The sequence below is a fragment of the Oncorhynchus masou genome, unplaced genomic scaffold, assembly GCF_036934945.1.
Source record: "Oncorhynchus masou masou isolate Uvic2021 unplaced genomic scaffold, UVic_Omas_1.1 unplaced_scaffold_2166, whole genome shotgun sequence".
Classification (NCBI taxonomy): domain Eukaryota; kingdom Metazoa; phylum Chordata; class Actinopteri; order Salmoniformes; family Salmonidae; genus Oncorhynchus; species Oncorhynchus masou.
Window position 1 is genome coordinate 9,514 of NW_027008643.1, and position 72,089 is coordinate 81,602.

Below are 72,089 nucleotides of genomic sequence, written 5' to 3' on the forward strand. Positions count from 1 at the left end.
CGTTCCTGCAGGAGGCCTTTTTGCCTTTAAAGGTTAAACTATATATACATGTGTATGTATATGTATATACTATATACAGTATATTATACTCTATTGGCAGATGTGCTTTGGAACTATCCAAATCAAGTGAAACACAAGTTGAGCTTCGTTGACAGTCTACAGACTATCGACCTCACATTCAACTATGTATCTTCTGATGAACACTTTAGTTTTCCCTCTGTAGATATGTTTTGGGACAATCCATGTAAAGACTGTTTATTGCAGATGGAGAAATGCACCAAGAGGGAAACAAACTGTCACTATATTTAAACTTGTCTTTCCTGTTGGGAAACAAACAGTCACTAACTTTAAACTTGTCTTTCCTGTTGGGAAACAAACTGTCACTAAATTTAAACTTGTCTTTCATGTTGGTGATGAAGAAACGCATCAGAGGCATAGTTTTAAAGTTAATATTTGAATGAACCCCTTAGAGTTGAACCCCTTAACATTGACCCAGTCCCCACACTCCTCCTCAGTCATCCTGGTAAAAAGGCTGGAGTGGGACCTCTAGAACATTGACCCAGTCCTCACACTCCTCCTCAGTCATCTTGGTGTAGAGGCTGGAGTGGGACCTCTAGAACATTGACCCAGTCCTCACACTCCTCCTCAGTCATCCTGGTGTAGAGGCTGGAGTGGGACCTCTAGAACATTGACCCAGTCCTCACACTCCTCCTCAGTCATCCAGGTGAAGAGGCTGAATGGGACCTCTAGAACATTGACCCAGTCCTCACACTCCTCTTCAGTCATCCAGGTGAAGAGGCTGCAGATGGACCCTAGAACATTGACCCAGTCCTCACGATCCTCTTCAATCATCCAGGTGTAGAGGCTGGAGTGGGACCCCTAGAACATTGACCCAGTCCTCACACTCCTCCTCAGTCATCCAGGTGAAGAGGCTGGAGTGGGACCTCTAGAACATTGACTCAGCTCCTCCTCAGTCATCCAGGTGAAGAGGCTGAACATTGAGTCCTCTCAGTCATCCAGGTGGAGAATGGTTGGGACCTCTAGAACATTGACCCAGTCCTCACACTCCTCAGTCTTTATGTAGTGTTGTGTTGAACATTGACCCATCCTCACACTCCTTGTCATCCAGGTGAAGAGGCTGGAATGGGACCTCTAGAACATTGACCCAGTCCTCACACTCCTCTTCAGTCATCCAGGTGAAGAGACTGAGTGGGACCCCTAGAACATTGACCCAGTCCTCACGATCCTCTTCAATCATCCAGGTGTCAAGTGGGACCCCTAGAACATCACACTCCTCCTGTCATCCAGGTGAAGAGGCTGGAGTGGGACCTCTAGAACATTGACTCAGTCCTCACGCTCCTCCTCAGTCATCCAGGTGAAGTGGAGTGACCTCTAGAACATTGACCCAGTCCTCACACTCCTACTCAGTCATCCAGGTGAAGAGGCTGGAGTGGGTCTAGAACATTGACCCAGTCCTCCTCAGTCATCCAGGTGAAGAGAATGGAGTGGGACCTCTAGAACATTGACCCAGTCCTCACACTCCTCAGTCATGTGGAGTGGGACCTCTAGAACATTGACCCAGTCCTACTCAGTCATCCAGGTGAAGAGAATGGAGTGACCTTAGAACATTGTCCTCACACTCCTCAGTCATCCTGTAGAGGCTGGAGTGGGTTCTGAACATTGACCCAGTCCTCACACTCCTACTCAGTCATCCAGGTGAAGAGGCTGGAATGGGACCTCTAGAACATTGACCCAGTCCTCACACTCCTCTTCAGTCATCCAGGTGAAGAGACTTGTGGGACCCCTAGAACATTGACCCAGTCCTCACGATCCTCTTCAATCATCCAGGTGTAGAGGCTGGAGTGGGACCCCTAGAACATTGACTCAGTCCTCACACTCCTCCTCAGTCATCCAGGTGAAGAGGCTGGAGTGGGACCTCTAGAACATTGACTCAGTCCTCATGCTCCTCCTCAGTCATCCAGGTGAAGAGGCTGGAGTGGGACCTCTAGAACATTGACCCAGTCCCTCAGTCATCCAGGTGAAGAGAATGGAGTGGGACCTCTAGAACATTGACCCAGTCCTCACATCAGTCATCCAGGTGTAGAGGCTGGAGTGGGACCTCTAGAACATTGACTCAGTCCTCACGCTCCTCCTCAGTCATCCAGGTGAAGAGGCTGGAGTGGGACCTCTAGAACATTGACCCAGTCCTCCTCAGTCATCCAGGTGAAGAGAATGGAGTGGGACCTCTAGAACATTGACCCAGTCCTTCCTCAGTCATCCAGGTGAAGAGGCTGGAGTGGGACCTCTAGAACATTGACCCAGTCCTCCTCAGTCATCCAGGTGAAGAGAATGGAGTGGGACCTCTAGAACATTGACCCAGTCCTCACACTCCTCAGTCATCCAGGTGTAGAGGCTGGAGTGGGACCTCTAGAACATTGATCCAGTCCTCACACACCTCCTCAGTCATCCTGGTGAAGAGGCTGGAGTGGGATCTCTAGAACATTGACCCAGTCCTCACACTCCTCAGTCATCCAGGTGTAGAGGCTGGAGTGGGACCTCTAGAACATTGACTCAGTCCTCACGATCCTCTTCAGTCATCCAGGTGAAGAGGCTGCAGTTGGACCTCTAGAATATTGACTCAGTCCTCACGTTGTCTTCAGTCATCCAGGTGAAGAGGCAGGAGTTAGACCTCTAGAACATTGACCCAGTCCTCACGCTCCTCCTCAGTCATCCAGGTGAAGAGGCTGCAGTTGGACCTCTAGAACATTGACTCAGTCCTCACGATCCTCTTCAATCATCCAGGTGAAAAGGCTGAGTTGGACCTCTAGAACATTGACTCAGTCCTCACGATCCTCTTCAATCATCCAGGTGAAGAGGCTGCAGTTGGACCTCTAGAACATTGACCCAGTCCTCACACTCCTCCTCAGTCATCCAGGTGTAGAGGCTGGAGTGGGAACTCTAGAACATTGACTCAGTCCTCACGATCCTCTTCAATCATCCAGGTGAAGAGGCTGCAGTTGGACCTTAGAACATTGACTCAGTCCTCACGATCCTCTTCAATCATCCAGGTGAAGAGGCTGCAGTTGGACCTCTAGAACATTGACTCAGTCCTCACGATCCTCTTCAATCATCCAGGTGTAGAGGCTGGAGTGGGACCTCTAGAACATTGACCCAGTCCTCACACTCCTTGTCATCCAGGTGAAGAGGCTGGAATGGGACCTCTAGAACATTGACCCAGTCCTCACACTCCTCTTCAGTCTTCCAGGTGAAGAGACTGGAGTGGGTTAGAACATTGACCCAGTCCTCACGATCCTCTTCAATCATCCAGGTGTAGAGGCTGGAGTGGGACCCCTAGAACATTGACTCAGTCCTCACACTCCTCCTCAGTCATCCAGGTGAAGAGGCTGGAGTGGGACCTCTAGTGTTGACTCAGTGTTCAGTCATCCAGGTGAAGAGGCTGGAGTGGGACCTCTAGAACATTGACCCAGTCCTCCTCAGTCTTTGGGTGGGACCTCTAGAACATTGACCCAGTCCTCACACTCCTCAGTCATCCAGGTGAAGAGGCTGAGTTGGACCTCTAGAACATTGACTCAGTCCTCACGATCCTCTTCAGTCATCCAGGTGAAGAGGCTGCAGTTGGACCTCTAGAACATTGACCCAGTCCTCACACTCCTCCTCAGTCATCCAGGTGTAGAGGCTGCAGTGGGCTCTAGAACATTGACTCAGTCCTCACGATCCTCTTCAATCATCCAGGTGAAGAGGCTGCAGTTGGACCTCTAGAACATTGACTCAGTCCTCACGATCCTCTTCAATCATCCAGGTGAAGAGGCTGCAGTTGGACCTCTAGAACATTGACTCAGTCCTCACGATCCTCTTCAATCATCCAGGTGAAGAGGCTGCAGTGGGACCTCTAGAACATTGACCCAGTCCTCACACTCCTCCTCAGTCATCCAGGTGAAGAGGCTGGAATGGGACCTCTAGAACATTGACCCAGTCCTCACGATCCTCTTCAATCATCCAGGTGTAGAGGCTGGAGACCCTTGGAACATTGACTCAGTCCTCACACTCCTCCTCAGTCATCCAGGTGAAGAGGCTGGAGTGGGACCCCTAGAACATTGACTCAGTCCTCACACTCCTCCTCAGTCATCCAGGTGAAGAGGCTGGAGTGGGACCTCTAGAACATTGACCCAGTCCTCCTCAGTCATCCAGGTGAAGAGAATGGAGTGGGACCTCTAGAACATTGACCCAGTCCTCACACTCCTCAGTCATCCAGGTGAAGAGAATGGAGTGGGACCTCTAGAACATTGACCCAGTCCTGCTCCTCCTCAGTCATCCAGGTGTAGAGCCTGGAGTGGGACCTCTAGAACATTGACTCAGTCCTCACGATCCTCCTCAGTCATCCAGGTGAAGAGGCTGCAGTTGGACCTCTAGAACATTGACTCAGTCCTCACACTCCTCCTCAGTCATCCAGGTGAAGAGGCTGCAGTTGGACCTCTAGAACATTGACTCAGTCCTCACACTCCTCCTCAGTCATCCAGGTGAAGAGGCTGCAGTTGAACCTCTAGAACATTGACCCAGTCCTCACGATCCTCTTCAGTCATCCAGGTGAAGAGGCTGCAGTTGGACCTCTAGAACATTGACTCAGTCCTCACGATCCTTTCAATCATGTGGAGAGGCTGAGTTGGACCTCTAGAACATTGACCCAGTCCTCACGTCATCCAGGTGAAGAGGCTGCAGTTGGACCTCTAGAACATTGACCCAGTCCTCACGATCCACTTCAATCATCCAGGTGAAGAGGCTGCAGTTGGACCTCTAGAACATTGACCCAGTCCTCACGATCCTCTTCAATCATCCAGGTGAAGAGACTGCAGTTGGACCTCTAGAACATTGACCCAGTCCTCATGATCCTCTTCAATCATCCAGGTGAAGAGGCTGCAGTTGGACCTCTAGAACATTGACCCAGTCCTCACGAACCTCTTCAATCATCCAGGTGAAGAGGCTGCAGTTGGACCTCTAGAACATTGACCCAGTCCTCACGATCCTCTTCAATCATCCAGGTGAAGAGGCTGCAGTTGGACCTCTAGAACATTGGTCCTCACGAACCTCTTCAATCATCCAGGTGAAGAGGCTGCAATTGGACCTCTAGAACATTGACCCAGTCTTCACGATCCTCTTCAATCATCCAGGTGAAGAGGCTGCAGTTGGACCTCTAGAACATTGACCCACTCCTCCTCAGTCATCCAGGTGAAGAGGCTGGAGTTGGACCTCTAGAACATTGACCCACTCCTCTTCAATCATCCAGGTGAAGAGGCTGCAGTTGGACCTCTAGAACATTGACTCAGTCCTCACACTCCTCCTCAGTAATCCAGGTGAAGAGGCTGCAGTTGGACCTCTAGAACATTGACTCCGTCCTCACGATCCTCTTCAATCATCCAGGTGAAGAGGATGCAGTCCTCTAGAACATTGACTCAGTCCTCACACTCCTCCTCAGTCATCCAGGTGAAGAGGCTGCAGTTGGACCTCTAGAACATTGACTCAGTCCTCACACTCCTCCTCAGTCATCCAGGTGAAGAGGCTGCAGTTGGACCTCTAGAACATTGACCCAGTCCTCACACTCCTCTTCAGTCATCCAGGTGAAGAGGCTATGGACCTCTAGAACATTGACTCAGTCCTCACGATCCTCTTCAGTCATCCTGGTGAAGAGGCTGGAGTGGGACCTCAAACATTGACTCAGTCCTCACGATCCTCTTCAATCATCCAGGTGAAGAGAATGGAGTGGGACCTCTAGAACATTGACCCAGTCCTCACGCTCCTCCTCAGTCATCCAGGTGTAGAGCCTGGAGTGGGACCTCTAGAACATTGACTCAGTCCTCACGATCCTCCTCAGTCATCCAGGTGAAGAGGCTGCAGTTGGACCTCTAGAACATTGACCCAGTCCTCACGATCCTCTTCAATCATCCAGGTGGAGAGGCTGGAGTTGGACCTCTAGAACATTGACCCAGTCCTCACGATCCTCTTCAATCATCCAGGTGAAGAGGCTGCAGTTGGACCTCTAGAACATTGACCCAGTCCTCACGATCCTCTTCAATCATCCAGGTGAAGAGACTGCAGTTGGACCTCTAGAACATTGACCCAGTCCTGATCCTCTTCAATCATCCAGGTGAAGAGGCTGCAGTTGGACCTCTAGAACATTGACCCAGTCCTCACGATCCTCTTCAATCATCCAGGTGAAAAGGCTTCAGTTGGACCTCTAGTGACCCAGTCCTCACGATCCTCTTCAATCATCCAGGTGAAGAGGCTGCAGTTGGACCTCTCGAACATTGACTCAGTCCTCACGACAATCATCCAGGTGACTGCAGTGGACCTCTAGAACATTGACCCAGTCCTCACACTCCTCCTCAGTCATCCAGGTGTAGAGGCTGGAGTGGGACCTCTAGAACATTGACCCAGTCCTCACGATCCTCTTCAGTCATCCTGGTGAAGAGGCTGGAGTGGGACCTCTAGAACATTGACTCAGTCCTCACGATCCTCTTCAATCATCCAGGTGAAGAGGCTGGAGTGGGACCTCTAGAACATTGACTCAGTCCTCACGATCCTCTTCAATCATCCAGGTGAAGAGAATGGAGTGGGACCTCTAGAACATTGACCCAGTCCTCACGCTCCTCCTCAGTCATCCAGGTGTAGAGCCTGGAGTGGGAACTCTAGAACATTGACTCAGTCCTCACGATCCTCCTCAGTCATCCAGGTGAAGAGGCAGTTGGACCTCTAGGTGACTCAGTCCTCACACTCCTCCTCAGTCATCCAGGTGAAGAGGCTGCAGTTGGACCTCTAGAACATTGACTCAGTCCTCACACTCCTCCTCAGTCATCCAGGTGAAGAGGCTGCAGTTGGACCTCTAGAACATTGACCCAGTCCTCACGATCCTCTTCAGTCATCCAGGTGAAGAGGCTGCAGTTGGACCTCTAGAACATTGACCCAGATCCTCTCATCCAGGTGGAGAGGCTGGAGTTGGACCTCTAGAACATTGACCCAGTCCTCAGATCCTCTTCAATCATCCAGGTGAAGAGGCTGCAGTTGGACCTCTAGAACATTGACCCAGTCCTCACGATCCACTTCAATCATCCAGGTGAAGAGGCTGCAGTTGGACCTCTAGAACATTGACCCAGTCCTCACGATCCTCTTCAATCATCCAGGTGAAGAGACTGCAGTTGGACCTCTGGAACATTGGCCCAGTCCTCACGATCCTCTTCAATCATCCAGGTGAAGAGGCTGCAGTTGGACCTCTAGAACATTGACCCAGTCCTCACGATCCTCTTCAATCATCCAGGTGAAGAGGCTGCAGTTGGACCTCTAGAACATTGGACCCTTCAATCATCCAGGTGAAGAGGCTGCAGTTGGACCTCTAGAACATTGACTCAGTCCTCACACTCCTTCAGTCATCCAGGTGAAGAGGCTGCAGTTGGACCTCTAGAACATTGACCCAGTCCTCACGATCCTCTTCAGTCATCCAGGTGAAGAGGCTGGAGTGGGACCTCTAGAATATTGACCCAGTCCTCCTCAGTCATCCAGGTGAAGAGAATGGAGTGGGACCTCTAGAACATTGACCCAGTCCTCACACTCGTCAGTCATCCAGGTGTAGAGGCTGGAGTGGGACCTCTAGAACATTGACCCAGTCCTCACACTCCTCCTCAGTCATCCAGGTGAAGAGGCTGGAGTGGGACCTCTAGAACATTGACCCAGTCCTCCTCAGTCATCCAGGTGAAGAGAATGGAGTGGGACCTCTAGAACATTGACCCAGTCCTCACACTCCTCAGTCATCCAGGTGTAGAGGCTGGAGTGGGACCTCTAGAACATTGATCCAGTCCTCACACTCCTCCTCAGTCATCCTGGTGAAGAGGCTGGAGTGGGATCTCTAGAACATTGACCCAGTCCTCACACTCCTCAGTCATCCAGGTGTAGAGGCTGGAGTGGGACCTCTAGAACATTGACTCAGTCCCCACGATCCTCTTCAGTCATCCAGGTGAAGAGGCTGCAGTTGGACCTCTAGAATATTGACTCAGTCCTCACGATCCTCTTCAGTCATCCAGGTGAAGAGGCAGGAGTTAGACCTCTAGAACATTGACCCAGTCCTCACGCTCCTCCTCAGTCATCCAGGTGAAGAGGCTGCAGTTGGATCTCTAGAACATTGACTCAGTCCTCACGATCCTCTTCAATCATCCAGGTGAAAAGGCTGAGTTGGACCTCTAGAACATTGACTCAGTCCTCACGATCCTCTTCAATCATCCAGGTGAAGAGGCTGCAGTTGGACCTCTAGAACATTGACCCAGTCCTCACACTCCTCCTCAGTCATCCTGGTGAAGAGGCTGGAGTGGGACCTCTAGAACATTGACTCAGTCCTCACGATCCTCTTCAATCATCCAGGTGAAGAGGCTGGAGTGGGACCTCTAGAACATTGACCCAGTCCTCACACTCCTCCTCAGTCATCCAGGTGTAGAGGCTGGAGTGGGACCTCTAGAACATTGACCCAGTCCTCACGATCCTCTTCAATCATCCAGGTGAAGAGGCTGGAGTGGGACCTCTAGAACATTGACTCAGTCCTCACGATCCTCTTCAGTCATCCTGGTGAAGAGGCTGGAGTGGGACCTCTAGAACATTGACTCAGTCCTCACGATCCTCTTCAGTCATCCAGGTGAAGAGGCTGCAGTTGGACCTCTAGAACATTGACTCAGTCCTCACAATCCTCCTCAGTCATCCAGGTGAAGAGGCTGCAGTTGGACCTCTAGAACATTGACTCAGTCCTCACACTCCTCCTCAGTCATCCAGGTGAAGAGGCTGCAGTTGGACCTCTAGAACATTGACCCAGTCCTCACGATCCTCTTCAGTCATCCAGGTGAAGAGGCTGCAGTTGGACCTCTAGAACATTGACTCAGTCCTCACGATCCTCTTCAATCATCCAGGTGGAGAGGCTGGAGTTGGACCTCTAGAACATTGACCCAGTCCTCACGATCCTCTTCAATCATCCAGGTGAAGAGGCTGCAGTTGGACCTCTAGAACATTGACCCAGTCCTCACGATCCTCTTCAATCATCCAGGTGAAGAGGCAGTTGGACCTCTAGAACATTGACCCAGTCCTCACGATCCTCTTCAATCATCCAGGTGAAGAGACTGCAGTTGGACCTCTAGAACATTGGCCCAGTCCTCACGATCCTCTTCAATCATCCAGGTGAAGAGGCTGCAGTTGGACCTCTAGAACATTGACCCAGTCCTCACGATCCTCTTCAATCATCCAGGTGAAGAGCTGGAGTTGGACCTCTAGAACATTGACCCAGTCCTCACGATCCTCTTCAATCATCCAGGTGAAGAGGCTGGAGTTAGACCTCTAGAACATTGACTCAGTCCTCACACTCCTCCTCAGTCATCCAGGTGAAGAGGCTGCAGTTGGACCTCTAGAACATTGACCCAGTCCTCACACTCCTCCTCAGTCATCCAGGTGAAGAGGCTGCAGTTGGACCTCTAGAACATTGACCCAGTCCTCACGATCCTCTTCAGTCATCCAGGTGAAGAGGCTGGAGTGGGACCTCTAGATTGACCCAGTCCTCCTCAGTCATCCAGAATGGAGTGGGACCTCTAGAACATTGACCCAGTCCTCACACTCCTCAGTCATCCAGGTGTAGAGGCTGGAGTGGGACCTCTAGAACATTGACCCAGTCCTCACACTCCTCCTCAGTCATCCAGGTGAAGAGGCTGGAGTGGGACCTCTAGAACATTGACCCAGTCCTCCTCAGTCATCCAGGTGAAGAGAATGGAGTGGGACCTCTAGAACATTGACCCAGTCCTCACACTCCTCAGTCATCCAGGTGTAGAGGCTGGAGTGGGACCTCTAGAACATTGATCCAGTCCTCACACTCCTCCTCAGTAATCCTGGTGAAGAGGCTGGAGTGGGATCTCTAGAACATTGACCCAGTCCTCACACTCCTCAGTCATCCAGGTGTAGAGGCTGGAGGGGGACCTCTAGAACATTGACTCAGTCCCCACGATCCTCTTCAGTCATCCAGGTGAAGAGGCTGCAGTTGGACCTCTAGAATATTGACTCAGTCCTCACGATCCTCTTCAGTCATCCAGGTGAAGAGGCAGGAGTTAGACCTCTAGAACATTGACCCAGTCCTCACGCTCCTCCTCAGTCATCCAGGTGAAGAGGCTGCAGTTGGACCTCTAGAACATTGACTCAGTCCTCACGATCCTCTTCAATCATCCAGGTGAAAAGGCTGAGTTGGACCTCTAGAACATTGACTCAGTCCTCACGATCCTCTTCAATCATCCAGGTGAAGAGGCTGCAGTTGGACCTCTAGAACATTGACCCAGTCCTCACACTCCTCCTCAGTCATCCAGGTGTAGAGGCTGGAGTGGGAACTCTAGAACATTGACTCAGTCCTCACGATCCTCTTCAATCATCCAGGTGAAGAGGCTGGAGTGGGACCTCTAGAACATTGACCCAGTCCTCACACTCCTCTTCAGTCATCCAGGTGAAGAGGCTGGAGTGGGACCTCTAGAACATTGACCCAGTCCTCACGATCCTCTTCAATCATCCAGGTGAAGAGGCTGGAGTGGGACCTCTAGAACATTGACTCAGTCCTCACGATCCTCTTCAGTCATCCTGGTGAAGAGGCTGGAGTGGGACCTCTAGAACATTGACTCAGTCCTCACGATCCTCTTCAATCATCCAGGTGAAGAGGCTGCAGTTGGACCTCTAGAACATTGACCCAGTCCTCACAATCCTCTTCAATCATCCAGGTGAAGAGGCTGCAGTTGGACCTCTAGAACATTGACTCAGTCCTCACGCTCCTCCTCAGTCATCCAGGTGAAGAGGCTGCAGTTGGATCTCTAGAACATTGACTCAGTCCTCACGATCCTCTTCAATCATCCAGGTGAAGAGGCTGAGTTGGACCTCTAGAACATTGACTCAGTCCTCACGATCCTCTTCAATCATCCAGGTGAAGAGGCTGCAGTTGGACCTCTAGAACATTGACCCAGTCCTCACGATCCTCCTCAGTCATCCAGGTGTAGAGGCTGGAGTGGGACCTCTAGAACATTGACTCAGTCCTCACGATCCTCTTCAATCATCCAGGTGAAGAGGCTGGAGTGGGACCTCTAGAACATTGACCCAGTCCTCACACTCCTCCTCAGTCATCCAGGTGTAGAGGCTGGAGTGGGACCTCTAGAACATTGACCCAGTCCTCACGATCCTCTTCAATCATCCAGGTGAAGAGGCTGGAGTGGGACCTCTAGAACATTGACTCAGTCCTCACGATCCTCTTCAGTCATCCAGGTGAAGAGGCTGGAGTGGGACCTCTAGAACATTGACTCAGTCCTCACGATCCTCTTCAATCATTCAGGTGAAGAGGCTGCAGTTGGACCTCTAGAACATTGACCCAGTCCTCACGATCCTCTTCAATCATCCAGGTGAAGAGGCTGCAGTTGGACCTCTAGAACATTGACTCAGTCCTCACACTCCTCCTCAGTCATCCAGGTGAAGAGGCTGGAGTTGGACCTCTAGAACATTGACTCAGTCCTCACACTCCTCCTCAGTCATCCTGGTGAAGAGGCTGCAGTTGGACCTCTAGAACATTGACCCAGTCCTCACGATCCTCTTCAGTCATCCAGGTGAAGAGGCTGGAGTGGGACCTCTAGAACATTGAGTCCTCCTCAGTCCTGGGACCTCACATTGATCCTCTTCAGTCATCCAGGTGTAGAGGCTGGAGTGGGACCTCTAGAACATTGACAGTCCTCACACTCCTCCTCAGTCATCCAGGTGAAGAGGCTCCTAGAACATTGACCCAGTCCTCCTCAGTCATCCAGGTGAAGAGAGTCCTCTAGAACATTGACCCAGTCCTCACACTTCAGTCATCCAGGTGAAGAGGCTGGAGTGGGACCTCTAGAACATTGATCCAGTCCTCACACTCCTCCTCAGTCATCCTGGTGAAGAGGCTGGAGTGGGACTCTAGAACATTGACCCAGTCCTCACATCCTCCTCAGTCATCCAGGTGAAGAGGCTGGAGTGGGACCTCTAGAACATTGACTCAGTCCTCACGATCCTCTTCAGTCATCCAGGTGAAGAGGCTGCAGTTGGACCTCTAGAACATTGACTCAGTCCTCACGATCCTCTTCAGTCATCCAGGTGAAGAGGCTGGAGTTGGACCTCTAGAACATTGACCCAGTCCTCACGCTCCTCCTCAGTCATCCAGGTGAAGAGGCTGCAGTTGGACCTCTAGAACATTGACTCAGTCCTCACGATCCTCTTCAATCATCCAGGTGAAGAGGCTGCAGTTGGACCTCTAGAACATTGACTCAGTCCTCACGATCCTCTTCAATCATCCAGGTGAAGAGGCTGGAGTGGGACCTCTAGAACATTGACAAAGTCCTCACACTCCTCCTCAGTCATCCAGGTGTAGAGGCTGGAGTGGGAACTCTAGAACATTGACTCAGTCCTCACGATCCTCTTCAATCATCCAGGTGAAGAGGCTGGAGTGGGACCTCTAGAACATTGACCCAGTCCTCACACTCCTCCTCAGTCATCCAGGTGTAGAGGCTGGAGTGGGACCTCTAGAACATTGACCCAGTCCTCACGATCCTCTTCAATCATCCAGGTGAAGAGGCTGGAGTGGGACCTCTAGAACATTGACTCAGTCCTCACGATCCTCTTCAGTCATCCAGGTGAAGAGGCTGGAGTGGGACCTCTAGAACATTGACTCAGTCCTCACGATCCTCTTCAGTCATCCTGGTGAAGAGGCTGAGTGGGACCTCTAGAACATTGACTCAGTCCTCACGATCCTCTTCAATCATCCAGGTGAAGAGGCTGCAGTTGACCTCTAGAACATTGACCCAGTCCTCACACTCCTCCTCAGTCATCCAGGTGTAGAGGCTGGAGTGGACCTCTAGAACATTGACTCAGTCCTCACGATCCTCTTCAGTCATCCAGGTGAAGAGGCTGCAGTTGGACCTCTAGAACATTGACCCAGTCCTCACGATCCTCTTCAATCATCCAGGTGGAGAGGCTGGAGTTGGACCTCTAGAACATTGACCCAGTCCTCACGATCCTCTTCAATCATCCAGGTGAAGAGGCTGCAGTTGGACCTCTAGAACATTGACCCAGTCCTCACGATCCTCTTCAATCATCCAGGTGAAGAGGCTGCAGTTGGACCTCTAGAACATTGACCCAGTCCTCACGATCCTCTTCAATCATCCAGGTGAAGAGGCTGCAGTTGGACCTCTAGAACATTGACCCAGTCCTCACGATCCTCTTCATTCATCCAGGTGAAGAGGCGAGTTGGACCTCTAGAACATTGACCCAGTCCTCACGATCCTCTTCAATCATCCAGGTGAAGAGGCTGCAGTTGGACCTCTAGAACATTGACTCAGTCCTCACGATCCTCTTCAATCATCCAGGTGAAGAGGCTGCAGTTGGACCTCTAGAACATTGACCCAGTCCTCACACTCCTCCTCAGTCATCCAGGTGTAGAGGCTGGAGTGGGAACTCTAGAACATTGACTCAGTCCTCACGATCCTCTTCAATCATCCAGGTGTAGAGGCTGGAGTGGGACCTCTAGAACATTGACCCAGTCCTCACACTCCTCCTCAGTCATCCAGGTGAAGAGGCTGGAGTGGGACCTCTAGAACATTGACCCAGTCCTCACGATCCTCTTCAGTCATCCAGGTGAAGAGGCTGGAGTGGGACCTCTAGAACATTGACTCAGTCCTCACGATCCTCTTCAGTCATCCAGGTGAAGAGGCTGGAGTTGGACCTCTAGAACATTGACTCAGTCCTCACGATCCTCTTCAATCATCCAGGTGAAGAGGCTGGAGTTGGACCTCTAGAACATTGACCCAGTCCTCACGATCCTCTTCAGTCATCCAGGTGAAGAGGCTGCAGTTGGACCTCTAGAACATTGACTCAGTCCTCACGATCCTCTTCAGTCATCCAGGTGAAGAGGCTGCAGTTGGACCTCTAGAACATTGACCAGTCCTCACGATCCTCTTCAATCATCCAGTGGGACCTCTAGAACATTGACCCAGTCCTCACGCTCCTCCTCAGTCATCCAGGTGAAGAGGCTGCAGTTGGACCTCTAGAACATTGACCCAGTCCTCACGATCCTCTTCAATCATCCAGGTGAAGAGGCTGCAGTTGGACCTCTAGAACATTGACTCAGTCCTCACACTCCTCCTGTCATCCAGTGAAGAGGCTGGACCTCTAGAACATTGACCCAGTCCTCACGACTCCTCCTCAGTCATCCAGGTGAAGAGGCTGCAGTTGGACCTCTAGAACATTGACTCAGTCCTCACATCCTCCTCAGTCATCCAGGTGAAGAGGCTGCAGTTGGACCTCTAGAACATTGACCCAGTCCTCACGATCCTCTTCAGTCATCCAGGTGAAGAGGCTGCAGTTGGACCTCTAGAACATTGACTCAGTCCTCACGATCCTCTTCAATCATCCAGGTGGAGAGGCTGCAGTTGGACCTCTAGAACATTGACCCAGTCCTCACGATCCTCTTCAATCATCCAGGTGAAGAGGCTGCAGTTGGACCTCTAGAACATTGACCCAGTCCTCACGATCCTCTTCAATCATCCAGGTGAAGAGGCTGCAGTTGGACCTCTAGAACATTGACCCAGTCCTCACGATCCTCTTCAATCATCCAGGTGAAGAGGCTGCAGTTGGACCTCTAGAACATTGACCCAGTCCTCACGATCCTCTTCAATCATCCAGGTGAAGAGGCTGCAGTTGGACCTCTAGAACATTGACCCAGTCCTCACGATCCTCTTCAATCATCCAGGTGAAGAGGCTGCAGTTGGACCTCTAGAACATTGACCCAGTCCTCACGATCCTCTTCAATCATCCAGGTGAAGAGGCTGCAGTTGGACCTCTAGAACATTGACTCAGTCCTCACATCCTCCTCAGTCATCCAGGTGAAGAGGCTGCAGTTGGACCTCTAGAACATTGACCCAGTCCTCACGATCCTCTTCAGTCATCCAGGTGAAGAGGCTGCAGTTGGACCTCTAGAACATTGACCCAGTCCTCAGGATCCTCTTCAATCATCCAGGTGAAGAGGCTGCAGTTGGACTCTAGAACATTGACTCAGTCCTCACGATCCTCCTCAGTCATCCAGGTGAAGAGGCTGCAGTTGGACCTCTAGAACATTGACCCAGTCCTCAGATCCTCTTCAATCATCCAGGTGAAGAGGCTGCAGTTGGACCTCTAGAACATTGACCCAGTCCTCACGATCCTCTTCAATCATCCAGGTGAAGAGGCTGCAGTTGGACCTCTAGAACATTGACCCAGTCCTCACGATCCTCTTCAATCATCCAGGTGAAGAGGCTGCAGTTGGACCTCTAGAACATTGACCCAGTCCTCACGATCCTCTTCAATCATCCAGGTGAAGAGGCTGCAGTTGGACCTCTAGAACATTGACCCAGTCCTCAGATCCTCTTCAATCATCCAGGTGAAGAGGCTGCAGTTGGACCTCTAGAACATTGACCCAGTCCTCACGATCCTCTTCAATCATCCAGGTGAAGAGGCTGCAGTTGGACCTCTAGAACATTGACCCAGTCTATAGATCCTCTTCAATCATCCAGGTGAAGAGGAATGCAGTTGGACCTCTAGAACATTGACTCAGTCCTCACACTCCTCCTCAGTCATCCAGGTGAAGAGGCTGCAGTTGGACTAGAAATGACCCACTCCTCTTCAGTCATCCAGGGAAGACTGCATGGACCTCTAGACAGAATGGTCATCCAGGTGAAGACTGCAGTTGGACCTCTAGAACATTGGTCCAGGGATCCTCTTCAGAGATCCAGAATGGTCCAGGGACTATAGAGACAGAATGGTCATCCAGGTGGAGGCTGGGATAGATTGACAGTCCTCACACTCCTCCTCAATCCAGGTGAAGAGGCTGCAGTTGGACTATAGAACAGACCCAGTCCTCAATGTCATCCAGGGGAGGCTGCATAGAACATTGACTCAGTCCTCACACTCCTCTGGAATGGAGAATGGTCCAGGGACTATAGAGACAGAATGGTACAGGGACTATAGAGACATAATGGTCCAGGGACTATAGATGCAGAATGGTCCAGGGACTATAGAGACAGAATGGTCCAGGGACTATAGAGACAGAATGGTCCAGGGACTATAGAGACAGAATGGTACAGGGACTATAGAGACAGAATGGTCCAGGGACTGTAGAGACCGAATGGTACAGGGACTATAGAGACAGAATGGTCCAGGGACTATAGAGACAGAATGGTCCAGGGACTATAGAGACAGAATTGTCCAGGGACTGTAGAGACCGAATGGTACAGGGACTGTAGAGGCAGAATGGTCCAGGGACTATAGAGACAGAATGGACCAGGGACTATAGAGACAGAATGGACCAGGGACTATAGAGGCAGAATGATCCAGGGACTATAGAGACAGAATGGTCCAGGGACTATAGAGACAGAATGGTACAGGGACTATAGAGACAGAATGGAACAGGGACTATAGAGACAGAATGGTACAGGGAATATAGAGACAGAATGGTACAGGGACTATAGAGACAGAATGGTCCAGGGACTGTAGAGACCGAATGGTACAGGGACTGTAGAGGCAGAATGGTCCAGGGACTATAGAGACAGAATGGATCAGGGACTATAGAGACAGAATGGACCAGGGACTATAGAGACAGAATGGTCCAGGGACTATAGAGACAGAATGGTACAGGGACTATAGAGACAGAATGGTCCAGGGACTATAGAGACCGAATGGTACAGGGACTATAGAGACAGAATGGTCCAGGGACTATAGAGACAGAATGGTCCAGGGACTATAGAGACAGAATGGTCCAGGGACTGTAGAGACCGAATGGTCCAGGGACTATAGAGACAGAATGGTCCAGGGACTATAGAGACAGAATGGTCCAGGGACTATAGAGACAGAATGGTCCAGGGACTATAGAGACAGAATGGTCCAGGGACTATAGAGACAGAATGGTACAGGGACTATAGAGACAGAATGGTCCAGGGACTATAGAGACCAGAATGGTACAGGGACTATAGAGACAGAATGGTCCAGGGACTATAGAGACAGAATGGTCCAGGGACTATAGAGACAGAATGGTCCAGGGACTATAGAGACAGAATGGTCCAGGGACTGTAGAGACAGAATGGTACAGGGACTGTAGAGGCAGAATGGTCCAGGGACTAAAGAGACAGAATGGACCAGGGACTATAGAGACAGAATGGTCCAGGGCTATAGAGACAGAATGGTTCAGGTCCAGGGACTGTAGAGACAGAATGGTACAGGGACTATAGAGACAGAATGGTCCAGGGGCTATAGAGACAGAATGGTCCAGTGGCTATAGAGACAGAATGGTCCAGGGACTGTAGAGGCAGAATGGGCCAGGGGCTATAGAGACAGAATGGACCAGGGACTATAGAGACAGAATGGTCCAGGGACTATAGAGACAGAATGGTACAGGGACTATAGAGACAGAATGGAACAGGGACTATAGAGACAGAATGGTACAGGGTCTATAGAGACAGAATGGTACAGGGTCTATAGAGACAGAATGGTCCAGGGACTATAGAGGAATGGTACAGGGACTGTAGAGACAGAATGGTCCAGGGACTATAGAGACAGAATGGTCCAGGGACTATAGAGACAGAATGGTCCAGGGACTATAGAGACAGAATGGACCAGGGACTATAGAGACAGAATGGTCCAGTGACTATAGAGACAGAATGGTCCAGGGACTATAGAGACAGAATGGTACAGGGTCTATAGAGACAGAATGGTACCAGTGACTATAGAGACAGAATGGTACAGGGACTATAGAGACAGAATGGTACAGGGACTATAGAGACAGAGAGAGACAGAATGGTACAGGGACTATAGAGACAGAATGGACCAGGGACTATAGAGACAGAATGGTCCAGGGGCTATAGAGACAGAATGGACCAGGGACTATAGAGACAGAATGGTCCAGGGGCTATGGAGACAGAATGGTCCAGGGACTATAGAGACAGAATGGTACAGGGACTATCAGAGACAGAATGGTAAGGGACTATAGAACAGAATGTTACAGGGACTACCTGGAATTAAGGGACTAAAAATAGAAACAGAATGGTCCTCTCTCATTGGTGGAGAGGAGTTAGAACAGAATGTTTCCTCTCTCATTGGTGGAGAGGAGTTAGAAACAGAATGTTTCCTCTCTCATTGGTGGAGAGGAGGTAGAAACAGAATGTTTCCTATCTCATTGGTGGAGAGGAGGTAGAAACAGAATGTTTCCTCTCTCATTGGTGGAGAGGAGTTAGAAACAGAATGTTTCCTCTCTCATTGGTGGTCCAGGGACTATAGAGGAGGTAGGGAACAGAATGTTCCTCTCTCATTGGTGGAGAGGAGGGTAGAAACAGAATGTTTCCTCTCTCATTGGTGGAGAGGAGTATAGAAACAGAATGTTTCCTCTCTCATTGGTGGAGAGGAGGTATAAACAGAATGTTTCCTCTCTCATTGGTGGAGAGGAGTTAGAAACAGAATGTTTCCTCTCTCATTGGTGGAGAGGAGATAGAACAGAATGTTTCCTCTCTCATTGGTGGAGAGGAGGTATAAACAGAATGTTTCCTCTCTCATTGGTGGAGAGGGAGTTAGAAACAGAATGTTTCCTCTCATTGGTGGAGAGGAGGTAGAAACAGAATGTTTCCTCTCTCATTGGTGGAGAGGAGGTAGAACAGAATGTTTCCTCTCTCATTGGTGGAGAGGAGGTATAAACAGAATGTTTCCTCTCTCATTGGTGGAGAGGAGGTAGAAACAGAATGTTTCCTCTCTCATTGGTGGAGAGGAGGTAGAACAGAATGTTTCCTCTCTCATTGGTGGAGAGGAGGTATAAACAGAATGTTTCCTCTCTCAGTGGTGGAGAGGAGGTAGAACAGAATGTTTCCTCTCTCATTGGTGGAGAGGAGGTAGAAACAGAATGTTTCCTCTCTCATTGGTGGGTTACAGTATATATTAATAGCTTTTTTAATTTTTCATCTTTCCCTCCATATCCATTGACATATTCACATATTCCTTCACTTTCTCTCTTCCTCTCCCTCTTCTCTCCTCCTCCCTCCATCAATCTTCTTCTCTCCTTCTCTCTTCCTCTCCCTCTTTCTCCTCCTCCCTCCATCAATCTTCTTCTCTCCTTCTCTCCCTCTTCTCTTCTCCTCCCTCCATCAATCTTCCTCACTCCTCCTCTCTTCCTCTCCCTCTTCTCCCTCCTCCCTCCATCAATCTTCTTCTCTCCTCCTTCCTCTCTTCCTCTCCCTCTTCTCTCCTCCTCCCTCCATCAATCTTCTTCTCTCCTTCTCTTCCTCTTCTCTCCTCCTCCCTCCATCAATCTTATTCTCTCCTTCTCGCTTCCACTCCCTCATCTCTCCTTCTCTCCTCCCTCCACCTTCTCTCCTCCCTCCCTCTTCATCTCTCCTCCTCCTCCCTCCCTCCATCTTCTTCTCTCCACCTTCTCTCCTCCTCCCTCCATCTTCTTCTCTCCACCTTCTCTCCTCCTCCATCCACCTTCTCTCCTCCCTCTTCTTCTCCTCCTCCCTCCATCTTCTTCTCTCCACCTTCTCTCCTCCTCCATCCACCTTCTCTCCTCCCTCTTCTTTCTCTCCTCCTCCTCTGTTTAAAGAGCAACACTGCCACCTACTGTGCATCAACTTTTTCTCCTTCCTCCTCTTAATCTACATCCACATATGTTTACTTCTTCTACTTCCTCCTCTTCCTCTATATCCACACATGTTTACTTATTCTTCACCTTCCTCCTCTTCCTCTACATCCACATATGTTTACTTCTTCTCCCTCATCTTCCTCTCCCTTCATCCATCCATCCTTCTCCTACCTCATTCCTCCCTCATCTTGTTCTCTTCTTACCATGTCCTCCATTTCTTTCTCTCTCATTCTCTTCCTCCTCCACTACCTGTAGAGGTGGTGTCTACTCCCCCAGGAACGTACTAGTATTTCCTTCTCAACACACACACACACACACACACACACACACACACACACACCTCTGGACCAGAAGGTTGATCCCAGTGGTAGAGACAGAGGGTGGTGATGGGGGGTAACCCCATGACTCTGGACCAGAAGGTTGATCCCAGTGGTAGAGACAGAGGGTGGTGATGGGGGGTAACCCCATGACTCTGGACCAGAAGGTTGATCCCAGTGGTAGAGACAGAGGGTGGTGATGGGGGTAACCCCATGACTCTGGACCAGAAGGTTGATCCCAGTGGTAGAGACAGAGGGTGGTGATGGGGGTAACCCCATGACTCTGGACCAGAAGGTTGATCCCAGTGGTAGAGACAGAGGGTGGTGATGGGGGTAACCCCATGACTCTGGACCAGAAGGTTGATCCCAGTGGTAGAGACAGAGGGTGGTGATGGGGGGTAACCCCATGACTCTGGACCAGTAGGTTGATCCCAGTGGTAGAGACAGAGGGTGGTGATGGGGGGTAACCCCATGACTCTGGACCAGTAGGTTGATCCCAGTGGTAGAGACAGAGGGTGGGGGATGGGGGGTAACCCCATGACTCTGGACCAGTAGGTTGATCCCATTGGTAGAGACAGAGGGTGGTGATGGGGGGTAACCCCATGACTCTGGACCAGTAGGTTGATACCAGTGACTCAGTAATGTTTAAACTCTATCCCAAACCTTAACCATTCATAATGAGGCCCTAAACTTAATGTTATAACTCTATCCCAAACCTTAACCATTCATAATGAGGCCCTAAACTTATCGAAAGTCCTGTTAACTCTCTCACAAAAACACACATGTAAAAACGCTTGCACACACCCCCCTCTAGCTCAATCTAGCCATCTCTGATTACTGTCAGCAGCTAGTTAATGAGAAGGGAACTAAAATCAATATACACCTTGGGAGGAATTCCTGATTACCTAGCCCTCCTGTCTGTCTGTCTGTCTGTCTGTCTGTCTGTCTGTCTGTCTGTCTGTCTGTCTGTCTGTCTGTCTGTCTGTCTGTCTGTCTGTCTGTCTGTCTGTCTGTCTGTCTGTCTGTCTGTCTGTCTCTGTCTCTGTCTCTGTCTCTGTCTCTGTCTCTGTCTCTGTCTCTGTCTCTGTCTCTGTCTCTGTCTCTGTCTCTGTCTCTGTCTCTGTCTCTGTCTCTGTCTCTGTCTCTGTCTCTGTCTCTGTCTCTGTCTCTGTCTCTGTCTCTGTCTCTGTCTCTGTCTCTGTCTGTGTCCTTTATCTTCCTCATTGGGGAAGAGAGAGAGAGAAATGAAGAAGTACATTTAAAGATGAACGTCGTCCTGAATCATTTCTGCTGACTAATCTCTCTCTCCTCTCCTCTCCTCTCCCTCCACAGCAACAGTAAACTCTCAGAGTCACTGATGTCACCCAGCCCATCAGGGCTCAAAGGCCCCCGATTACCAAACATAAAGCAACTTCACACATCCTCTCTCTTTCCCTCTGTTCTGAGTCTCTCCCCTCCCTCTGTTCTTTCTCTCCCTCTCTCTCTCTCTCTCTCTCTTTCCCTCTGTTCTGACTCTCTACCCTCCCTCTCTCTCTCTCTCTCTGTTCTGACTCTCTACCCTCCCTCCCTCTCTCTCTTTCCTCCCGTTCTGACTCTCTCCCCTCCCCTCTCTCTCTTTCTCTGTTCTGACTCTCTCCCTCCCTCTCTCTCTCTTTCCTCTGTTCTGACTCTCTCCCCTCCCTCCCCTCCCTCTCTCTCTCACTCTTTCACTCTGTTCTGACTCTCTACCCTCCCTCTCTCTCTTTCCCTCTGTTCTGACTCTCCCCTCTCTCTCTCTCTTGTCCTCTGTTCTGACTCTCTACCCTCCCTCTCTCTCTCTTGCCCTCTGTTCTGACTCTCTACCCTCCCTCTCTCTCTCTCTCTTGTCCTCTGTTCTGACTCTCTACTCTCCCTCTGTGATATCTACATTTTTTTTAAATAAAAATGTTCACACATAAAGTGAACCGTTTTTGCTTTGTAATCATGGGTTATTGTGTGTAGATTGATGAGGGGAAAAACACATTTAATCAATTTTAGAATAAGGCTGTAATGTGACACAATGTGTAAAAAGGGGTCTGAATACTTTCTGAATGTTGCTGCATATCAGTATATTAGAGAGAGAGAGAAGAGAGGGCAGAGAGCATTAGAGAGAGAGAGAAAGAGGGGGAGAGGGGGGAGAGAGGGAGAGAGCGGAGAGCAGGCTGAGAGAGCAGTGAGAAGAGAGAGAGAGCAGAGAGAACAGAGAGAAGAGAGAGAGCAGAGAACAGAGAGAAGAGAGCAGAGAAGAGAGAGCAGAGAAAGTAGAGGGAGAGCGAGAGCAGAGAGAAGAGAGAGAGCAGAGAACAGAGAGAAGAGAGCAGAGAAGAGAGAGCAGAGAAAGTAGAGGGAGAGCGAGAGCAGAGAGAAGAGAGAGAGCAGAGAACAGAGAGAAGAGAGCAGAGAAGAGAGAGCAGAGAAAGTAGAGGGAGAGCGAGAGCAGAGAGAACAGAGAGAAGAGAGCAGAGAAGAGAGAGCAGAGAAAGCAGAGGGATAGAGAGAGAGCAGAGAGAACAGAGAGAAGAGAGGGAGCAGAGAACAGAGAGAAGAGAGAGCAGAGAAAGCAGAGGGAGAGAGAGAGAGCAGAGAACAGAGAGAAGAGAGCAGAGAAGAGAGAGCAGAGAAAGCAGAGGGAGAGAGAGAGAGCAGAGAGAACAGAGAGAAGAGAGAGAGCAGAGAACAGAGAGAAGAGAGAGCAGAGAAAGCAGAGGGAGAGAGAGAGAGCAGAGAGAACAGAGAGAAGAGAGAGAACAGAGAGCAGAGAACAGAGAGAGAGCAGACTGAGCAGAGGGAGAGAGAGAGCAGAGGGAGAGAGAGCAGAGAGAAGAGAGAGCAGAGAGAAGAGAGAGACAGCAGATAATGAGAGCAGAAAGAGAGAGAGCAGAGAGAGAGCAGGGAAAAGCAAGAGAGCAAATAGAGAGGGCAGAGGGAGAGAGAAGAGACCAGATAGGGAGAGCAGAGAGAGCAGAGTGAGCAGAGAGAGGAGAGAACAGAGATAGAGCAAGCAGAGAGCAGGCTGAGAGAGCAGAGACAGCAGAGAGAGCGAGCAGAGAGAGAGAGAGAACAGAGAGGGCAGAGAGAGGGCAGAGGAAGAGCAGAGAGCAGAGAGTCAAGAGAGCAGAGGGAGCAGAGGGAGGGAGAGAGAACAGAGATAGCAGAGAGCAGATAGAGCAAAGGGAGGAAGAGCAGAGAGAGCAGAGAACAGAGAGAAGAGAGATAGCAGAGGGAGAGAGAGAGCAGAGAACAGAGAGAGCAGAGGCAGAGAGAGCACAGAGAGAGCAGAGAGAGAAAGAGAGAGAGCATATAGCAGAGAGAGCAGAGGGAGAGAGAGAGCAGAGAATAGATAGCAGGCTGAGAGAACAGAGAGTGCAGAGTGAGCAGAAAGAGAGCATAGAAGAGAGAGCAAAGAGAGAGAGCAGAGAAAAGAGAGAGCAGAGCACAGAGAGAAAAGAGTGATAGAACAGAGAGGGAGAGAGAGAGAGGGCAGAGAGAGCTGAGAGCAGAGAGACAGATCAGGGAGAGCAGAGGGAGAGAGAGAAAGCATAGAGAGAGAGCAGAGAGATCAGAGGAAGTGAGAGAGCAGAGAGCGAGAGAGAAAGCAGAGGGAGAGAGCAGAGAGGGCAGAGAGAGAGAACAGAGAGGGCAGAGAGAGAGAACAGAGAGAGCTGAGAGCAGAGAGACAGATCAGGGAGAGCAGAGAGAGAGCGCAGAAAGAGAGAGCAGAGAGATCAGAGGAAGTGAGAGAGCAGAGAACATAGAGAAGAGAGAGCAGAGAGCATGCTAAGAAAGCAAAGAGAGAGAACAGAGAGAGCAGACAGAGACAGAGCAGAGTGCAGAGAAAAGAGCAGAGAGATATAGTGACCCTGCATCACAACACTCTGTTGCTATAGTGAACCTGCATCACAACTCTGTTGCTATAGTGACGCTGCATCACAACACTGTTGCTATAGTGATCCTGCATCACAACACTGTTGCTATAGTGACCCTGCATCACAACACTCTGTTGCTATAGTAACCATGCATCACAACACTCTGTTGTACTAATTGTACAATTTGTTTAATTCTATTCCACATATTTAATTGTTTTGTATTTCATTTCATATTTGTTTCATGTTTCAACCAGTCGCAGGTTAACATCAACCTGACAGAGGAAACGTAAAATCAATAAACAAACTGTTTTCACAAGTAACAAGCCTTTTCTTGTTTCAAGTGTGTTTTATTATGAAAAGTACAATATATCCTTGTATACTTGTACAACTATGGAGCGTATGTCCATATATAATTGTATGTAATTGTACAATGTGTTATTCAACATAAAATACATGTTATTGTAAGAGGTCCTGGGTCAAGGTCACAATTTTAGGAAGAAGAGTGTGTGTGTTTGTCCAGTGTGTGTGTGTGTGTGTGTGTTCAGTGTGTGTGTCAAGTGTGTGTGTGTGTGTGTTCAGTGTGTGTGTGTGTGTGTGTGTGTGTGTGTGTGTGTGTGTGTGTGTGTGTGTGTCCAGTGTGTGTGTGTTCAGTGTGTGTGTGTTCAGTGTGTGTGTGTGTCTAGTGTGTGTGTGTGTGTTCAGTGTGTGTGTGTGTAGTGTGTGTGTGTGTGTCCAGTGTGTGTGTGTGTCTAGTGTGTGTGTGTGTGTGTGTTCAGTGTGTGTGTGTGTGTGTCCAATTGTGTGTGTGTGTGTCGTTGCCCAGTGTGTGTGTGTTCAGTGTGTGTGTGTTTGTGTCCAGTGTGTGTGTGTTTGTGTCCAGTGTGTGTGTGTGTGTGTCTAGCGTGTGTGTGTGTTCAGTGTGTGTGTGTCTGTGTTTGTGTGCTTGTCCAGTGTGTGTGTGTGTGTGTGTGTCTAGCATGTGTGTCTTTGCCCAGTGTGTGTATGTTCAGTGTGTGTGTTTGTGTCCAGTGTGTGTGTGTGTGTGTTCAGTGTGTGTGTGTGTTTGTGTCCAGTGTGTGTGTCTAGCGTGTGTGTGTGTTCAGTGTGTGTGTGTCTGTGTTTGTGTGCTTGTCCAGTGTGTGTGTGTGTGTGTGTGTGTGTGTGTGTGTGTGTGTGTGTGTGTGTGTGTGTGTGTGTGTGTGTCTAGCATGTGTGTCTTTGCCCAGTGTGTGTGTGTTCAGTGTGTGTGTGTTCAGTGTGTATGTGTCTGTCCAGTGTGTGTGTGTGTGTCTGTCCAGTGTGTGTGTGTGTGTGTGTGTCTGTCCAGTGTGTGTGTATGTGTGTCTGTCCAGTGTGTGTGTGTGTGTCTGTCCAGTGTGTGTGTTTATGTGAGTGTGTCCAGTGTGTGTGTGTGTGTTCAGGGTGTGTGTGTTGTTCCAGTGTGTGTGTGAGTGAGTCCAGTGTGTGTTCAGGGTGTGTGTGTGTGTGAGTGAGTCCAGTGTGTGTGTGTGTGTGTGTGAGTCCAGTGTCTGTGTGTGTCTAGTGTGTGTGTGTGTTCAGTGTGTGTGTGTGTCTAGTGTGTGTGTGTGTGTGTGTGTGTGTTCAGTGTGTTTGTGTGTGTCCAATTGTGTGTGTGTGTGTGTCGTTGCCCAGTGTGTGTGTGTGTGTGTGTTCAGTGTGTGTGTGTCCAGTGTGTGTGTGTTTGTGTCCAGTGTGTGTGTGTGTGTGTCTAGCGTGTGTGTGTGTTCAGTGTGTGTGTGTCTGTGTTTGTGTGCTTGTCCAGTGTGTGTGTGTGTGTGTGTGTGTGTCTAGCATGTGTGTCTTTGCCCAGTGTGTGTGTGTTCAGTGTGTGTGTTTGTGTCCAGTGTGTGTGTGTTTTTGTCCAGTGTGTGGGTGTGTCCAATTGTGTGTGTGTGTGTGTGTGTGTCTTTGCCCAGTGTGTGTGTGTTCAGTGTGTGTGTGTTCAGTGTGTATGTGTCTGTCCAGTGTGTGTGTGTGTGTGTCTGTCCAGTGTGTGTGTATGTGTGTCTGTCCAGTGTGTGTGTGTGTGTGTGTGTCTGTCCAGTGTGTGTGTGTTTATGTGAGTGTGTCCAGTGTGTGTGTGTGTTCAGGGTGTGTGTGTCGGTCCATGTGTGTGTGTGTGTGTGTGTGTGTGTGTGTGTGTGAGTCCAGTGTGTGTTCAGGGTGTGTGTGTGTGTGAGTCCAGTGTGTGTGTGTGTGTGTGTGTGAGTCCAGTGTGTGTGTGTGAGTGCAGTGTGTGTGTGTGAGTCCAGGGTGTGTGTGTGTGTATGTGTGAGTCCAGTGTGTGTGTGTGTGAGTCCAGTGTGTGTTCAGTGTGTGTGTGTCCAGTGTGTGTGTGTTCAGTGTGTGTGTTCAGTGTGTGTGTGTGTCCAATTGTGTGTGTGTGTGTGTTTGTCCAGTGTGTGTGTGTTTGTCCAGCCTGTGTGTGTTTGTCCAGCCTGTGTGTTTGTCCAGTGTGTGTGTGTGTGTGTGTCTTTGCCCAGTGTGTGTGTTTGTCCAGTGTGTGTGTGCAATGTGAGTGTGCGTCCAGTGTGTGTGTGTTTCCAGTGTGTGTTTATGTGTTTGTTCAGGGTGTGTGTGTCGGTCCAGTGTGTGTGAGTGTGTGTGTGTGTGTGTGAGTCCAGTGTGTGTGTGAGTCCAGTGTGTGTGAGTGTGTGTGGGTGTGTGTGAGTCCAGTGTGTGTGTGAGTGTTTTTGTCCAGTATGTGTGTGTGTGTTCGTGAGTCCAGTGTGTGTGTGTGTGTGTGTGTGAGAGTCCTTTGTGTGTGTGTGTGTGAATCCAGTCTGTGTCCAGTGTGTGTATCACTGACAGAGGGACACTGATTCATGTCACGTTATTATTTCAGGGACACTGAGTCACCTTCATCCCAAACCCCAAACCCTGGATAGAGGGGCTCAGTGAATGTGGAGGTGAATGTGATCAGGTGGGTCAGTGTGTCAGAGGAGGCTCTATAGAAGGACAGAGTGCCGGCTGGCCAGTCCAGATACACTCCTACTCTGTGGGAGCTGGAGGGGGGTACGTCTATGATAGTGGGATTATTATTGTGCCAGGCAATGTAACGGTTGTCAGAGCAGACCAGACTCCAGGACTTGTCATTGTATCCAAGACAACAGTCCTTAACCCCTCCTCTCCTGCTGATTCCTTTATATGTCACTCCAATATCAGCCCATCCCCCACTCCACTCTACCTCCCAGTAACAGCGCCCAGTCAGACCCTCTCTACACAGCACCTGTTCCCAGTCCTCAAATCTCTCTGGGTGATCAGGATACGGCTGCTCCTCTGTCCTACATGTCACCTTTCTGTTCTCCTCAGACAGAGAGAGGAGTCTGTCTACTGTGTTTAGGTCCAGTGTGAGATCACAGACATCTGATGGATGAAACCAGACACAATATTAGAAATCATCATCATTATAATTTAAACTCACTTTTCACTAATTCATTTAATGTAGATGTTTCTAGGTATCAAAAGGAGAAGTTAAGGTAACTTGAGACTTGTTGAATGATCATATGTTATATTGTATGGTAATATAAAACACACTTATTCACATTAATTACACACACACACACACACACACACACACACACACACACACACACACACACACACACACACACACACACACACACACACACACACACACAGTCAAAGCAACTCTTGTAAACGTTGGTGTCCCTGATTTCTGCTTCTGTAGAACTACAGCTGATATTTAATATGACCAAGTCAGTAATGATGGTGGTCTTTGACTTAACTTGAATTAAGACTTATTCTTAGTCATATTCTTCACAGCAGTCAACACTCACATTTTCTAAGCCCAGGTTTCATTCTGTTCTCTCCACCATGTTCCACACTGTAGCGGTAAGCAGAAGAACAGACAGTCATTGAGGGATACACCTGAACACACACACACACACACACACACACACACACACACACACACACACACACACACACACACACACACACACACACACACACACACACACACACACACACACACACACACACACACACACACACACACACACACACACACACACAGTCAGCATGTAACTTTGTCCAAGTGGTGGTCAGAATGTTTGTCTTAACCAGCCTGATAAGTCCAACATGTCTGATATGAACATTGACATAAACCCTCTACATACTTGAGTTTCTCCAGTCTGCAGTGTGGATCCTCCAGTCCAGCAGAGAGCAGTCTGACTCCTGAGTCTCCTGGGTGATTGTAGCTCAGGTCCAGCTCTCTCAGGTGTGAGGGGTTTGATCTCAGAGCTGAGACCAGAGAAGCACAGCCTTCCTCTGTGACTAGACAGCCTGACAGCCTGCAAAGAGTCAAATCATATTAAAATCACACTGATATTCTTTGGTGATGAAAATAGTGGCAGTATATTTTTTCAACATATTCAGATACATCAGTGTCCTGAAACCTGCCATATCTATTCATAAATTAATGTATCATCATTAAAAATGTCATTATTATAAATTATCATAATATTACTTGTAGAGAGACAAATGTATAGTACAAATATTATAGTAGACTGTCCAGACCAGTTTAAAAAGCAGTATCAGTCAGAAGACAGACAGTGAGGTATCAGATTTAGATTGTATTGAGTATACAGTCCACACCATATCTATTTAGACAGTGAGGAATCAGATTTAGATTGTATTGAGTATACAGTCCACACCATATCTATTTAGACAGTGAGGAATCAGATTTAGATTGTATTGAGTATACAGTCCTCACCATATCTATTTAGACAGTGAGGTATCAGATTTAGATTGTATTGAGTATACAGTCCACACCATATCTATTTAGACAGTGAGGTATCAGATTTAGATTGTATTGAGTATACAGTCCTCACCATATCTATTTAGACAGTGAGGAATCAGATTTAGATTGTATTGAGTATACAGTCCACACCATATCTATTTAGACAGTGAGGAATCAGATTTAGATTGTATTGAGTATACAGTCCACACCATATCTATCTATCTGAGGAATCAGATTTAGATTGTATTGAGTATACAGTCCACACCATATCTATTTAGACCGTGAGGTATCAGATTTAGATTGTATTGAGTATACAGTCCACACCATATCTATCTATCTGAGGAATCAGATTTAGATTGTATTGAGTATACAGTCCACACCATATCTATTTAGACAGTGAGGTATCAGATTTAGATTGTATTGAGTATACAGTCCACACCATATCTATCTATCTGAGGAATCAGATTTAGATTGTATTGAGTATACAGTCCACACCATATCTATTTAGACAGTGAGGTATCAGATTTAGATTGTATTGAGTATACAGTCCACACCATATCTATCTATCTGAGGAATCAGATTTAGATTGTATTGAGTATACAGTCCACACCATATCTATTTAGACAGTGAGGTATCAGATTTAGATTGTATTGAGTAAACAGTCCACACCATATCTATTTAGACAGTGAGGTATCAGATTTGTCAGTGAAGCTAACATTTTAAATGTGGCTCTATACTCCAACATTAGTTTGGATTTCAGATCAAATGTTTCGTATTTGCAGTTTGTTTTGGTTGTGTTTTCAGAAACTCAATGGTGGATGATGACTGGAGTAATATTCTCTAAAATCCCGATGATTAAGAAAATAAATATTATCAAATAAAGTTTCTATAAAATATGTATGTATAATACCTTTAAATACCTTATTTGGGGGCTAGTGGTTAGAGCATTGGGCCGTTAACAGAAAGATTGAATCCCAGAGGGATTGTTCCTTCATTCATTCAGCCCCTGAAGTTAACGCACTCAGTTAACCCACTTTTCCCTGGTAGACCGCCATCGTAAGTAAGAATATGTTCTTAACCTAGTTAAATATAGGTTAATTTAAATAAATAAAAGTTGACATTATGCACTGTCTCCTAATATGAAACATTGTATCTCAAATCCAAAATGCTGGAGAATAGTACCACATTTAAAACTGTAAGCTTCACTGTCGAAACACATATAGTGTGGACTATGTGTGTCTGGTAAACACATGTGGATCTGGTGAACAGTTATCACTTGTTGACCAACTGCAGGAATACTGACCTCAGAGTCTCCAGTTTACAGTGGGGATTCTCCAGTCCAGCAGAGAGCAGCTTCACTCCTGAATCCTTCAGATCATTGTTACTCAGATCCAGCTCTCTCAGGTGTGAGGGGTTTGACTCCAGAGCTGAGACCAGAGAAGCACAGCCTTCCTCTGTGACTCCACAGCCTGACAGCCTGACAAAGAGATCATCATGACTTCACAAACACATTGTTAATTTAACACCAGTAGTGTAGAAGGACAATGGCAGATGCATTTGGTTTATTCTCTCAAATAACATATAGATTAATCATAGATTTCCTAGAATTGTATGGTCTTATTGTTACACTAATGTGAATTTGTTCAATATGTTTTTCAATATAATATTATATACACGTTATAATACATATTTTTCTCTAAACTGAATATTTCTTCCAGATGATTAGTGCTTATATGTCATTTTATTTACTCACAGAGCAGCTCTGGAGGCTTTGACCACTGGCAGCAGCCTCAGAAGACCTTCCTCTGATCTGGAGTATTTCTTCAGGTCAAACACATCCAGCTCCTTTTCTGAAGTCAGCAACACAAAGACCAGAGCTGACCACTGTCCAGGTGACAGGTTGGGTTTTGAGAGACTTCCTGATCTCAGGTATCTTTGGATCTCCTCAGCTAGAGAATGGTCATTCAGTTCATTCAGACAGTGGAACAGATTGATGCTCCTCTCTGGAGAGAGATCCTCCCCGATCTTCTCCTTGATGTACTCGACTGTTTCTTCATGGCTCTGTGAGCTGCTTCTTGTCTTTGTCAGTAGACCTCGTAAGTACTTCTGATTGGACTCCAGTGAGAGGCCCAGAAGGAAGCGGAGGAAAAGGTCCAGGTTTCCTGTCTCACTTTGTAAGGCTTTATCCACAGCACTCTTGTAGACAGTAACTCCAGACTCGTCTTTTGTTTGCAGTTTGTCCATTAGATTCTCATTGTTGTTGATGAATGAGAGGAACACATATACAGCAGCCAGAAACTCCTGAATGCTCAGATGAACAAAGCAGTACACCTTGTCCTGGTACAGCCCACATTCCTCTTTAAAGAGCTGTGTGCACAATCCTGAGTACACTGAGGCTTCATTGACATCAATGCCAGACTCTTTCAGGTCTTCTTCATAGAAAATCAGATTGCCCTTCACAAGCTGTTGAAAAGCCAGTTTTCCCAGTGACAGAATGCTCTCTTTATTCCAGTGTGGATCTGTCTCTTCTTTCCCAAGATACTTTTCATTCTTCTTTTTGGTATGAAACACCACAAGGTGTGTGTACATCTCAGTCAGAGTCTTGGGCATCTCTTCTCTCTTATGTTTCAGCATGTGTTCAAGGACTGTTGCAGAAATCCAACAGAAGACTGGAACGTGGCACATGATGTGGAGGCTCCTTGATGTCTTAATGTGTGAGATGATTCTGCTGGCCAGGTCCTCATCACTGAATCTCTTCCTGAAGTACTCCTCCTTCTGTGGGTCATTGAACCCTCGTACCTCTGTCACCTGGTCAACACACCCTGAAGGGATCTTATTGGCTGCTGCAGGTCGGGTAGTTATCCAGAGGAGAGCAGAGGGAAGCAGATTTCCCTTGATGAGATTTGTCAGCAGAACATCCACTGAGGTTGACTCTGTGACGTCCCAACAGATCTTGTTGTTCTGGAAGTCTAGGGGCAGTCGGCACTCATCCAGACCATCAAAGATGAACAGAACTTTGTACTTGTTGTTGATGGAGATTCTTGATTGTTTGGTTTCCATTGAGAAGTGATGAAGAAGTTCAATGAAAGTGTGTTTGTCCTCTTTCATCAAATTCAGCTCCCGAAAAGGGAATGAAAATACAAATTGGACATCCTGATTTGCTTTTCCTTCAGCCCAGTCCAGAATGAACTTCTGCACAGAGACTGTTTTTCCAATGCCAGCGACTCCCTTTGTCAGCACAGTTCTGATAGGTTTGTCTTGTCCAGTTAAGGGCTTGAAGATGTCGTTACATTTGATTGGAGTCTCTGGTCTTGCTTGTTTCCTGGTTGTTGTCTCAATCTGTCTCAGCTCATGTTCATTATTGACCTCTCCTGTTCCACCCTCTGTGATGTAGAGCTCTGTGTAGATCTTATTGAGAAGTGTTGGGTTTCCTTGTTTAGCGATCCCCTCAAATACACATTGAAACTTCTTCTTCAGATTAGATTTGAGTTCACGTTGGCAAATCACAGCAAGCTCATCTGAATCTAGAAATATCACAGAGGATATTAATATTACGTCTGTTTTAATGTCTACAGTATTGTAGGACTGTTATAAAGTTGTACATTATAATAATTTATTCTCTTAACTGACTATAAATGTGTAAATATTTTCATAATGCATTACAGACTGGTGTGACTGATTATATTATTATTGGTATTATTGATGGTATTATTAATGTTCTCTCTCTCTCTCTAAATTAATCACCACAACACATCCCTGCTGCTACTTGATGAGGTCACTAGGTGTTGTGTTAAGGCTGCTTCAATATCATTGAGTTACACAGCTACTTTAGCTGGACTTTAGCAACAGCTTTAAAATGTTATAAAACAGCATTCAACATGAGGCAGACAGATCTTACATTTCTCTAGTCTCTCTCTCTCTCTGAATGAATCAACACAACACATCCCTGCCGCTACTCGATGAGGTCACAAGGTGTTGTCTACACCAGAAGTTAATGGTTATAGGAGGAAGGTATATAATGGAGGGTCTACATTAGAAGGTAATGGGTATCTGTAGGAGGAAGGTATATAGTGGAGGGTCTACACCAGAAGGTAATGGTTATAGGAGGAAGGTATATAGTGGAGGGTCTACACCAGAAGGTAATAGTTATAGGAGGAAGGTATATAGTGGAGGGTCGACACCAGAAGGTAATGGGTATCTGTAGGAGGAAGGTATATAGTGGAGGGTCTACACCAGAAGGTAATAGTTATAGGAGGAAGGTATATAGTGGAGGGTCTACACCAGAAGGTAATGGTTATAGGAGGAAGTTATATAGTGGAGGGTCTACACCAGAAGTTATTGGGTATCTGTAGGAGGAAGGTATATAGTGGAGGGTCTACACCAGAAGGTAATGGTTATAGGAGGAAGTTATATAGTGGAGGGTCTACACCAGAAGTTATTGGGTATCTGTAGGATGAAGGTATATAGTGGAGGGTCTACACCAGAAGGTAATAGTTATAGGAGGAAGGTATATAATGGAGGGTCTACACCAGAAGGTAATGGTTATAGGAGGAAGGTATATAGTAGAGGGTCTACACCAGAAGGTAATGGTTGTAGGAGGAAGGTATATAGTAGAGGGTCTACACCAGAAGGTAATGGTTATATGAGGAAGGTATATAGTGGAGGGTCTACACCAGAAGGTAATGGTTATAGGAGGAAGTTATATAGTGGAGGGTCTACACCAGAAGGTATTGGGTATCTATAGGAGGAAGGTATATAGTGGAGGGTCTACACCAGAAGGTAATGGTTATAGGAGGAAGGTATATAGTGGAGGGTCTACACCAGAAGGTAATGGGTATCTGTAGGAGGAAGATATATAGTGGAGGGTCTACACCAGAAGGTAATGGTTATAGGAGGAAGGTATATAGTGGAGGGTCTACACCAGAAGGTAATGGTTATAGGAGGAAGGTATATAGTGGAGGGTCTACACCAGAAGGTAATGGTTATAGGAGGAAGGTATATAGTGGAGGGTCTACACCAGAAGTTATTGGGTATCTGTAGGAGGAAGGTATATAGTGGAGGGTCTACACCAGAAGGTAATGGTTATAGGAGGAAGGTACATAGTGGAGGGTCTACACCAGAAGGTAATGGGTATCTGTAGGAGGAAGATATATAGTGGAGGGTCTACACCAGAAGGTAATGGTTATAGGAGGAAGGTATATAGTGGAGGGTCTACACCAGAAGGTAATGGGTATCTGTAGGAGGAAGGTATATAGTGGAGGGTCTACACCAGAAGGTAATGGTTATAGGAGGAAGGTATATAGTGGAGGGTCTACACCAGAAGGTAATGGGTATCTGTAGGAGGAAGATATATAGTGGAGGGTCTACACCAGAAGGTAATGGTTATAGGAGGAAGGTATATAGTGGAGGGTCTACACCAGAAGGTAATGGTTATAGGAGGAAGGTATATAGTGGAGGGTCTACACCAGAAGGTAATGGTTATAGGAGGAAGGTATATAGTGGAGGGTCTACACCAGAAGGTAATGGTTATAGGAGGAAGGTATATAGTGGAGGGTCTACACCAGAAGGTAATGGGTATCTGTAGGAGGAAGGTATATAGTGGAGGGTCTACACCAGAAGGTAATGGGTATCTGTAGGAGGAAGGTATATAGTGGAGGGTCTACACCAGAAGGTAATGGTTATAGGAGGAAGGTATATAGTGGAGGGTCTACACCAGAAGGTAATGGTTATAGGAGGAAGGTATATAGTGGAGGGTCTACACCAGAAGGTAATGGTTATAGGAGGAAGGTATATAGTGGAGGGTCTACACCAGAAGGTAATGGTTATAGGAGGAAGGTATATAGTGGAGGGTCTACACCAGAAGTTATTGGGTATCTGTAGGAGGAAGGTATATAGTGGAGGGTCTACACCAGAAGGTAATGGTTATAGGAGGAAGGTACATAGTGGAGGGTCTACACCAGAAGGTAATGGGTATCTGTAGGAGGAAGATATATAGTGGAGGGTCTACACCAGAAGGTAATGGTTATAGGAGGAAGGTATATAGTGGAGGGTCTACACCAGAAGGTAATGGGTATCTGTAGGAGGAAGGTATATAGTGGAGGGTCTACACCAGAAGGTAATGGTTATAGGAGGAAGGTATATAGTGGAGGGTCTACACCAGAAGGTAATGGGTATCTGTAGGAGGAAGATATATAGTGGAGGGTCTACACCAGAAGGTAATAGTTATAGGAGGAAGGTATATAATGGAGGGTCTACACCAGAAGGTAATGGTTATAGGAGGAAGGTATATAGTAGAGGGTCTACACCAGAAGGTAATAGTTATAGGAGGAAGGTATATAATGGAGGGTCTACACCAGAAGGTAATGGTTATAGGAGGAAGGTATATAGTAGAGGGTCTACACCAGAAGGTAATGGTTGTAGGAGGAAGGTATATAGTAGAGGGTCTACACCAGAAGGTAATGGTTATATGAGGAAGGTATATAGTGGAGGGTCTACACCAGAAGGTAATGGTTGTAGGAGGAAGGTATATAGTAGAGGGTCTACACCAGAAGGTAATGGTTATATGAGGAAGGTATATAGTGGAGGGTCTACACCAGAAGGTAATGGTTATAGGAGGAAGTTATATAGTGGAGGGTCTACACCAGAAGGTATTGGGTATCTATAGGAGGAAGGTATATAGTGGAGGGTCTACACCAGAAGGTAATGGTTATAGGAGGAAGGTACATAGTGGAGGGTCTACACCAGAAGGTAATGGGTATCTGTAGGAGGAAGATATATAGTGGAGGGTCTACACCAGAAGGTAATGGTTATAGGAGGAAGGTATATAGTAGAGGGTCTACACCAGAAGGTAATGGTTGTAGGAGGAAGGTATATAGTAGAGGGTCTACACCAGAAGGTAATGGTTATATGAGGAAGGTATATAGTGGAGGGTCTACACCAGAAGGTAATGGTTGTAGGAGGAAGGTATATAGTAGAGGGTCTACACCAGAAGGTAATGGTTATATGAGGAAGGTATATAGTGGAGGGTCTACACCAGAAGGTAATGGTTATAGGAGGAAGTTATATAGTGGAGGGTCTACACCAGAAGGTATTGGGTATCTATAGGAGGAAGGTATATAGTGGAGGGTCTACACCAGAAGGTAATGGTTATAGGAGGAAGGTATATAGTGGAGGGTCTACACCAGAAGGTAATGGGTATCTGTAGGAGGAAGATATATAGTGGAGGGTCTACACCAGAAGGTAATGGTTATAGGAGGAAGGTATATAGTGGAGGGTCTACACCAGAAGGTAATGGTTATAGGAGGAAGGTATATAGTGGAGGGTCTACACCAGAAGGTAATGGTTATAGGAGGAAGGTATATAGTGGAGGGTCTACACCAGAAGTTATTGGGTATCTGTAGGAGGAAGGTATATAGTGGAGGGTCTACACCAGAAGGTAATGGTTATAGGAGGAAGGTACATAGTGGAGGGTCTACACCAGAAGGTAATGGGTATCTGTAGGAGGAAGATATATAGTGGAGGGTCTACACCAGAAGGTAATGGTTATAGGAGGAAGGTATATAGTGGAGGGTCTACACCAGAAGGTAATGGGTATCTGTAGGAGGAAGGTATATAGTGGAGGGTCTACACCAGAAGGTAATGGTTATAGGAGGAAGGTATATAGTGGAGGGTCTACACCAGAAGGTAATGGGTATCTGTAGGAGGAAGATATATAGTGGAGGGTCTACACCAGAAGGTAATGGTTATAGGAGGAAGGTATATAGTGGAGGGTCTACACCAGAAGGTAATGGTTATAGGAGGAAGGTATATAGTGGAGGGTCTACACCAGAAGGTAATGGTTATAGGAGGAAGGTATATAGTGGAGGGTCTACACCAGAAGGTAATGGTTATAGGAGGAAGGTATATAGTGGAGGGTCTACACCAGAAGGTAATGGGTATCTGTAGGAGGAAGGTATATAGTGGAGGGTCTACACCAGAAGGTAATGGGTATCTGTAGGAGGAAGGTATATAGTGGAGGGTCTACACCAGAAGGTAATGGTTATAGGAGGAAGGTATATAGTGGAGGGTCTACACCAGAAGGTAATGGTTATAGGAGGAAGGTATATAGTGGAGGGTCTACACCAGAAGGTAATGGTTATAGGAGGAAGGTATATAGTGGAGGGTCTACACCAGAAGGTAATGGTTATAGGAGGAAGGTATATAGTGGAGGGTCTACACCAGAAGTTATTGGGTATCTGTAGGAGGAAGGTATATAGTGGAGGGTCTACACCAGAAGGTAATGGTTATAGGAGGAAGGTACATAGTGGAGGGTCTACACCAGAAGGTAATGGGTATCTGTAGGAGGAAGATATATAGTGGAGGGTCTACACCAGAAGGTAATGGTTATAGGAGGAAGGTATATAGTGGAGGGTCTACACCAGAAGGTAATGGGTATCTGTAGGAGGAAGGTATATAGTGGAGGGTCTACACCAGAAGGTAATGGTTATAGGAGGAAGGTATATAGTGGAGGGTCTACACCAGAAGGTAATGGGTATCTGTAGGAGGAAGATATATAGTGGAGGGTCTACACCAGAAGGTAATAGTTATAGGAGGAAGGTATATAATGGAGGGTCTACACCAGAAGGTAATGGTTATAGGAGGAAGGTATATAGTAGAGGGTCTACACCAGAAGGTAATAGTTATAGGAGGAAGGTATATAATGGAGGGTCTACACCAGAAGGTAATGGTTATAGGAGGAAGGTATATAGTAGAGGGTCTACACCAGAAGGTAATGGTTGTAGGAGGAAGGTATATAGTAGAGGGTCTACACCAGAAGGTAATGGTTATATGAGGAAGGTATATAGTGGAGGGTCTACACCAGAAGGTAATGGTTGTAGGAGGAAGGTATATAGTAGAGGGTCTACACCAGAAGGTAATGGTTATATGAGGAAGGTATATAGTGGAGGGTCTACACCAGAAGGTAATGGTTATAGGAGGAAGTTATATAGTGGAGGGTCTACACCAGAAGGTATTGGGTATCTATAGGAGGAAGGTATATAGTGGAGGGTCTACACCAGAAGGTAATGGTTATAGGAGGAAGGTACATAGTGGAGGGTCTACACCAGAAGGTAATGGGTATCTGTAGGAGGAAGATATATAGTGGAGGGTCTACACCAGAAGGTAATGGTTATAGGAGGAAGGTATATAGTGGAGGGTCTACACCAGAAGGTAATGGGTATCTGTAGGAGGAAGGTATATAGTGGAGGGTCTACACCAGAAGGTAATGGTTATAGGAGGAAGGTATATAGTGGAGGGTCTACACCAGAAGGTAATGGTTATAGGAGGAAGGTATATAGTGGAGGGTCTACACCAGAAGGTAATGGTTATAGGAGGAAGGTATATAGTGGAGGGTCTACACCAGAAGGTAATGGTTGTAGGAGGAAGGTATATAGTGGAGGGTCTACACCAGAAGGTAATGGTTATAGGAGGAAGGTATATAGTGGAGGGTCTACACCAGAAGGTAATGGTTATAGGAGGAAGGTATATAGTGGAGGGTCTACACCAGAAGGTAATGGGTATCTGTAGGAGGAAGGTATATAGTGGAGGGTCTACACCAGAAGGTAATGGTTATAGGAGGAAGGTATATAGTGGAGGGTCTACACCAGAAGTTATTGGGTATCTGTAGGAGGAAGGTATATAGTGGAGGGTCTACACCAGAAGGTAATGGTATCTGTAGGAGGAAGGTATATAGTGTATGCACTAAGCTTGGAATGTGTTGTTGGTGCAGGGAAGTGATGACATGTGGCAGGCATTGATAAGGGGAGAGAGACATGTATTAGTGATGGAGGGGGTCAGATGAAGGACTAAGAACCTAACAACGTCACTGAGAGAGAGGGTATAATGTATAACGTTTACATTATGTCAGGATATGTTACTGTTAGCCATCAGGGATCCTCTGGGAGAAGAAGAGACACAGTCAGAGGAAGAACAGATATCACTAAGGTTTGTATAGCAACATAGATACATTGGCTGTTCGGCTGCGGAGGAGGAGACTCAGCCGAGGAGAAAGGGTTAAATATCAGTGCTTGTGTTATAAAACAGCATTCAACATGAGGCAGACAGATCTTACATTTCTCCAGTGTGTCAGCAAGCTCCTTCTGGTTCATTTTCCTCAGGATGTGCAGTGTGATCTTCAGAGCCCCCTCTCTGGCACTGCTCTCCTGCTTCTCATCTTCAGCATCCACCACTTCCTTATCCTGCTTCTGACTCTCAAAGCCTTCTGGGAGTTCTGGACTAAGAATCCTCTTGAATATCTTCAGCTCGTTCTTCACAAATGTCATAATTTTCTCTTCAAGCATCTGAAATAAATCAAGTAAATAAGTTAAGCAAGAGACTAAATGCTTTCTCATTAACGAATGATTGACAGATCAACTTTACTCGAGGTAAACAAAAACAAATGTACATAACAGGACCACATACACTGAATATGGAGGCCAGGTCTGTTTGATGACTCTGGGAAGACTGACCACTGAGAATCTCTGACTCTGATCTCTCCTGTTGGTTTCTGTGGACAAAACATGAGATTACATCTCCTCATCCAGGGAGTACACACACACACACACACACACACACACACACACACACACACACACACACACACACACACACACACACACACACACACACACACACACACACACACGGAGGGAATGTTGTGTTTGTTTAATATTGTTTTAGGACTATGCAAATGGACAAAATTATTAGCCTATGGATTATGAAAACAACAACAATAAATGTGAAAATGGGAGAGGAGAAATGACTAGAGACAGTGTTGTTTAACTCACTGACCAGGACCCATGAGTTCTTCTTACCTTTGTTCAGTAGAAAAGTCTCCCTCTCTAAAGTTTATAGGACGATCCATAGACCAGTCACTCTTCATGGACACACAGCTGGGAACAGGGGAGGCTGGTCTCTCCTGCTGGATTGGTCTTCAACACAACAGAGACAAACATTACATCTCTCATCTACTCTGAGCTCAGATGGGGAAACATAAGAAGAGTTTCATTCCAAAACACTATATATCACTTTTCAGAAATGTTAGTAAATTAGTTTTCATTGTTTAAAGCATTTCTGAAAGAGATTGGTGTGTTTTTTCACTATCTAATCATGTTATGGGATTGATATGTACAGATATGTATTAGTTTAAAATCACTTGATATCTTCATTTCAGAGAGACAAATAATAATGTTTTTTTCCCGCAAAATGCTATATATTTGCCTCACTCTCAAATGTTACCGACCAGAATAATGAGACTATAAGGAGTACCAGTACTGAGTCAATGTGCAGGGTACCAGGTAGTTGAGGTAATAATGAGACGATAAGGAGAACCAGTACTGAGTCAATGTGCAGGGGTACCAGGTAGTTGAGGTAATAATGAGACTATAAGGAGTACCAGTACTGAGTCAATGTGCAGGGTACCAGGTAGTTGAGGTAATAATGAGACGATAAGGAGAACCAGTACTGAGTCAATGTGCAGGGGTACCAGGTAGTTGAGGTAATAATGAGACTATAAGGAGTACCAGTACTGAGTCAATGTGCAGGGTACCAGGTAGTTGAGGTAATAATGACACTATAAGGAGTACCAGTACTGAGTCAATGTGCAGGGTACCAGGTAGTTGAGGTAATAATGAGACTATAAGGAGTACCAGTACTGAGTCAATGTGCAGGGTACCAGGTAGTTGAGGTAATAATGAGACTATAAGGAGAACCAGTACTGAGTCAATGTGCAGGTTACCAGGTAGTTGAGGTAATATGTACATGTAGGTACACACACACACACACACACCCACACACACACACACACACACACACACACACACACACGCATACACACACACACACACACGCATACAGAGGGAATGTTGTGTTTGTTTAATATTGTTTAAGGACTATGAAATGGACAAAAGGATTAGCCTATGGGTTATGAAAACAACAACAATAAATGTGAAAATGGGAGAGGAGAAAATACTAGAGACAGTGTTGTTTAACTCACTGACCAGGACCCATGAGTTCTTCTTACCTTTGTTCCAATATTGTAAAGTGGCTGTTCCACTGGATGTCAGAAGGTGAATTCACCAATTTGTAAGTCGCTCTGGATAAGAGCGTCTGCTAAATGACTTACATGTAAATGTAAATGTTCAGTAGAAAAGTCTCCCGCTCTAAAGTATATAGGTTGCATCATAGACCAGTCACTCTTCATGGACACACAGCTGGGAACAGGGGAGGCTGGTCTCTCCTGCTGGATTGGTCTTCATCACAACAGAGACAAACATTACATATCTCATCTATTCTAAGCTCAGAAGGGGAAATATAAGAAGAGTTTCATTCTAAAAAGCTACATATCCATTTCCATAAATGTTGGTAAATAAGCTGTCATTGTTTACAGGAATCGTTGTGTATTTAATCTAATCATGGCATTGTGTTGTTCAGTGACAGTACTACTGTTAGATTTTGCAATACTAAGCAATTCTAAGTAAATACTACTTTTGTAAGGAATTACACATTATTCAGTACTACTGCAGTTGCTACATAATTCCAATAGATGGCAGCATAAGACCACTAATGACATTTCAGAAGGTTAGTTTCGTTTTCTCCCTGGATACACCACCACTCCCCCTCACAGGAAATCTCCTGTGTGCTTCTTTCTGTCCCTTTCCACACTGCTAACACAAGAGGAAGCACTGAAACAGTATTTAACAGATTACTGTGAAGTAATATAATGATGATTCATGTTTATTATTACCTGGTTTTATGCTCATGTTTTGAAATTATACTTCATTAACATAACAATTATCAATAAGCCTGAACATTAATTCAGTTACCTCTGGTTGTGAAAAACTAAAATAGGTTTTTAAAGTGTTCTAGGCTACCCTACCCTAGAATTAGGGTTCAAATAGGTTATACCTACGGTTAGGGGTTAAGTTAAAAATAGGTTAATCTGTTAGGGGTTAAGGGTTAAGGGTTAAGTTTAAAATAGGTTATACCTAGGTTTAGGGGTTAAGGGCTAAGGTTGAAATAGGTTATACCTAGGGTTAGGGGTTAAAATAGGTTATATCTAGGGTTAGGGGTTAGGGGTTAATGTTAAAATAGTTTATACCTAGGGTTAGGGGTTAAAATAGGTTATATCTAGGGTTAGGGGTTAGGGACACGGACAGTTCTGTACGGGGACACGGACAGTGCTGTACGTGGACAGTTCTGTACGGGGACGTGGACAGTTCCAGAACGCGGACATGAGCAGTGCAACACAATCAACTAAACCCAGTCTTGACAGTGGGTTACATTAGTAATATTGATTTTTTTATTATTGTGTAAAACAAACATTCAAAGTCGTATAAGTGCTGAGAATAAAGACATTTTACACTTATAAGTGGATGGGTAACTATGCATGAAGTCTCTAGTCCCACCTAGTTGGCAGATATTTATGACACCACGTGAGCTGTCCTAAGTAGTTAAGAGTTAACAGCAGGTGTCCTGAGTAGTTAAGAGTTAACAGCAGCTGTCCTAAGTAGTTAAGAGTTAACAGCAGGTGTCTTGATAATACTATAGAATAATGCAGTGAATCAGTGGTTCCTGAGCCACATGTATTTGCTTTGAGTAGTTAGAAATAATGTTTTGATATTTGATATGATCAATACATTAATAATATAGACCTACATTAGAATAATGTTTTGATATTTGATATGATCAATCCATTAATAATATAGACCTACATTAGAATAATGTTTTGATATTTGATATGATCAATACATGAATAATATAGACCTACATAAGAATAATGTTTTGATATTTGATATGATCAATACATTAATAATATAGACCTACATTAGAATAATGTTTTGATATTTGATATGATCAATACATTAATAATATAGACCTACATTAGAATAATTTTCTGATATTTGATATGATCAATCCATTAATAATATGTCTTGTGCTTTTGGCAATGATTTATGTGTAATAATTATGTATAACAAGTGATACCATGTGTGTCTCTAAAGCATTTTGTCTTCATTTTGGCAGATTAACTCATGCTTATTCCCCAAGATTAACTCAGGTTTTCACCCAGTGGCTAAGGAGTTGGACCTGTGGCCAAAAGGTGGCTGGTTTGAATCCTGGTCCCTGGCCGGGTGCTGGAAAATGTGCTATTTGCTAACCGCTAGGGTTGCAAGATGTAATTTATTGACTGGCTGGAAGTTGCACTCTGTCTTTTCTATTCCGAGGTTGTTTACTCGCAATATCAGATATTAACATGATTTTTTTATAATGCATTTATACTAAGGTTGAGGTTTTGACTAGTGATTATTTACCTGGGATTCAATACCTGCTATAGCCTTTTTTTCTCACCCAAAAGCAACACATCCCAAATCTGAGATAAATAGCTAAAATGATGAGTGACCATTTTAGAAAATAATGGGACATATAGTCTGTGGTTGCTGCTATTTTATGTCAATCATATTGCTGCTTGTAGCCTGTAACTAATGGTTTGTGGTCATATGCTCCCATCTATTGGACATTTTGCAATTAAATGTTATTAATTCAAATACATTGGTGGGGCAGCTGAGAAATAAAGTGTATTTTTCTGGTTAATTCCTTAGATCTCTAACCTGCCCAATCTATCCCACGCTTGCTGAAACTTTCACATAGAGGTTACTTGGTCACACAGTTCAAACCACATTTGAAAAATTAAACAGATGTGGCTTGTTGATCAAGTGTTCTGCCTTGCAATAATAAATATAATAAAATAACAAAACAAAAACAGCAAAATGCTGAGACAGGTTTTGATTAACAAAATAATCAAAATGCTATTTAGTACCATAATGGTATTTACTAACATAATATTATTACTAAAACAGTTTCTAAATAATTAGGGTTAAGGTTAATGCTAAAATAGGTAATAAGTAGCGTTATATACTGATGTAAAAATGGCTTTATAAATACATTTGATTGATTGTTAGGTTTAGGGGTTTTAAGGTAAAAAAAACAGTATGGGTTTATAGCTCTCTTGCTCCTCCCTGTGGCCTTCTGTGGGTACTACATAACTCATTCACGACACCTGCTGGGCTCATAATCTGAGGTAGCAACTGCGTCAGATCTACAAATCAATGAGCTACACCTGTCCATTTGTTTTCTAACTCAGTGAAACTGCGCAGCTTTCACTCAATCCGATGACTACGAACGAACATTTCGAAGCATATCAATTTACCCTTGCAGCCATTTAGAAACAACAAGTCACAAAAAAGTGTTGTTTCTTAATTAAAAAAATGACTTCTGGCTGTTTAAATCGGCCACATCTTGAAAAAGAGGACAGACATTTGTTTTCGTTAGGTGTTGCTGTAACCCTGTTGATAATAAGTAACCTGACGTCAGCGTTCAAGCTTAATGCCGGCAGGTGTCATTGATACAATAGTGAAGCTGCCATTGTGACGCAGAACAATGAGTTGGGAATAGAACGTTCAGAAGGTGAGTTGATTCCACGGAGCTCAATAGAACTAATAGGAGCTGGCAGGAAGAAGAATGACCTAAAATAAGGCCTGTTTTTTAGCGATTACTCTATAACATAACGTAATGTTATGAAACTGGGCACCATGGCGGATGCAATGAACTAGTTATCAGAAAAAAAATGTTGTTGTAAATGTCATGTTTCCAGCCTAGTTGAGGCGCACTGAAAATAATATTCAAAAGTTTGGTCCTTGGACACATAAGGGTTAAACACTAAAGTTATACTGTCCATCTTGTGAAGAGAGGAGGGGTTAAGAACGGAGCAGAAGAGACATGTTTGTTGTTTGCTGTAACTAATGGTCAACGTTGTATTGTAATGTATGCAGTGGTGGGCCGTCAGGGCCAGCAAGGCCTTCTCTGCTGGCCTAAACATCATCAGAATATATATATTTTTTAAATATATTTTCCCACAAATATGTATTAAATTATTCCCCAGAGTAAGAGTTATACTCTTCATTTCATAGCTTTCCTCTTGGTTGCACTGCTTCCAGCCCCACGTTGAGATTTGGAGGGCTGGTCTTTATGTTAGATCTTTTATCCAATCCTATTCAGCCATCATGTGTTGCCAGGGGTCTAAAATCTGCCCCCAGGCCTTCAGAATCAACAGTGCGGGCGCTTGTAGCTTAAAGTGAATGGAAATTAAAATTTAGTGTCAATCAATCAGCTTTAGAGTTGGCTATTGTACGCCTGCTGGCTGGCTCCAGTGTTTACACATAGGCACGTATTTTGATTGGATTACCAATATTGAGAGGCAGGTCCTATATGGGCAGGTCTCAGAACTAGGAAACTGAAATTGATAAATTCATTAATTTGCGTACTACTAAGCTGTTTTTTCAACCCACAGTGGCGGAAGGAGAAGATATCGATTTGGTCGAGGATATAATTATAACGCCATCCTCAAGACAAACTTTTCAAGAAATTTTTAATTTTGCACGCCCAATTTTTCAGTTTTTGATTTGTTAAAAAGTTTGAAATATCCAATAAATGTCATTCCACTTCATGATTGTGTCCCACTTGTTGTTGATTCTTCACAAAAAAATACAGTTTTATATCTTTATGTTTGAAGCCTGAAATGTGGCAAAAGGTCACAAAGTTCAAGGGGGCCGAATACTTTCGCAAGGTACTGTAGCATTTTGCAAAACAAAAATTCATACACAAAAATCTATGAATTCAATTCTAATAACAACAATATTTTACAGCCACATGAAGGTTCCCATAAACAATAATTTCTGATGAAAAATAACAATTGTGAAAAAATTGTGGAAATAATTATTTAGAAATTAACTCTTTATATGTTCCTATACAACATCGTCATCTCACCTCTTATCTTTGGAGTCATGTTCCTCACAGAGACTCATTTTAGAGGCAGGGCCCCCTCCTCTTTTTCACCAGAGAGACTCATTTTCAAGCACTGACCCCTGAACAGAGATCCAACATGTTGGTTGTGGTTAACAAAGTGACACCTAATTATTGAAGGTCAATTGTTCTATTTAATTACTGATCTCTTATAAATAAAACATTTACTAACAGACACAAACAGTCAGGTGATTTTTGCATCACATGAACATGCAGTCGTGATGATATTTTTCACCTTTTATCCATATAGTGTAACTAATAATATTAATAATAATAATAAAATAATAATAATATAATATAATAATAACAATATAATATATAGTAATATTAATAATAATGTCTCACTTTCTCTTCTAATAATTTCTCTCATTCTAGTGTGTTGCTTTGTTCAACAGGTATGATATTATGATGCTGTTACTGAATTCAGTTCATAATATCGATGTTAAGAAAAGTCTGTTCAGTGGTTTCATACCAAATTACACAGGAAGCAGGAGCTCATTGGAATTTAGAAAACAACACATGTTCTGATATTCTGAAAGACGACTTACAATTTATACATTAAAAATATACAAATTGTAAAATAACCACGATATACGAATATATGAACAACATGTTTTTGAGTGTGACTTGACAACACCCAGTTAGCGCCATTTTGTATGATTGAACTGTCACGTAGCTGTCCCAGGTGAAATGGACTGTTACATCTGAGTGTTTTACTGTCATTCACTATACTAAAATAACACCAGACATTGAATGTCTCTACACACTTTACAATAATTCCTGGGAAGATTCTTACCTTGTAGCCTGAATTCACAACCAGAACATGTCAAGTCATTGAGATATTTTCCGTTGTGTTGAGAGATCACCTTCCTGATGACAAGTGTCTCTGTATCTATGTTCTAGGTTCAGTTGATCTTTGGATGCAATAATATCTGGTCAAAGTCTAGTGACACAACACCATATTATATCATAACCATAACAGTAGTTTAACCTTTGGCTAGTAAAGGCCATGGTATATTATAACATGTAGAATCATTATGATGAACCACGTTCAGACTATAACATGTAGAATCATTATGATGATCCAGGTTCATACTATAACATGTGGAATCATTATGATGATTGTCACGCCCTGGTCGTAATATATTGTGTTTGTCTTCATTTATTTGGTCAGGCCAGGGTGTGACATGGGTTTATTGTGGTGTGTTTTGTCTTGGGGTTTTGTGGGGTGTTGGGTGTGTGGCTTAGTGGGGTTATCTAGCAAAGTCTATGGCTGTCTGGAGTGGTTCTCAATCAGAGGCAGGTGTTTATCGTTGTCTCTGATTGGGAACCATATTTAGGCAGCCATATTCTTTGAGTATTTCGTGGGTGATTGTTCCTGTCTCTGTGTTTGTTGTCACCAGATAGGCTGTATAGGTTTTCACGTTCTGTTTGTTGTTTTTTGTATTGTTCGTTTTCTTCGTAATTAAACATGTCTCAAAAATACTACGCTGCATTTTGGTCCGATTCTCCTTCACCAGACGAAAGCCGTTACAGAATCACCCACCACAATGGGACCAAGCGGCGTGGTAACAGGCAACAGCAACAGCAGGAGCAACAAAGAGAGGAATGGACATGGGAGGACGAATTGTTCGGAGAAGGACCCTGGGATCAGCCTGGAGAATATCACTGCCCCAAAGAAGAACTGGAGGCGGTGAAAGCTGAGAGGCGCTGGTATGAGGCAGCACGGCAACGCGGATGGAAGCCTGAGAGTCAGCCCCAAAAATTTCTTGGGGGGGACTCACAGGGAGTATGGCGACACTAGGTAGGAGACCTACGCCAACTTCCTGTTGTTACCGGGGGGCTAGAGAGAACGGGCAGGCACCGTGTTATGCTGTGGTGCGCACGGTGTCTCCAGTGCAGGTGCATAGCCCGGTGCGGTATATTCCAGCTCCGCGTACCGGCCGGGCTAGATTGAACGTCGAGCCAAATGCCATGAAGCCGGCTCTACGCATCTGGTCCCCAGTGCGTCTCCTTGGGCCGGCTTACATGGCACCAGCCTTGCGCACGGTGTCCCCTGTTCGCCTACATACCTTAAGGGAACATTTTGACATTTGCTGTATTGTTAGTGAGAAAGTCCATATTGCAAATGTTCGAACCCTAACTAGATGCCCGAAAACATTTCTAAAATTCGCGGACGGCGTCGGGCCGAGCGGCAGGGCCGGACCTACCGGGAAGTCATCAAATGAACTTTCTCGGACATTCGGTTTCCGTTTTATAAAATAATCCAATTTTGGTCATTTTTCCGCTGTCCCGGAAAATCCCACAAGAGGCATAAGCAATCATATTGCAATTGTACAAAAAATCACGAATCACGACATGGCCTTATCTCCAAAACGGAAAATATTTTGAAGCCGAAACTTGGTGAGAGTAGGTTTGGCATAATGGGCAGTTGGCCCCGAACAAGATGGCGTCTAGGCCTCAATGGTTTTTGAGTTATGGCCATTTCTCTGGGATTAAAGTTCCAAAATGAAAATAGAGAAATAGTCAAGGAGCCTCCGGTGTCAATAAAAAAAGAACCAGCCATTTATCTATCGTCATTTAAGAGAAATCGTACAATGACAAATTGGTGATGTTCAAAGATAGGTGTTTTATTTATAAGCAGTTACAGATCCAGTTGCAGGGTGTTCATACGATCTTTTTAAAGTGTGCTGCGGAGCTCTGCGAGATTTCTGTGATTTTCTATGATTTTCTGAAATAACACACACTCACTAAAGCCTCTGTAAATAACTCAGTTCTTAACGTAAAGACGTAAAACTCAGGATTCTGTAAAGGCATACCCCAATCAGGATATGAGTTCATTTATAGCTTCCTGTGCCAACCGGAAGTGCCTTAAATGGTGTCATAGTGGCAGTGTCCAAGGGTTAAAAAGATCAGATCTTTTCAAAACTTCATATGTGTGATTAGGCAACCCCCATGAACTGTAAGTTAGTCATTTCTCCCAACAGATGTCAAAGAAAAGCTCTCTCACACACACACAGCAAGGATGGAGTGACAAAGTGTGGTGCTTAAAGACACAGAGAGCAGGCAATGGCATTACCATAATCCCGAGGCCGTGCCGAGTTCAACGAGATATACTGCTTGACCGTAGCTTACTCGGTCTAAGCGCAGCGACCATTAGAAAAGTAGGCCCAAAATGAAGCCTGCCCCACAATGTCATTTGCTTTTGGGTGACAGTGAGAGAACCGTTAGGGTGAGAAGCACAATTCGACCTCAGGTACGTTCCTAAGGTCCTCCCAATCCATGCAAGCCTAACCTTGACCGTGTGGCATTAACCCTTACCAGTTAAAAGGTGTTTACTTCAAAGAGTTTGCATTGACTTCTCTCCCCATAGGAATACATTGCCTGCACCCCTAAATTCAACCTGAAGCCTATGTGGGTTATGAATGTCGTATGAACCTGTCTTCGGTGACAGTCCATCAGGCCACTACAAGGTCGACCTGTGTTGATTCTAAGCTTCCTGGACAAACCGGAAGTGGTTAAAATCACCCTAAAAGTGTTTATCCATACCCTGCCTGCAGTTTGATAGAAATAGTGCATTCAACCCTGTGTAAATCAGTCAATTCATAACGTAAAGACTTAAAACTCAGGATTCTGTAAAAGCATACCCCAATGAGGATGTGTGTTGACTTATAGCTCCCTGTGCCAACCGGAAGTGCCATAATTGGTGTCTCAGGGGCTGTTTTGAGGGGTTAAAAAAGTCTGATCTTTCCAAAACTTCGTATGTGTGATTAGGCAACCCCCATGAACTGTAAATCAGTCATTTTTCACATAAAATTTCAAAGGAAAACTAAATCACACACACACACAGCTTGGAAGGAGGGACCCATTGGGGTGCGTAGAGACATACACTGCCTGCATTAGTTAACCTTGTTGGAACTTTTAAAGAACCGTCAGACCTAGAGTTCCGAAACTTTAGAATCCTGTTCTAGACCTCACGTCGATAGTACGTGGTGAGTTACGTGGCTCTAGAAGGTTCTCGGGCCGAGAAACAGCCTGGTACATTTGCAATGACTTCAATTCATTTTTGCATCACGAAAATGACGACATTTAGAAATGTCCCAGAGTCACAAGATTAGGTGCATTGCGACCATCTCGGCCCATATAGACGGACCCCAACGTTTCTGTCCGATAGCTCATTCAAGGACCCCGTAGCAAGTCATGGAAAAAGTGGATTTTTAGCACCAATTTGGTTCTTGCTCGGCACCAAATGACCTATCGAGCCAAAACTTTGAATTCGGGGTCACCTCAGCTAGGCCTACACATGACACCAGAAATGGACCCGCAGCTAGAACGTAACTACGTGTTTTACGTTTATTTTATGGTTTGAACTGAAGGTGTTGTGAATTTTGGGCCATCTCTGAAGTATGTGATAGTTGGCTACTAAACGAGTTGGAAAAAGTGGGTTTGGTGTCAGTTTGTATCAGTTTGGTGTCAGAATGATCTCGAATTGACTGATGGACGGTGACTTGCTGGTGACTCTTGTCCATTTGCAATATGTTTAAACAGTGAGATACCATCACCAAAGTGACATTCTGAAATCAACCCTAACGAGCGATTGAGATAAACCAGAATCACTGCCCAGCCATCCCGAGTTCATCGGGCCAGTCAATTTCACATTCCTACAGGATTTTTATAGCATGACAAATTTGTGATGGTAAATGCCCATTGAACTATATTGCAAATGCACAGTGACTTTGCAAAAGTGAGAAAACAAAAACAAATGGACATAATGAAATCAACACAACTAGCGATGGAGAAGACCCACTATCAATGCCCAGCCATCCTGTGTTCATCAGGCCAGTCAATTTTGCATTTTTGCAGGATTTTTGAGCATGACATATTCGTGATGGTACATGCTCATTGAAACATATTGCAAATGCACATGCACAAACGTGCATTTGCAATATGATTCAACAGTGAAAAAACATCACCAAATGGACATTATGAAGTCAACACAACGAGCGATGGAAAGGAGCAACTATAACTGCCAGGCCATCCTGTGTTCATCAGGCCAGTCAATTTTGCATTTCTGCAGGATTTTGACCATGCCAAATTCGTGATGGTATATGCCCATTGAAACATATTGCAAATGCACATGCATTTGCAATATGATTCAACAGTGAAAAAACATCACCAAATGGACATGATGAAATCAACACAACGAGTGATGGAAAGGAACAACTATCACTGCCCTGCCATCCTGTGTTCATCAGGTCAGTCAATTTTGCAATTCTGCAGTATTTTTGAGCATGTCAAATTTCTTTTGGCATTTGGCCCCCAAAAAATTGACTTTTGACCTTGACTTTTGACTTCCTATGAAATCATATTGCAAATGGACAAAACATATGCCTTATGCACAAGTAAAAAAAATAAAAAATATGATAATAAAAGTTGACAAAAGTATAGTTTGAGCAAAGTATAGTTTGACTTTTGAGCATGCCAAATTTGTGATGGTAATTCCCATTGAAACATATTGCAAATGCATGTGCCATCCTGTGGTCATCTGTTCAGTCAATTTTGCAATTCTGCAGTATTTTTGAGCATGTCAAATTTCTTTTGGCATTTGGCCCACAAAAAATTGACTTTTGACATCCTATGAAATCATATTGCAAATGGACAAAACATCTGCCTTATGCACAAGTAAAAAAAATAAAAAATACGATAATAAAAGTTGAAAAAGTGGTATTGGCCTAGTTTGAGCAAAGTATAGTTTGCCTTTTGAGCATGCCAAATTGTGATGGTACATGCCCATTGAAACATATTGCAAAGGCACGTGCACTTGCAATATGATTCTATAGTAAAAAACATCACCAAATGGACATGATGAAATCAACACAATATGATGGAAGGGAACAACTAGATCACTGCCCGGCCATCCTATGTTCATCGGGCCAGTCAATTTTGCATTTCTGCAGGATTTTTGACCATGCCAAGTTCATGATGGTACATGCCCATTGAAAAATATTGCAAATGCACGTGCACTTGCAATATGATTCTATAGTGAAAAAACATCACCAAATGGACATGATGAAATCTCACAATAGTGATGGAAAGGAGCAAAATCACTGTCGGCCATCCTGTGTTCATCAGGTCAGTCAATTTGCAATTCTGCAGTATTTTTGAGCATGTCAAATTTCTTTTGACATTTGGCCCCCAAAAAATTGACTTTTGACCTTGACTTTTGACTTCCTATGAAATCATATTGCAAATGGGCAAAACATATGCCTTATGCACAAGTAAAAAAAGTAAAAAATATGATAATTTATGTTGACAAAAGTATAGTTTGAGCAAAGTAAAGTTTGACTTTTGAGCATGCCAAATTCGTGATGGTACATGCCCATTGAAACATATTGCAAAGGCACGTGCACTTGCAATATGATTCAATAGTGAAAAAACATCACCAAATGGACATGATGAAATCAACACAACGAGTGATGGAAGGGAACAACTATCACTGCCCGGGCATTCCGAGTTCATCGGGCCAGTCAATTTTTCATTTCTGCAGGATCTTTGACCATGCCAAATCGTGATGGTACATGCCCATTGAAACATCCTGCAAAGGCACGTGCACTTGCAATATGATTCTATAGTGAAAAAACATCACCAAATGGACATGATGAAATCAACACAACAAGTGATGTAAGGGATTTCACCCCGTAGTGGACAAAAATGAATGGCAAGTTATTGGCATAGGCCAAACCATGCACACATTGGCCAATACCACCCAAAGCGGCGTTGATTCATGCAAAGTTTACTGCTATTGCCATATGGGTATTGCCAGTTGTAACACTTCAAAAATCCAACAGGTGGCGATTGCACTCCACCATGGTTTTTCATATTGGTATTGGACTCCAAGTCAACATCCAAAAGCCAAATTTTGAAAAAACGAATTTTTTGAAAAAAACGTATCACCCCTTAAAAAAGTGCTTTCTGGACCGTTTTTCGAAATTCTTTCGCTTTTTTTGACAATTACACATGTATAAGAACTGTATGAAAATACTTTTGTCCAATTTTATTAACATAATTTTTTTAATTTTTTTACTTGCGCATATTGCATATGTTTTGTCCATTTGCAATATGATTTCATAGGAAGTCAGAAGTCAAAAGTCAAAAATTCTTAAATTTCATAAAAAACTTCACACACCCCTAAAAAAGTGCTTTCTGGACCGTTTTTCGAAATTTTTTCGCATTTTGTGTCAGTTACACACGTATAAGAACTGTATCAACATACTTTAGTCATATTTTATTATCATAATTTTTTTTTTTTTTTTTTACTTGCGCATATTGCATGTGTTTTGTCCATCTGCAATATGATTTCATAGGAAGTCAGAAGTCAAAAGTCAAAAATTATTAAATTTCATAAAAAACTTCACACACCCCTAAAAAAGTGCTTTCTGGACCGTTTTTCGAAAATTTTTCGAATTTTGTGTCAGTTACACACGTATAAGAACTGTATCAACATACTTTAGTCATATTTTATTATTATAATGTTTTTTTTTTTTTTGCTTGTGCATAAGGCATATGTTTTGTGGGGGCCAAATGTCATAAGAAATTTGACATGCTCAAAAATCCTTCAGAAATGCAAAATTGACTGGCCTGATGAACTCGGGATGGCCGGGCAGTGATTGTTGTTCCTTTCAATCACTCGTGGTGTTGATTTCATCATGTCCATTTGTTTATGTTTTCTCACTTTTGCAAAGTCACTGTGCATTTGCCATATGGTTAACTGGGCATTCACCATCACCAATTTGTCATGCCATAAAAATCATGCAGGAATGCCAAATTGACTGGCCCGATGACCTCAGGATGGCTGGGCAGTGATTTTGGTACCTCTCCATCGCTCGTTTGGGTTGATTTCAGAATGTCGCTTTTGGTGATGGTACCTCACTGTTAAAACATATTGCAAATGTTCCTTACTTTTGCAAAGTCACTGAAAATTTTTGCAGGAATGCCAAATTGACTGGCCCGATGACCTCGGGATGGCTGGGCAGTGATACTGGTACCTCTCCATGGCTCGTTTGGGTTGATTTCAGAATGTCGCTTTTGGTGATGGTACCTCACTGTTAAAACATATTGCAAATGTTCCTTACTTTTGCAAAGTCACTGAAAAATTTTGCAGGAATGCCAAATTGACTGGCCCGATGACCTCGGGATGGCTGGGCAGTGATACTGGTACCTCTCCATCGCTCGTTTGGGTTGATTTCAGAATGTCCATTTGGTGATTTTTCTCACTCTTTCAAAGTCACTGTGCATTTGCCATATGGTTAACTGGGCAGTCACCATCACCAATTTGTCATGCTATAAAAATCATGCAGGAATGCCAAATTGACTGGCCCGATGACCTCGGGATGGCTGGGCAGTGATACTGGTACCTCTCCATGGCTCGTTTGGGTTGATTTCAGAATGTCGCTTTTGGTGATGGTACCTCACTGTTAAAACATATTGCAAATGTTCCTTACTTTTGCAAAGTCACTGAAAATTTTTGCAGGAATGCCAAATTGACTGGCCCGATGACCTCGGGATGGCTGGCAGTGATTCTGGTACCTCTCCATGGCTCGTTTGGGTTGATTTCAGAATGTCCATTTGGTGATTTTCTCACTCTTTCAAAGTCATGTGCAAATGTTGCCTTATGGTTAACTGGGCAAACCATCACCAATTTGTCATTATAAAAATTGCAGGAATGCCAAATTGACTGGCCCGATGACCTCGGGATGGCTGGGCAGTGATACTGGTACCTCTCCATGGCTCGTTTGGGTTGATTTCAGAATGTCGCTTTTGGTGATGGTACCTCACTCTTTAAAACATATTGCCAAATGTTCCTTACTTTTTCAAAGTCACTATAAAAATTTTGCAGGAATGCCAAATTGACTGGCCCGATGACCTCGGGATGGCTGGGCAGTGATACTGGTACCTCTCCATGGCTCGTTTGGGTTGATTTCAGAATGTCGCTTTTGGTGATGGTACCTCACTGTTAAAACATATTGCAAATGTTCCTTACTTTTGCAAAGTCACTGAAAATTTTTGCAGGAATGCCAAATTGACTGGCCCGATGACCTCGGGATGGCTGGGCAGTGATTCTGGTACCTCTCCATGGCTCGTTTGGGTTGATTTCAGAATGTCCATTTGGTGATGTTTTCTCACTTTTGCAAAGTCACATGCATTTGCCATATGTTAACTGGGCTCACTTTCACCAATTTGTCATGCCATAAAAATTTTGCAGGAATGCCAAATTGACTGGCCCGATGACCTAGGGATGTCTGGGCAGTGTGGTACCTCTCCATCGCTCGTTTGGGTTGATTTCAGAATGTCGCTTTTGGTGATGGTACCTCACTGTTAAAACATATTGCAAATGTTCCTTACTTTTGCAAAGTCACTGAAAATTTTTGCAGGAATGCCAAATTGACTGGCCCGATGACCTCGGGATGGCTGGGCAGTGATACTGGTACCTCTCCATGGCTCGTTTGGGTTGATTTCAGAATGTCGCTTTTGGTGATGGTACCTCACTGTTAAAACATATTGCAAATGTTCCTTACTTTTGCAAAGTCACTGAAAATTTTGCAGGAATGCCAAATTGACTGGCCCGATGACCTCGGGATGGCTGGGCAGTGATACTGGTACCTCTCCATGGCTCGTTTGGGTTGATTTCAGAATGTCGCTTTTGGTGATGGTACCTCACTGTTAAAACATATTGCAAATGTTCCTTACTTTTGCAAAGTCACTGAAAATTTTGCAGGAATGCCAAATTGACTGGCCCGATGACCTCGGGATGGCTTGGCAGTGATTCTGGTACCTCTCCATCGCTCGTTAGGGTTGATTCCAGAATGTCCATTTGGTGATTTTCTCACTCTTTCAAAGTCACTGTGCATTTGCCATATGGTTAACTGGGCAGTCACCATCACCAATTTGTCATGCCATAAAAATCATGCAGGAATGCCAAATTGACTGGCCCGATGACCTCAGGATGGCTGGGCAGTGATACTGGTACCTCTCCATCGCTCGTTTGGGTTGATTTCAGAATGTCGCTTTTGGTGATGGTACCTCACTGTTAAAACATATTGCAAATGTTCCTTACTTTTGCAAAGTCACTGAAAATTTTTGCAGGAATGCCAAATTGACTGGCCCGATGAACTCGGGATGGCTTGGCAGTGATTCTGGTACCTCTCCATGGCTCGTTTGGGTTGATTCCAGAATGTCCATTTGGTGATTTTTCTCACTCTTTCAAAGTCACTGTGCATTTGCCATATGGTTAACTGGGCAGTCACCATTACCAATTTGTCATGAAAAATCATGCAGGAATGCCAAATTGACTGGCCCGATGACCTCGGGATGGCTGGGCAGTGATACTGGTACCTCTCCATGGCTCTTTTGGGTTGATTTCAGAATGTCGCTTTTGGTGATGGTACCTCACCGCTTAAACATATTGCTAATGGACAAGAGTCACCTGCAAGTCACTGTCCATCAGTCAATTTGATATCATTCAAAGCTAACTATTGGAGGCACTGTCAGTCTCTACGCACCCCAATGATACGTCCCTCCATCCATGTTGTGTATCTGTGTGATTTAGTTTTCCTTTGAATTTTTATGGGAAAAATGACTGATTTACAGTTCATGGGGTTGCCTAATCATATATATGAAGTTTTGGAAAGATCTGATATTTTTAACCCCTCCAAACAGCCCATGAGACACCAATTATGGCACTTCCGGTTGGCACAGGAAGCTGTAACTCAACATACATCCTCATTGGGGTATTCCATTAGAGAATCCTGAGTTTTAAGTCTTTACCATGAAAACTGACTGATTTACACAGGGTTCAATGCACTATGTCCATCAAATTGCAGGCAGTGTATGGGTATACACTTTTAGGGCGATTTGGACCACTTCCGGTTGGTCCAGGAAGCTTAGAATCGACACAGGTAGACCTTATAGTGGTCTGATGGACTGGTACCAAAGACAGGTTCATACAACATTCATAACCCATATAGACTCCAGGTTGTATTTAGTGGAGCAGCCAATATATTCCTATGGGGAGAGAAGTCAATGAACACTGTTTTTATGTAAACACCTTCTTTTGACTGTGAAGGGTTAATGTCACACGGTCAAGGATAGGCTTGGACAGATCAGGAGGACCTTAGGAACAGTCCTGTGGTTGAATTGTCTTTCTAAACCTAACGGTTCCGCCGCTGTCACCCAAAATCAAATGACGTACTGGTGAAGGCTTCATATTGGGCCTATTTTTCTCATGGTCGCCGCGCTCAGACCGAGCGAGCTACGGTCAAGCGGGGCACCTCGTTGGACTCGGCACAGTCTGGACACTATGGTGATGCCATTGTTTGTGTTGATTTCAGAATGTCCATTTGGTCATGTTTTCTCACTTTTGCAAAGTCACTGTGCATTTGCCATATGGTTAACTGGGCAGTCACCATCACCAATTTGTCATGCCATAAAAATCATGCAGGAATGCCAAATTGACTGGCCCGATGACATAGGGATGTCTGGGCAGTGATACTGGTACCTCTCCATCGCTCGTTTGGGTTGATTTCAGAATGTCGCTTTTGGTGATGGTACCTCACCACTTAAACATATTGCTAATGGACAAGAGTCACCTGCAAGTCACCGTCCATCAGTCAATTTGATATCATTCTGACACCAAACTGATACAAACTGACACCAAACCCACTTTTCCCAACTCATTTAGGAGCCAAGTATAACATACTTCAGAGCTGGCCCAAAATTCACAAGGCCTTCGGTACAAAACATTAAAAAACCATAAAACACATAGTTACTTTCTAGCTGCGGGGCCAGTTCGGACATTATGTGTAGTCCTATGTGAGGCGACCCCGAATCCCGAGTTTCGGCCCGATAGGTCATTTGGTGTCCGAGTAAAAGCCTAATTGGTGCTGAAAATCCACTTTTTTCAATGCCTTGCTACGGGGTCCTTGAATGAGCTATCGGACCGAGATGTTGGGTTCTGTCTCTATGGGCCAAGACGGTCACAATGCACCTAGTCTTGTGTCTCTGGGACATTTCTAAATGTCGCCATTTTCGTAATGGTCAAAATGAATTGAAGTCATTGCAAATGTTCGACGCTGTTTCTCGGTCCGAGAACATTCTAGAGCGCCGTAACTCACCACGCACTATCTACCTGAGGTCTAGAACAGGATTCTAAAGTTTCGGAACTCTAGGTCTGACGGTTCTTTTTTAGCTCGAACAAAGCTAACTATTGGAGGCACTGTCAGTCTCTACACACCCCAATACGTCCCTCCATCCAAGTTGTGTATCTGTGTGATTTATTTTTCCTTTGAATTTTTATGGGAAAAATGACTGATTTACAGTTCATGGGGGTTGTCTAATCACACATATGAAGTTTTGGACAGATCTGATTTTTTAACCCTTCCAAACAGCCCCTGAGACACCAATTATGGCACTTCCGGTTGGCACAGGAAGCTATAAATACACACATGTCTTGACTGACATAGAAACCTAGGGAATCCTGAGTTTTAAGTCTTTAAGTTGAGAATTGACTGATCTACACAGGGTTGAATAATGCAGAGGCCTCGGCACCTTTCGAGGTGATGTACATCCAAATACCTTTTGGGTCAATCTAACCACTTCCGGTTGCTCCAGGAAGCTTAGAATCGACACAGGTAGACCTCATAGTGGTCTGATGGAATGTCATAGAAGACAGGTTCATACAGCATTCATAACCCATAAAGACCCCAGGTTGTATTTAGGGGAGCAGGCAATGTATTCCTATGGGGAGAGAAGTCAATGCACACTGTTTTTTTGTAAACACCTTCTTTTAACTGTGAAAGGTTAATGCCACACAGTCAAGGTTAGGCTTGCACAGATCGGGAGGACCTTAGGAACAGTCCTGTGTTTGAATTGTCCTTCTAAACCTAACGGTTCCGCCGCTGTCACCCAAAATCCAATGACATTGTGGTGCAGGCATCATTGTGGGCCTATTTTTCTCATGGTCGCTGCGCTCAGACCGAGCGAGCTACGGTCAAGAGGGGCACCTCGTTGGACTCGGCACGGCCTTGGGATTATGTTTATGCCATTGCCTGCTCTCTGTGTCTTTAAACACCACGCTTTGTCACTCCATCCTTGCTGTGTGTGTGTGTGAGAGCTTTTCTTTGACATCTGTTGGGAAAAATGACTGATTTACAGTTCATGGGGGTTGTCTAATCACACATATGAAGTTTTGGACAGATCTGATTTTTTTAACCCTTCCAAACAGCCCCTGAGTCACCAATTATGGCACTTCCGGTTGGCACAGGAAGCTATAAATACACACATGTCTTGACTGACATAGAAACCTAGGGAATCCTGAGTTTTAAGTCTTTAAGTTGAGAATTGACTGATCTACACAGGGTTGAATAATGCAGAGGCCTCGGCACCTTTCGAGGTGATGTACATCCAAATACCTTTTGGGTCAATTTAACCACTTCCGGTTGCTCCAGGAAGCTTAGAATCGACACAGGTAGACCTCATAGTGGTCTGATGGAATGTCATAGAAGACAGGTTCATACAGCATTCATAACCCATAAAGACCCCAGGTTGTATTTAGGGGAGCAGGCAATGTATTCCTATGGGGAGAGAAGTCAATGCACACTGTTTTTTTGTAAACACCTTCTTTTAACTGTGAAAGGTTAATGCCACACAGTCAAGGTTAGGCTTGCACAGATCGGGAGGACCTTAGGAACAGTCCTGTGTTTGAATTGTCCTTCTAAACCTAACGGTTCCGCCGCTGTCACCCAAAATCAAATGACATTGTGGTGCAGGCTTCATTGTGGGCCTATTTTTCTCATGGTCGCTGCGCTCAGACCGAGTGAGCTACGGTCAAGCGGGGCACCTCGTTGGACTCGGCCCTGCCTTGGGATTATGTTTATGCCATTGCCTGCTCTCTGTGTCTTTAAACACCACGCTTTGTCACTCCATCCTTGCTGTGTGTGTGTGTGTGAGAGCTTTTCTTTGACATCTGTTGGGAAAAATGACTGATTTACAGTTCATGGGGGTTGTCTAATCACACATATGAAGTTTTGGACAGATCTGATTTTTTTAACCCTTCCAAACAGCCCCTGAGACACCAATTATGGCACTTCCGGTTGGCACAGGAAGCTATAAATAAACTCATATCCTCATTGGGGTATGCCTTTACAGAATCCTGAGTTTTAAGTCTTTACGTTAAGAACTGAGTTATTTACGGAGGGTTTAGTGAGTGTGTGTTATTTCAGAAAATCATAGAAAATCACAGAAATGTCGCAGAGCTCCGCAGCACATTTTAAAAATACTCGTATGAACACCCTGCAACTGGATCTGTAACCGTTGAAAAAAAAAACACCTATATCTGAACATCACGATCTGGTCAACGTACGATTTCTCGTAAATGACGATAGATAAATGGCCGATTTTTTTTATTGACACCGGAGGCTCCTTGACTTTGACGTGAAGTGAAAAAATCTTTTCTCTATTTTCATTTTGGACCTTTAATCCCAGAAATATGGCCATAACTCAAAAACCGTTGAGGCCTAGACGCCATCTTGTTCGGGGCCATCTTCCCATAATGCCAAACCTACGCTCACCAAGTTTCGGCTTCGAAATATTTTCGGTTTCCGAGATATGGCACGTCGTGATTCGTGATGTTTTGTCCAATAGCAATATGATTGCTTATGCCCTCTTGTGGGATATTTCGGCATTGCGCAAAAATGGGCTAAAATTTGTTTATTTTATTAAACGAAAACCGAATGTCCGACAAAGTTCATTTGATGACTTCCCGGTAGGTCTGGCCCTACCGCTCGGCCCGACGCCGTCCCCGAATTTCTAAAATGTTTTCGGACGTCTAGTAAGGGACCGTACAGTTCCAATAGGGACTTTCTCACTAACTATACGGTGATTGTCGAAATGTTCCCTTAAGGTATGTGAGTGTACCCCTTTAAGATATATTATCTCTGGCTGGGAACAGGGAAATCCCCTTAACCCAAACGTTTACTACAACAACAAAACCTAATAATTATGATAATGCCCTCAAACCATTCGTTTTACATTTCCTCGATGTTTCATGTAACTCATTCAGTCTATCTCCAAATTGTCGCCCCAAAATATTTTATACCGTGCCACACACTCAAACAATTGTGATAAATGTGCACTGTCCCTTTAAAATAAAACATTCTTAGCCAGCCATACCCTGTTGTAGACATTTCATTGTTCCCCGTAATGAAAACAGATAATGTTTAGAATACTTTAAATACATATAGATTAGTAATGTAGGGTATGGTAACATTATAGCTGGTTTAACAGTATATACATATGAGATGAGTAATGTAGGGTATAGTAACATTATAGCTGGTTTAACAGTATATATACATATAGATTAGTAATGTAGGGTATGGTAACATTATAGCTGGTTTAACAGTATATACATATAGATTAGTAATGTAGGGTATGGTAACATTATAGCTGGTTTAACAGTATATACATATAGATTAGTAATGTAGGGTATGGTAACATTATAGCTGGTTTAACAGTATATATATAGATATATATATATACATATAGATTAGTAATGTAGGGTATATTAACATTATAGCTGGTTTAACAGTACATACATATGAGATGAGTAATGTAGGGTATAGTAACATTATAGCTGGTTTAACAGTATATATACATATAGATTAGTAATGTAGGGTATGGTAACATTATAGCTGGTTCAACAGTATATACATATATGAGATGAGTAATGTAGGGTAACATTATAGCTGGTTTAACAGTATGTATATATATATATATATATATATATATATATATATATATATATAGAGAGAGAGAGAGAGAGAGAGATTAGTAATGTAGGGTATAGTAACATTATAGCTTGTTTAACAGTATATACATATAGATTAGTAATGTAGGGTATGGTAACATTGTAGCTGGTTTAACAGTATATACATATGAGATGAGTAATGTAGGGTATAGTAACATTATAGCTGGTTTAACAGTATATATACATATAGATTTGTAATGTAGGGTATGGTAACATTATAGCTGGTTCAACAGTATATACAGATATGAGATGAGTAATGTAGGGTAACATTATAGCTGGTTTAACAGTATGTATATATATATATATATATATATATATATAGAGAGAGAGAGAGATTAGTAATGTAGGGTATAGTAACATTATAGCTTGTTTAACAGTATATACATATAGATTAGTAATTGTCATGTCTTGTTATGTCTGTTCCTGTCCTTTCTCTTCACTCTCTCTCTCTGCTGGTCTTTTTAGGTTACCTTCTCTGTCTCTCATTCCTCAGCTGTTCTACATCTGCCCTAACTAGCTCTTTCACTCTTCCCCACCTGTTCTCTCTTCCCCCTCTGATTAGGTCTCTATTTCTTTCTCTGTTCCTGCTACTTTCAGTGTCTGATTCTTGTTTGTGTTTTTTGATGCCAGAAGCAAGCTGTCGTCTCGTTTGCTTCCACCTTGTCCTGTCCTGTCGGAGTCTGCCTGGCAGGAGCATCCTGCACTATACTAACGTTCTTTTTGTTCCGCTGACAACGTTGGAAGAGGATTTATGCCATTCCTGTATTTTCATTAAAGAACTCTGTTTTCTGTTAAAACCGCTTTTGGGTCTTCACTCAAGTTCATAACAGTAATGTAGGGTATGGTAACATTGTAGCTGGTTTAACAGTATATATATATATATATGATATTAGTAATGTAGGGTATGGTAACATTATAGCTGGTTTAACAGTATATACATATGAGATGAGCAATGTAGGGTATGGTAACATTATAGCTGGTTTAACAGTATATACATATGAGATTAGTAATGTAGGGTATGGTAACATTATAGCTGGTTTAACAGTATATATATATGATATTAGTAATACAGTAGCAGAATTACCCCATGGCTTGATGTTTTAATAACACCCTTTGGTGTTTCTGCAGTAACAGAATCATATCATGGCTTGATGTTTTAATAACACCAGGTTGTGTAACTGCAGTAGCAGAATTACACCATCATGTTTTAATAACACCAGGTGTTGCCATATTTTAGCTGTCAGACAAACCCGGCAAACGTGAAACTAAAACTTAATGTACGTTTAGGCATTAATTACGAATGGTTATGATTAGCATTAAGGTTTGGAAAAGCTTTAAAAAATACTTCAAAAAACTTTCTAGCACTACAATTGAACATGCAACCTTTGGATTGGGATTAAGTCCACTCCAGTATATATATATATATATATATATATATATATATATATATATATATATATATCTTACTGAGCCTTTCCATGAGTCCACTCCAGTTTCTTCTACTGTCTTCTGACTGTGATTAGAGTGATGTTGATGTGCCATGATGCCATACAGATTACAGATGGACTTTGCTGATTGCTCATAATCTTCATTCATCAGTGAATTGACGGCTTGAAAATTCTCATTGGAAATACAGGAGACAGCTGATGCGTTGGTCCAGAGCCAGGCGGTACTGGCATGTTTATAGAGTATGTACTGTAGGCTGTGCTCACTACATACTGTACTGTAGGCTGTGCTCACTATAGTATGTACTGCAGGCTGTGTTTACTACAGTATGTACTGTAGGCTGTGTTTACTACAGTATGTACTGTAGGCTGTGTTTACTAAAGTACGTACTGTAGGCTGTGTTTACTACAGTATGTACTGTAGGCTGTGTTTACTACAGTATGTACTGTAGGCTGTGTTTACTAAAGTACGTACTGTAGGCTGTGTTTACTACAGTATGTACTGTAGGCTGTGTTTACTACAGTATGTACTGTAGGCTGTGTTTACTAAAGTATGTACTGTAGGCTGTGTTTACTACAGTATGTACTGTAGGCTGTGTTTACTACAGTATGTACTGTAGGCTGTGTTTACTACAGTATGTACTGCAGGCTGTTTCTACAGTATGTACTGTAGGCTGTGTTTACTACAGTATGTACTGCAGGCTGTTTCTACAGTATGTACTGTAGGCTGTGTTTACTACAGTATGTACTGTAGGCTGTGTTTACTAGAGTATGTACTGTAGGCTGTGTTTACTATAGTATGTACTGCAGGCTGTGTTTACTACAGTATGTACTGTAGGCTGTGTTTACTACAGTATGTACTGCAGGCTGTTTCTACAGTATGTACTGTAGGCTGTGTTTACTACAGCATGTACTGTAGGCTGTGTTTACTGGAGTATGTACTGTAGACTGTGTTTACTACAGTATGTACTGTAGACTACGTTTACTACAGTATGTACTGTAGGCTGTGTTTGCTACAATATGTACTGTAGGCTGTGTTTACTACAGTATGTACTGTATGCTGTGTTTACTACAGTATGTACTGTAGACTGTGTTTACTACAGTATGTACTGTAGACTATGTTTACTACAGTATGTACTGTAGGCTGTGTTTACTACAATATGTACTGTAGGCTGTGTTTACTACAGTATGTACTGTAGGCTGTGTTTACTACAGTATGTACTGTAGACTGTGTTTACTACAGTATGTACTGTATACTGTGTTTACTACAGTATGTACTGTAGGCTGTGTTTACTACAGTATATACTGTAGGCTGTGTTTACTACAGTATGTACTGTAGGCTGTGTTTACTACAGTATGTACTGTAGGCTGTGTTTACTACAGTATGTACTGTAGGCTGTGTTTACTACAGTATGTACTGCAGGCTGTTTCTACAGTATGTACTGTAGGCTGTGTTTACTACAGTATGTACTGCAGGCTGTTTCTACAGTATGTACTGTAGGCTGTGTTTACTACAGTATGTACTGTAGGCTGTGTTTACTACAGTATGTACTGTAGGCTGTGTTTCTACACTATGTACTACAGGCTGTGTTTACTACAGTATGTACTGTAGGCTGTGTTTACTACAGTATGTACTGTAGGCTGTGTTTACTACAGTATGTACTGTAGGCTGTGTTTACTACAGTATGTACTGCAGGCTGTTTCTACAGTATGTACTGTAGGCTGTGTTTACTACAGTATGTACTGCAGGCTGTTTCTACAGTATGTACTGTAGGCTGTGTTTACTACAGTATGTACTGTAGGCTGTGTTTACTACAGTATGTACTGTAGGCTGTGTTTCTACACTATGTACTACAGGCTGTGTTTACTTGTCAGACTGCAGCCAAGTAACCAAATGGAGTCGGATTCTATCTTCAAAATGCTTGAAATGCTACATTATCCTGATGTTTAAAGGGCGTGTGGGTGACCTCATGCAACCGCAAAATGTCCTATAAAGCTGTACTGTATTTCTTCATCAGCATCTTTATGCTTTCCTTAATAAGATAATGACACAAATATTCTTTCAAAATGCAGCTGTATATTTCATTATGGATACATAATTAATTACTATGGGAATCAATATCACTGAATTACAGAAATATTGGAACAAGGTTGTCTAATGAAGGTAAAGTTGCTTACTGGAAAATACTAGTACAGTTCCATTATGACTATTAGCAGAACAATAGACTTGGCTATTAGCAGGACTGTTAGTAGAACAATGGACTTGTCTATTAGCAGAACAATAGACTTGTCTATTAGCAGATCAATATACTTGTATATTAGCAGGGCTATTAGCAGAACAATAGACTTGTCTATTAGCAGGGCTGTTAGCAGAACAATGGACTTGACTATTAGCATGGTTATTAGCATAACAATAGACCTGTCTATTTGCAGGACCGTTAGCATAACACTAGATGTGTCTATTAGCAGGGCTATTGGCAGAACAATATAATTGTCTATTAGCAGAGCTGTTAGCAGAACAATCAAATTGTCTATTAGCAGAACAATAGACTTGTCTATTAGCAGGGCTATTAGCAAAACAATATAATTGTCTATTAGCAGTGCTGTTAGCAGAACAATAGAATTGTCTATTAGCAGCGCTATTAGCAGAGCAATATAATTGTCTATTAGCAGAGCTGTTAGCAGAGCAATATAATTGTCTATTAGCAGACCAATATACTTGCCTATTAGCAGGGCTATTAGCAGAGCAATATAATTGTCTATTAGCAGACCAATAGACTTGCCTGTTAGCAGGGCTATTGGCAGGACAATATCAAATCAAATCAAATTTATTTGTCACATACACATGGTTAGCAGATATTAATGTGAGTGGAGCAAAATGCTTGTGCTTCTAGTTCCGACAATGCAGTAATAACCAACAAGTAATCTAACTAACAATTCCAAAACTACTACCTTATACACACAAGTGTAAAGGGATAAAGAATATGTACATAAAGATATATGAATGAGTGATGGTACAGAGCGGCATAGGCAAGATGCAGTAGATGGTATCGAGCACAGTATATACATATGAGATGAGTATATAAACAAAGTGGCATAGTTAAAGTGGCTAGTGATACATGTTTACATAAAGATGCAGTAGATGATATAGAGTACAGTATATACGTATACATATGAGATGAGTAATGAAGGGTATGTAAACATTATATTAAAGCGCATTGTTTAAAGTGGCTAGTGATATATTTTACATCAATTCCCATCAATTCCCATTATTAAAGTGGCTGTAGTTGAGTCAGTGTGTTGGCAGCAGCCACTCAATGTTAGTGTTGGCTGTTTAACAGTCTGATGGCCTTGAGATAGAAGCTGTTTTTCAGTCTCTTGGTCCCTGCTTTGATGCACCTGTACTGACCTCACCTTCTGGATGATAGCGGGGTGAACAGGCAGTGGCTCGGGTCGTTGTTGTCCTTGATGATCTTTATGGCCTTCCTGTGGTGTAGGTGTCCTGGAGGTGGTGTAGGTGTCCTGGAGTGGTGTAGGTGTCCTGGACAGGTAGTTTGCCCCTGGTGATGCGTTGTGCAGACTTCACCACCCTCTGGAGAGCCTTACGGTTGTGGGCGGAGCAGTTGCCGTACCAGGCGGTGATACAGCCCGACAGTTAATGATAATCATGCAAACCAAGCATAAAACATAATAATATATAGTTAATAATAATCATGCAAACCAAGCATAAAACATAATAATATATAGTTAATAATAATCAGTCAAACCAAGCATAAAACATAATAATATATAGTTAATAATAATCAGGCAAACCAAGCATAAAACATAATAATATATAGTTAATAATAATCAGGCAAACCAAGCATAAAACACAATAATATATAGTTAATAATAATCAGGCAAACCAAGCATAAAACATAATAATATATAGTTAATAATAATCAGGCAAAACCAAGCATAAAACATAATAATATATAGTTAATAATAATCAGTTAACCAAGCATAAAACATAATAATATATAGTTAATAATAATCAGTTAAACCAAGCATAAAACATAATAATATATAGTTAATAATAATCAGGCAAACCAAGCATAAAACATAATAATATATAGTTAATAATAATAAAACATAAAAATAATATATAGTTAATAATAATCAGGCAAACCAAGCATAAAACATAATAATATATAGTTAATAATAATCAGGCAAACCAAGCATAAAACATAATAATATATAGTTAATAATAATCAGGCAAACCAAGCATAAAACATAATAATATATAGTTAATAATAATCATGCAAACCAAGCATAAAACATAATAATATATAGTTAATAATAATCAGGCAAACCAAGCATAAAACATAATAATATATAGTTAATAATAATCATGCAACCCAAGCATAAAACATAATAATATATAGTTAATAATAATCAGGCAACCCAAGCATAAAACATAATAATATATAGTTAATAATAATCAGGCAAACCAAGCATAAAACATAATAATATATAGTTAATAATAATCAGGCAAACCAAGCATAAAACATAATAATATATAGTTAATAATAATCAGGCAAACCAAGCATAAAACACAATAATATATAGTTAATAATAATCAGGCAAACCAAGCATAAAACACAATAATATATAGTTAATAATAATCAGGCAAACCAAGCATAAAACATAATAATATATAGTTAATAATAATCAGGCAAACCAAGCATAAAACACACGCTGCAGCCCAGCCACCGCTGCAACCCAACTTCCAAACAGGGATTCCAACCAAGTTGCAAGCATCCACTCTGGTTTGGGGGGATTTTTCTAAGCCGCAGTGGCAATGTATTCTGCAACATCAGTCACATTAGAAGAGTGATCTGGGAGAACAAAAATACAACAGTCATCCCCAATGATTGCACAAGTGCCCCCTTGACCTGCCAGAAGATATTCAAGAGTCTCTTTGTTTTGCAGAGCTAACTTAAGCAATTTTTTTAGTTCCCCATTCAATTGTTCCAGGGCATTTCTACTAGCATTGCCAATGTTCTCTATGTGTCTAGAGATGTCATGGATTTGGTCTAGGGCACATACAACTCCATACCCAGAGAAAAACACACCAAAGAACCTGGAGGCAGGTATCTGAGCGTGAGTGACATCAGCGTGAGTGACGTTATCTCTCCTCATTCCAGGAAGTTTGTAGTCTCTAAACAGAGCCATCAGATCCCTCTGATTATTTGGAACGGTTCTCATAGCTGTCACCACAAACCCAACAGTACAAGTACCTCCCCAGTTCGAGGGCAGGCTATAGTAAGCCATCTTACCACACAGCCAATAGGTGCCATTTGGGCTCCTCTCAGAGTTGTATGTTTGTCAACCCACATTTTAAATGGTTCCTTATCTGCCTGACCATTCTCCTGTATTACTGTTAAATTGCAAGCATTTGATCCATTAAGATTCATAGTACAATTACATTTCAATTCACCCAAATGGTGATCTCCATATCCTCTAATACACCAAGGGGCAGTCATCACCCCAGCCACTGAAATGGGCGGGATTGAGACATTACCAGGCCTCAAGTAATAGGATACATTGGGTTGATTATATACCTTAACATTGTTGGTCATAGTATAAAAAGGTATTTTTCCTGCCAATGCTATAGTAAAGTTCACTCCGATTGGGACTCCCATAAGGGCAAGCCTGCCCCTACCTCAACCGGACCCATCCCACACACCCAACAGTCCTTTTCTTTGGAGGGCAGGTTGGCAACCATTTCTGCTTTAGATAAGAACAAATTGTCCTCATGTTTGTGAGGTTCCAGCAGGGCTGTCCTTCTACGATGATCATCTACTTCTGGGCCATTACTACAGGTCTGCATTGGTCCCTCTTTCTCAGGACTCCTGTCATTACCATCTACTTCTGGGCCACTACTACAGGCCTGCATTGGCCCCTTTGGCTCAGGACTCCATATGTCATTACCATCTACTTCTGGGCCACTATTACAGACCTGTGTTAGTCCTTTATGCTCAGGACTCCTTCTGTCATTACCATCTACTTCTGGGCCACTACTAGAGGCCTGTGTTAGTCCTTTGGCTCAGGACTCCTTATGTCATTACCATCTACTTCTGGGCCACTACTACAGGCCTGTGTTAGTCCTTTATGCTCAGGACTCCTTCTGTCATTACCATCTACTTCTGGGCCACTACTAGAGGCCTGTGTTAGTTCCTTTGGCTCAGGACTCCTTCTGTCATTACCATCACTTCTGGGCCTCTAATAGAGGCCTGTGGTCCTTTATGCTCAGGACCTTCTGTCATTACCATCTACTTCTGGGCCACTACTACAGGCCTGTGTTGGTTCTTTAGGACTCCATATGTCATTACCATCTACTTCTGGGCCACTACTACAGGCCTGTGTTGGTTCTTTATGCTCAGGACTCCTTCTGTCATTACCATCTACTTCTGGGCCACTACTACAGGCCTGTGTTGGTTCTTTATGCACAGGACTCCTTCTGTCATTACCATCTACTTCTGGGCCACTACTACAGGCCTGTGTTGGTTCTTTATGCACAGGACTCCTTCTGTCATTACCATCTACTTCTGGGCCACTACTCTGGGCCGGTGATGTCCCCTTTGGCTTGGGACATGTCTCTCCCTCTGTCAGTTTTCCCACAAGAGGACAACCTCCTGTTCTTATTAGCACTCCTGTGCTAACGCAGAGGAGGGCCACACTGCACCACCACACCTGGTGAGACCCCATCTTCTTCTGGATCAGGAACTCGTCTGCAGTGAGACAGGCGTGTCCAGGTATCTCTCTCAGCAACCTTTACCACAGTGGGGGGTCCAGGTATCTCTCTCAGCAACCTTTACCACAGTGGCGTGTCCAGGTATCTCTCTCAGCAACCTTTACCACAGTGGCGTGTCCAGGTATCTCTCTCAGCAACCTTTACCACAGTGGGGGGTCCAGGTATCTCTCAGCAACCTTTACCACAGTGGGGGTCCAGGTATCTCTCTCAGCAACCTTTACCACAGTGGGGGGTCCAGGTATCTCTCTCAGCAACCATTACCACAGTGTTGGGGGGGTCCTGGTATCTCTCTCAGCAACCTTTACCACAGTGGGGGGTCCAGGTATCTCTCTCAGCAACCATTACCACAGTGGGGGGTCCAGGTATCTCTCTCAGCAACCTTTACCACAGTGTTGGGGGGGTCCTGGTATCTCTCTCAGCAACCTTTACCACAGTGTTGGGGGGGGGTCCTGGTATCTCTCAGCAACCTTTACCACAGTGGGGGGTCCTGTCATCTCCCCAAGGATCCTGTACAAAATAATAGCTTTACTTTCTGTTTCAGCTCAGCCGCCTCCCGAGTGGGGCAGAGTCTCGCCTCTTGCGTCACTGCAGTACCTGGTTAGAATCCAGGCTGCATGATTGGGAGTCCCATAGGGTGGCGCACAATTGGCCAAGTTAAAAAAAAAAGTTAAATAAAACTAAAATATTTTCCACTAGATGGAAGTAAACACCTGCTGTAACCAGACTTCACAACAGAATCATTATGATATAAAAAGCTAAACTGACCCGAGATCAGCTCTCCTATGAAAACTGTTACAGGTTTGCAGCAGTATCGTTATGATATAAAAAACGAAACAGCTAAACTGATCTGAGATCAGCTCTCCGATGAATACTGTCACAGGTTTACAGCAGCTGACAGTTGCAACTTCATCACTACTAAAGAAAATATATGTACATATTAAGAGGTATATAACTTATAAATCATGAGCCTCATCTGGGGAGTCTGTGATTGGATGTTATAGACGTCCATCTGAACAGTTTCTTTCCCCGTCTGGACCATAGAGACTAAAGGACTCTGCTGTGGACCATAGAGACTAAAGGACTATGCTGTGTTCCATAGAGACTAAATGACTCTGCTGTGTTCCATAGAGACTAAAGGACTATGCTGTGTTCCATAGAGACTAAATGACTCTGCTGTGTTCCATAGAGACTAAAGGACTATGCTGTGTTCCATAGAGACTAAATGACTCTGCTGTGTTCCATAGAGACTAAAGGACTCTGCTGTGTTCCATAGAGACTAAAGGACTATGCTGTGGCCCTCACCAACTGTCCATCTGGTCCATAGAGACTAAAGGACTATGCTGTGTTCCATAGAGACTAAAGGACTCTGCTGTGTTCCATAGAGACTAAATGACTCTGCTGTGTTCCATAGAGACTAAAGGACTATGTTGTGTTCCATAGAGACTAAATGACTATGTTGTGTTCCATAGAGAATAAATGACTCTGCTGTGTTCCATAGAGACTAAATGACTCTGCTGTGTTCCATAGAGACTAAAGGACTATGCTGTCTTCCATAGAGACTAAATGACTCTGATGTGTTCCATAGAGACTAATGACTCTGCTGTGTTCCATAGAGACTAAATGACTCTGCTGTGTTCCATAGAGACTAAATGACTATGCTGTGTTCCATAGAGACTAAAGGACTATGCTGTGGCCCATAGAGACTAAAGGACTCTGCTGTGTTCCATAGAGACTAAATGACTATGCTGTGTTCCATAGAGACTAAAGGACTCTGCTGTGTTCCATAGAGACTAAAGGACTCTGCTGTGTTCCATAGAGACTAAAGGACTCTGCTGTGTTCCATAGAGACTAAATGACTATGCTGTGTTCCATAGAGACTAAAGGACTATGCTGTGTTCCATAGAGACTAAAGGACTATGCTGTGGCCCTCACCAACTGGCCATCTGGTCCATAGAGACTAAAGGACTATTCTGTGGCCCTCACCAACTGGCCATATGGTCCATAGAGACTAAATGACTATGCTGTGGCCCTCACCAACTGGCCATATGGTCCATAGAGACTAAAGGACTATGCTGTGGCCCTCACCAACTGGCCACCTGGTCCATAGAGACTAAAGGACCATGCTGTGGCCCTCACCAACTGGCCATCTGGTCCATAGAGACAAAAGGACTATGCTGTGGCCCTCACCAACTGGCCATCTGGTCCATAGAGACTAAAGGACTATGCTGTGGCCCTCACCAACTGGCCATCTGGCCCATAGAGACTAAAGGACTATGCTGTGGCCCTCACCAACTGGCCATCTGGCCCATAGAGACTAAAGGACTATGCTGTGGTCCTCACCAACTGGCCATCTGGCCCATATAGAGACAAAGGACTATGCTGT

At 44.0% G+C, this 72,089-nt stretch overlaps 1 protein-coding gene across 1 annotated transcript; it reads right to left on the reverse strand.

Annotated features, from left to right (window-relative positions):
• Positions 1–24,253: 24,253 nt before the first annotated feature.
• Positions 24,254–40,964, reverse strand: LOC135533026 (NLR family CARD domain-containing protein 3-like). Its single transcript, XM_064960425.1, has 9 exons — positions 40,874–40,964; positions 39,564–39,680; positions 39,172–39,256; positions 38,822–39,050; positions 30,467–32,237; positions 30,017–30,190; positions 28,091–28,264; positions 27,749–27,795; positions 24,254–27,314 (listed from the first exon to the last, which is right to left on the reverse strand). The coding sequence occupies exons 2-9, from the start codon at positions 39,629–39,631 to the stop codon at positions 26,785–26,787; spliced, it is 3,078 nt and encodes a 1,025-aa protein (XP_064816497.1). The 5' UTR covers positions 39,632–39,680; positions 40,874–40,964; the 3' UTR covers positions 24,254–26,784.
• Positions 40,965–72,089: the final 31,125 nt, after the last annotated feature.

What these genes read in the sequence shown, in the direction of transcription:
- LOC135533026 (XM_064960425.1), bottom strand. Translation starts at nt 39,631, where the DNA reads ATGAAGAGTGACTGGTCTATGGATCGTCCTATAAACTTTAGAGAGGGA. An exon ending in GACTTTTCTACTGAACAAAG is followed by an intron (nt 39,257 to 39,563) that starts GTAAGAAGAACT and finishes TTTTGTCCACAG; the next exon opens with AAACCAACAGGAGAGATCAG. An exon ending in GAAACCTGGGCTTAGAAAAT is followed by an intron (nt 27,315 to 27,748) that starts GTGAGTGTTGAC and finishes TTCATCCATCAG; the next exon opens with ATGTCTGTGATCTCACACTG.